At 39.9% G+C, this 72,089-nt stretch overlaps 1 protein-coding gene across 1 annotated transcript; it reads right to left on the reverse strand.

The window, feature by feature from the left end:
• Positions 1–30,492: 30,492 nt before the first annotated feature.
• On the reverse strand, positions 30,493–38,818 carry LOC118769345 (trypsin-3-like). The gene is made up of 5 exons (XM_036516377.1): positions 38,728–38,818; positions 37,170–37,335; positions 31,154–31,416; positions 30,944–31,077; positions 30,493–30,639 (listed from the first exon to the last, which is right to left on the reverse strand). The coding sequence occupies exons 1-5, from the start codon at positions 38,816–38,818 to the stop codon at positions 30,493–30,495; spliced, it is 801 nt and encodes a 266-aa protein (XP_036372270.1).
• Positions 38,819–72,089: the final 33,271 nt, after the last annotated feature.

Consider the following 72,089-nt stretch of genomic DNA (forward strand, 5'->3'; position numbering starts at 1 on the left):
CTTGCAAATTGAAAATCACGCATCCATGTATATCATCCATCAAAGGACACATAGTTTACATAAGCACAATACTGACCACTAGGCTTGGGCGGTATCAATGTATTACCATATACCGGGGTATTCAGAAATCCCGAAGGTACGATTTTCAATACCGTCAAAAATACAGACGCTGCTGTTTCTATTAAACTGATACGGAGATGCTGTTTTGAGGTGATGTATTGTAGTGCACAGCACGCTCCACCAGAGGTCAGTCTACTGGTGAGAAAGATGGCGACTGCTAGTGGTGGAGATAACGTTACAGGAGTAGTAAAAAAGAAAAAATGCCTCTCCCCCTGTTTGGGAGTATTTTGGGTTCCGTCCCGATTATAAAAGTGAGCCAGCCATTCCGGACGAAGCTGTGTGCCCTGTTTGCCTCAAGATAGTTGTGGCTAAAGAGGGTAACACGTCAAACCTCCATTCACACTTCACACCAAACTGAGAAAACAGCATTTAAAGATTTCGTTGCATTTCGTTGTAACTCCATTCAGTTTGTCTTTGAGCAGGTGCTGCTCTTCCATGTCACTGCCTGATAACTAGTGTCTTCAGACATCCTGATCCCTCTGTAAAGTGGAAGTGGTGCTTTTTTTAAATTCCACAACTTTCCTTAAGTAGTTGTGAAGGATGACGGTTGTTATTATAGCAAACCAGCAATAATCATACATGTCTACACATACGGATGTGTAGACTATTGAGGCGGCTGGCTAGCTAGCTAAGTTAGTGAATTAGAAGTGTAACCACTAATTCGTATTTAAGACATACTAGCTTGCCAGCTCACAAAAAAAATCGATTACCAAGCTGGCTACCAAGCTCAGTGAAATACAGCAACGAGTATTTCAGTGGCATTTTATTTTGTTTGTCAAGATTACGAGACGAACAGCCAAATTAATAAGGTAGCTTGCTAGCGGGCTAGAGTCACATCCAGTCCAGTGATTATTATAATAACCGTTCACCCATGTAGTCTGCTTGATAGTCAAGATTTGATGTTTTGTGAATGCATTTCTTAGCTAGCTAGCAAGGTTTTTTTTTTGTTTTTTTTTTTTTTTTTTACACAAATACCGTCATATACCGGTATACCCCGGTGAAATGTCGAGAAGGTATGAGGGTATGAAAAAATAGATACCGCCCAAGCCTACTGACCACTGTAATATTAGTACTGGAAATATTCGTACAAGATATGCATTACTGTTGTGATAAAGTTGATCCAAAGCTTTAAAATTTCTTGGTTCCACAACATTAAATTTTAACCCAGTAGATAGTCGCTATGTTCTACATTTGAACAAACACATACAGTATGAATAGTTATAGAAATACATTTCTGAGAAAGGGTGGCGAAGGACCAGTTCTGATGGGCTTATTATTAACAAACTCTGATGTAAGAGAGTTTCATACTGACAGTTCCCCATGAAAGTGTCAATCAGCTATATGCTTTCCAAGCCCGGACATCGCCTGCAACAGCAGCTGTTTCTCTAAGAGAACCTACATGTACAGTACTGCAACAGTCAATGGGTGGGACAGGATTGACAAAAAAACCCTCAAATTTACAACAATCTCTCCCACATGCTACATAATCTCTGTTAAAATACTCCTATCTCATAGTTCCCCTCTGGCTATATATTAAAGCTCAGTTCTGCTCCACTAGCGAAGAATTTGGCAGTGAAGAGGGTGTGGATTGTCATGCCACATCTTCCTGGTATTTTTTCCATGGTCAGTATTGATTCTGATTGTAAGTAAAATGAAATGCATTAGCTTATATTATATTGTACTCTTGGTATTACAATTATGGTTTCCTACTTACAGCGTCCCTCACAAAATACTTTTACTCTCTGTTGGTTCACAAGTTTAAATAAAGAATTAAACCCATAACCAACCTATGTAAATGATTGATATTTTTGATAATCTTCTAATAACCGTGTGACAGCATTACTGGGTACAACTCCCCTCTTCAAATTACACATTTTAGGACATTTACTTTCTTTGCATATTTTGGCATCATGCCTGTGAATACAGTTAGACTCTTATTCTGTGCGGTTTTAGTTTTAGCCTCCAACACCTTTAATGTCACACACACACATCTCTTCCTATCGATGAGTTATTATTAAAGAGTTTGGGTATTCTTTGGCTGTTGCCACACAACCATAGACATTTAAATACCAAATTAAAGAACAATGTGGAAAAATGTTGTGCTACAGCATGAAGCTGACCTGTTTAGATCACAGTCCAAACCTTCAAGATGTGGTTTACTGATTAAAGTGGAGTCACTGAATGAATAACTTTTGCATTGTAATTGTAGTAGTTCCACATGTAAATTTCAGTCATTTATCAAGTTAAAATGATGATAATATTTAATCTGAATTAATTTGCATTTTCAGTTACAAGCATTCCAGAACAATGGCTGCTTTTTGCTTGGTTTAAAAAAAAAGTCATTCTATTCCAGGGACAGGTGTCTTGCGATCACCAGCTGCTCATGTGATTTCACAGTTTGGTTACATATCTGTTGAGTTGCTAGGCAGTTTCACTGTTCATAGACCAACCCACAAGCCCAGCCATAAGTCAGCACACAGTTGTGGTTTGGATACTTGCTGTGACAATTATGGATTTCATAATAAACTGCTGTGAACAATGTTTAGTGTAGCAGTAATCAGAGAATGCTAGGGGTAAATTGTAACTTGTGTTACATTTAGGAAACTTTTGGTCATTCTTGATTTAGATTAATGGGTAGAATATTAGCCCATAGAGCACTGGACTAAGCTGGTATGAGAGGGGCTAGCAGAATGAGCAGAATCAGCAAAATACTAACCTGGGATAGCAAACTGGTAAATGCAAGTATTCTTCTAGGAATTCCATTACTATTGTTTTACAAAAGCTGTAATATTTCTTATATATTCAACATATAACTTTAACATAGTGACTGGACAATGGTCTAACAATACATTTTGGATTTTAGAACACCTTTAGTCTTCCCTGTGGTTCATTTCTTACACAAATAGATTTGCCAAAGGGCAAACTGTAGCTTCCCATGAGTTGATGGACAAGAAACTCTGATTTTAGAGTTTCAACAAACAAGTTCTTAAACTGTATATGTTTAATAATGTTACATGCAGTGGGTCAGCATTCAAATTATAAAAATTCAAACAATGGTCACAGAAGGAGTGCCATGTCACTGAGGCATATATATATATAACAGCCATAGCTTTTCATAGTAATCATTCCAGACATTTTGAATAAAATTAAAATGATAGCAGTATATTGTTTCACTGGTTGATCTACAAATTACACAGAAGTGAAAGAGATCCGTGCCTGTTCCCAGCTTTGTTGACTTTCTGCTCCATTTCACTGATATTCAAAAAGCTCTATTGGAAAATTACAAAGAGAGAAAGGAAAGGGAAGGGTGTGTGAAGAGATAACATTGTGTGAATTAGGGCTGGGCGATATAACCCTCGCAATACATCGAAGAACTATTTTTAGCGCAATAACAGCTATCCCGGGCATGTGGCGTTAGGTTTCTTCCCGTATTTTTCCCCTTTTGTCATACCTGATATGGGAGCACACCTCCAGTTTTCCGGGGCCATGTGAAATGCTTCCGGGGGAAAAACGCCACTCATATATTCAATATACACATGGCTACAAAGATAAAGAGTGAAAACATATGTAATGTGTTTTTCAAAGCTAATAGGTAAGTTAACCAAAGTATAGGTTAGTGGTCTTCAAAACGATTCTTTTTAGTGATTCGGTTCCTTTCGTTCAGTTCAATAAAATGATTCGAATCTTTGACTCACTGATTCGTTCATTTCCATGTCCGGTCGGGCGGCATATACGAATCTGTAAATAGTTTTATTGCATTTTGCATTTATTGCAAAAGTTACTCTACATTGTTCCAAACATCATATCCATTATTACCCTGCTCTGCGGCAAAACAGCACATGTGAAACCAAATGTCAATGAAATTAATAATAATTAAATCGTAATATTCATTACGTGAAACTGTACAATGCTATTCAAACAATCATGCAGCTGCAAAGTATACTTCGTCTTTTGGAAGGTAATAGAACCCACACATTTTAACGCGTGTAATAGCCTAAGTAGGCTACATGTCATTTGCTAAAACTAAAAAATAGCACCAAGGAAAAGAGCCACGCTTATATCGTAGGCTTATGAATCACATTTCAGTTTTGTTTTGTAGCCTACTATGTTGATCTGTCAGTATTTATTAATAAGGACTTCATTCACGTTAAAAGGAAATGTGATGTCAACATTAAATACATCGTAGCCTGCGTAAAATTGCAGTTGTGACAAACAAGAACTGCGATAGGCTACATTGTGCGCACCTAAAATATGCTACTGCAAAAAATATAAATATAAAATAATATTGCAGGTAGATGAGCAAAATGATATTTAATATTGTTTTTAATTCCTATAATAATGTCACGGAAGCGCTCTGCACTTTTGCATCGTGCAGTCAATGGCGGATGTTGCCCAAGCCTGCTATACTGAGAACTAGCGATTCTGGCAACACGTAGTCACCATGTCTTCATAGTCAGTGAATCTTTGGAGTCCGAACGAACTGATGAACTGAGGATTCAAAGGAACTGGTGAACCGAGGAACTTGTCAACAGTTCATCAGGTCAGTAGGTGGAGTTTAGAGTCTTCGTAGTCACCGTAGTCATCTTTTGCATTGGCCCACATCGTCGCCTATGCCGAGATGGTCAGTGGGAGGTGCTTCGAGAGTTTTAGCACTTCAGCCATTAGCTAGTTGTTGTCATGAGCGTACTGACGATACAGTTTTGTGATAGGCTGCTTCGTGGACATATCTAATATCCACCGGAGGGAGAGTTATAGCTGCTATGCCATCTAATCGGCGCGCATGTTTCCAAAGAGAAAGGAACGAATCTTTTAGACTAGGGATTCAGTACACTCAGTTCACCTCAAAAATTCGTTCAAAAGGATTCGTTCATTCACGAACTGCACATCACTAATATAGATACAAGTGATGTTTTTCTGCCCCGGAAGCATTTCATAGAACTTTGGAGGTGTCTCCAATGTCATACAGTATATCCCATTGCCATTTTAACAGAAACATACTGATGTCAGGTTCCTGTAGGTTTAAAGACAGGGTGGGAAAACATCTGACACCCTGGCATTTCTACCCTCAGACACCCTCCTTAGGAAAATGAAGCTCTCTGTGGAAAGAGAACAGTTTAAACATTCAAAACATAATCCCTATTTTGAAATCCAAGCAACACCTAACATGAGTGTCCACATTTGAAGGCTGCTATTCTGCTCTTTAAATTTTTAAGGCCCTGGCCTCTTTTTCTCATATTTTTGTGATGGACATTTTTAAAGGGAACCTTGGGACTGCTTCCTTAGTAGTGGTGTATTTTACTACTGGCATTAACATGTATATGTATGTGTATTTACCTGGAACTTATGTTATTTGGAATTTGGAGATAACAAGCACAGACCAACATGATGGCCTGTAATGATACATAAAGGCTTATTTTTTGCCAATGACAATGTAAATGAATTATGAAGAGTGTAAAAAGACAACAGTTTCAATAGCAAGATATATTTTTGCATTCAGCTAACAGAATAAGTAAAATTGATCAGATAGCTAAATGAAGCCACCATTGGTCAGTTTTTGATAAGGAGAAAGTAGGGTGTGACAGGGTGTGTGTATAAATCTGACACTCAGTTCCCCTCAAGAACTCAGAGAAACACTGCAGAGAGAAACTCATCATGAAAATTCTCCTCCTTCTCCCCTTGTTGGGGTTGGCAGGTAAGCCTTATTATTCTAATTAATGTATATGATGTATATATTTTGACATCTGAAACTGCAAATTTGCGAATTACATAGTATATCTACCATAAATATTTTTGATATCCCACTTAAGTCTTAATTTTTTGCAGTTTGTGGACAGCATTATTTCTTTTACATATCCATTATTACATACATGACAACTGATACACATACAAAATAACCTTTCATTCAAGTGACAAGAAAAATCATGTCAGGTCATTTGGCATGTTTATATTGATACATTTGATTAATTTTACTGTTAGCAGAACTCTTGCAATTTGGGGCATTTGTAAATCATTATGGACATTCTCACATACTCAGAGAAACACTGAGGTTTAGGATTTTTATAGCAATTTAACCACTGATGACCAAACCAGGTTGTGTTGTTGGCACATGGATAAATGATTTGAACAAATGATTTAACACATGCAAAAAAGACTTTGTCAAGTGATAGAACGTAAAAATGGTCTATATACTGATATGTTACCTATTCCTATTTTACCTATTGTCCTGTTTTACATAGCTGTTAAGGTCAAAGCTCAGGTCAGATGCCTAATAGACTTTAGAGTTTAGTGCAGACTATGTCATTTTCATCTGTCAGGTGCATAATTACCAGGGGGCTGATCTTACTAGAAGCCCACTGGTATGTCTGTGAATTAAAGAACTAAGAGCTTAGTTTGTCCATCAGGTATATAATTACCAAAATAAATTGGTCTCAGACTGTAGTGTAAGGTGGGTCGTCAGGCTGCCTCAGAAGAAGCCAGTGATTCCTCTGTCCTAACCTCCATGGGAAGTTAAGTCCACCGCTGTACAGACGCAGATCGTGTTTGTACAGTCCTGACCCTGTCGGGACAGTTGCACCATAGTTGCAGAGTGAGGTGAGGAGGGGAGTTTTAAAAAAAACAGGAAGACTGAATTAGCGGTCGCATAAGCACCACAGAAAAGAAATTAAATGTAAAACATTGTTTAAACCACTGCAATGTATTGCAGTAAGCCATATTATATTTAAATGTGATGATTTACAAACAGTATGATGATGTCACAATTTACTGTTGAACATTATTGATTTAGATTAATGGATAGAATACTACAGTTGCTGAGGGACTGGACTAGGTTGGTAGGAGAGGGAGCAAACAGAATGTATCGACAGATTAGTGACTTGGGACAACAAACTGGTAAATGCAAGTATTCTTCCAAAAATTCCACTACTGTTGTTTTGCAAAAGCTGTATTATTTCTAATGTCTACAACATATAACTTTAACATAGTGGCTGGACAATGTTCTAACAGCTCATTCTAGCTTCAGTCTTCGCTGTGGTTTGTACAAATTCAAATTGATTTGCCAAAGGGCACTGAGGGACCAGCTGTAGACTCCCATGGGCTGATGGTTAAGAAACTCATACATACAGTCCCCTCTGTGACGGAGTGCCGTCACTACAGTTGAGTATGCGCTCTGACTGCCATACCAATGAGCCTGGCTCTTTGGCGTCGCGGTCAAAGTCGCATGGTTAGTACCCTATAGCCCCAGGTTCAAGGCCGGGTGGGGTGACTGCTCTCGCCCCTTTGCTACACCCTCAAAGAGTCAATCAGGTGTTCAACTTTTTAAGCCCTTACATCACCTGCAACAGTAGCTGTTTCTCCAGGAGCACCACATGTGCTGTGCAATGGACAGGACAATATGGCCCGAAATGACTCGTCAATCATGAAGATTCTGTGCAAATACACCAACTTATATGCTGTATGTAACAAAAATATAGAAAGATAGATAACCAGGATGGGTATCCACAGAAATGCTTACTTTTTCTGACACAGCACTTTCAATTTTCAATTTTTAATAAAGCAATTTTAATCTTTGAATATACTTTCTCCCACCTATTAAGATAATGGCAACGGCAGAACTAGCATTATTTTAAAAGATGAATAAACTGAAAATGTTAAAAGTAATGCTAAAAAAACTTTTTCTCCTGTTCTCTCACTTCATCAGTCTGGTCTATCAGTGCCTCCCCAGTGGAACTTTACAAAAGGATCATCGGAGGGTGGGACTGCCATGATGATGAAGCACCATACCAGGTTTTACTGACTAACAGCAATGGCATCCCTATATGTGGGGGCTCCCTGCTCTCTTCCAAGTGGGTTCTCACTGCTGCGCACTGCGATGACCCGTGAGTACTGTGTGGACACTGATGCTAATGTAAAGATTCATATTTAACAAAATACAGAATCAAACACAATGCAAAACTTGTCAGATTGAAATAGAGCACCACAGCTTTAATGACACTAATATGAAAAACACTGCTTGTACCACATTAAGGCTATTAATGGCACTATCTATAGATTGGACACTCACTATCTTACATATATTACTATATATATACAATATATATTACAATATATTTGCCAAGGACTAGACTAACTCCACAGTGGTGTGAGTTTCCATTAGACATATTTTCAACATATTATACTAATGACTTAATGAATTGGTTTAATTTTGATAATGTAATTTAACTGGGGTACATAATTTTTGTAGCTCTTTATTAAAGAGCTCAAAGGTGCCAAAAGTCAGGTGGTCACTTTAAGCATACTTTGGGCATCATGTTCTTCCGATGGCAAGCAGCAGAGAGTGAGTGAGTATTGCTGCTGCTCCGAGTCTCTAACTGTCCTCCTTCTTCTCTCCCCAGGTCGTTCATTGAAAAAATTGTAACGTGGTTCTGTAATTTAGGTAAGTCCCTCTTATGACACTACACCTTGCTCTGGAAGTACTGTCAGCTCTGTGCCTAATGGATAATGGAAGTGTGATGCTGCCGAAATGCTTAGACTCACTTCATGGACGCATACATTGACGTTCTATCCTGTCCTTGTCATACCTGTGTAGCTGTCATTCAGGGCTTGACTGAAACAACCTGTCAAACTATATCAGCTTATGTGCCTCGTGTACATATGTGAAATGTTTATACCCAGTATGGAGAACTGATTGCAAGTTGGCGCTTGGCATTGCAATTTAATTTCTCACGGTAGGGTCCCTTTTCTTTCTCTTTCCCCTTCTCCATCTCTTCCCTTCTCCATCAGATTTGAATGATTTAAACAACATTTTAGCCAAACAAAACAAAAGGTATGCAGGTAACCACCGTAGCAGGCACAGGTAAACAGAGCACGTTCCTCACAAGATGGCTCCCCCGTCCCAACATGCAACACGGCGTGACGTATCTTCAGATTCTCTGTTTCATCCAGGTGGCTGTTAATGCATGGAATATCTTACCAGGACTACCAGGCTGCATGCACTGTAAATTATAGGGATTTAACAGCCTGTTCCCATCATTAAACTTCTGTCCTTATTTGAACACTCCTATTACTGGGTGGTCCTGAGTCTGCTCCTGTCAGTCAGTAATGACCCCTTGCTCTCCCTCTCTCTCCAGTTGCTTCCTGTGCCTCCTGCTGGTGGAAGCCATCATGTCCAACTGCTCTGACGTGAGTGACACCCAAACTGCTCTCTGTCACCCCTGAAACATCTCTGCATTTGCCTACACCCCCTCTTACCCACACCAACACACATGTACCCTCTTTCATGAAGTGCTGAAGGGTTAAAAGGGGGTGTATTACAAGGTGTTTTCTAATCACCGATGGAACAGTGGCAGCTGATGAGGTCACTGATGGCGCTGTGGAAGCCACACAGTGGCAGGGCGGTTCTACGTCCCGTTAAATATAGAGATTAAATAACACCTCGGTGAGGGGTTTAACCCATTTTTCTTAATATAACCATATACATATTTTTTTATTTCAGGGCAATGGGGAGTTTGTCACATTTTTCAGTTAAAATCAATTTCAGATTTCTGCAGTACGACTTTTAAACTTTTACGGATGAAAGATAAGAACAAAAGTAATATATTAACAAAAAAACGATGCATTCTGCCCACAGAGGTACTTTGCTGAAAATGTAAATTTAATGTAATTATTTGGCAGGGGTTGATTACAAGAATGTCTTGGATACCCAGATGCAGTTCCAAATAATGGAGTGGCTGGTTGATATATACTTCTCAAGTCTCAACTCTGCCCAAAATCATAGATTCATAGATAACTGAGGGGCCTGGAAGGACATGCAGGATTGATGAGACAAGTTTCATGGGCCTCTTACTTATAAAAGCCTTTGCACAAAGGCTGCCAGCATCTGAGTCTAATAAGAGTTATATCTTTATATCATACTGTTTCCTGTCATGCGACATACCTTTTTTTTTTAACTTTTACAGTGATCTGCGGGTGTATATCGGCATCCGGGATGTTAATGACATAATAAATAATAATGTTGGAGCTGTTAAGGTCCAAAGAAAAATTAAATGTCCAGGACATGACAAAGATAACCCCCAGAATGACATCTTGCTGATCGAGCTAAAGGAAGATGTTAAGACCGACAAATTTGTTAAACTACCAACTGAATGCAAAAACTACCCTGATAAGGCTCCAGAAAAGACAGACCTCCTTGTTGCTGGCTGGGGAAGTCTTGGAGGTAAGCACACTGAAAAAGAACGTACAGTATAATAATGAATGATAATGGCTGACCTCTCCTGTCTGTCTCTCTTTAGGTGGAAAGAATCAGAAATTCCCTACTAAACTCCAGTGTGTGAAAATCCAGAAGGCAACATGTCCACCAGGCAGACACGTCACCACTGATACCTTCTGTGCGGGAAAAGGAAACCAGAAAACAAGATGTGTAAGTACTGATGATGTTCTGTAATCTGAGTTACAAACATGATTCACACACACACGCACACACACACTTTTCTTTCTCTCTCTCTTCCAGGGTGACTCTGGAGGAGGCCTGGTGCTTACAAATAAGAATGAGGTGTATGGGGTGGTCAGAGCTGACTGGCCGTGTGATAATCAGCATCCAAGCATATTCACAAGTGTGTGCTCCCACTTGCCCTGGATCAAAAAAGAGACCAATCTGTAACAGCAATGATAAATAAAATGATAAATAAAATGATCAGAGATCAGCATTAACAGCAAATTGAATCTCAGCCTCTTCTTTTGTCCCCGAGTAGTGTGTTTGTATGTGTGCTTATAAGGGTAGTTTCATTTTGAAAGAAAGAATAAGGCAATCATAATTACAACAACAACTCCTAATTATAATTAGTTATTTTAAGAAATCGGCTGAGCAATTGTTTGTCTTTGCTGGCCTGCTACTCCTGTTTCAGATTACTGCCGAGTGTACATCTGACCTCTGGCCTCTGGGTGTCAATGAGACCACATGGTTTACTGTTCAAAAGTCAGTCAGAGATTTGGCACCTGTAATAGGCCCACTGACTGCATGTTCACCTCCCTTAAAGTCATTTAGGAATGTGTTACTCAACATTTACAACACTGTCCTACAGCAGACATAATTTTTGGGCACCAACCAAGCATACCACTTAAACCAAGAAAGGCTGTAAGTATATCTATGAAAAATATATAAAACTTTAGTGCTTACATTTTTGCATGTACATACATTGCATACATCATACATGATAGCCCTTACTTATATTCTTTGTCCTATAACTCTGCTTCCCTGGTTCTGTAGCTATCGCTCTAGTTCGGTATGACTAATGTTTCTTCTTTGATTCTGTTCTGTCTACATGTCCATCCCCCACCCCTCACTTGCACTGGTTGTTGCAGTTTGAAGGGAACCTAAGTCTGAAGAGCATTACACAGTTATTTCTTAAATGCAGCCATAGATTTTACACAGAACATGAGCTTTGCTTTCCCTACTCTGGCTCAGTGCTCCTCACTGGTGTGGCACATCTGTCACTGCATAAGACATCTTTGACCTGGCAAATTCCCACCAGTCTGTGTTCCTCTGATTTATCTCTTTCCCCAGCTGAGTTTAAACAGCCATCTCCAGTCCTCTGCTTCCCCAGTTACATTAACAAGGCACAGATGTACCCAGTTGGTCCCAGCTGTAGACAGCGACTGTAAACCTGCGCTCACACTGGCAGCAACAAAGCGGCCAGAAGTCATTCATTTCCAATGATTGCTGGGCGACACTGAGAGACATGGTGCGGCGAGTCACCTGGCGACAAAATTGTTGCAACTTGGCAACAAAAAAAAGCTAAGCAAAGTTCAACTTTATGCAAATGAGCAGCGACAGCGCCGAGCAATGGCCAATCAGAGGGCAGATGTGTTCCTCTTCCACGCATGGCGATTGCAAATGCTACTTTGCGGTCCATGGTGAAACAGTAATATTTGAAGCAAGATCACACTATTTATTCACTAATTCCCTCCAAAACATATTTTTCAGTGGGAATGCACCTGATTTGTGGGTTCACACATATATTGGGCGATATATTAATAGCCTGCCTTTAAGAAAATACAAACATACAACTCCACGATGAATATAGCAAAGACGATGTCGGCGGTTAGCTGTGATGGCCCAGGACCTGTGGGAGGTTGGCTCTGAGGAACCGGGGCAGGCTGGAAGGAGAGGAAAGCTATGGCACAAACAATGGCCAGCAGAGATGTGCCAATTCTGTGTAATCTTTGTAAAGATATCACACAAAAACAATGTTAGATGGTGCTTCACAAGAAAGGTATGGTGAGGCATAATGGAAGATTCGCATACTGTACATTTATGTAAAAATGTCTCCTTTTTTCTGAAATTGATTTCAGTAAGTTATGTAAGTTTATAAGCAAATGGATAAAGTAATGTTAACATACATAAAGCAACTATAACAGTAGCAGACACAAATACCTCAGCTGCTGCACAGTGACATGTTAACACCAGATGTGGACAGTGTTTGGCAGATTTGTGAAGATGCCTCTGTCAGCATGTCCATAAAGATTAAAAACATGAGTACTGTACTGTACTGTGATTGCACAAAATGAGCACAATATGAGCTGTTCAATAATAAGTGGTTCTGTAGAATATCCTAATGGGTTGCATAGCAAAGGCTTATCGAAGCAACCAGCTCAGTTCACAAATATTAGTATTTTTGAGCTAATGTAATAGTTCAAATGGCCCACTGCAAAATGAAGAGAGAGAAAGGAGAGGGTGGGTAAACATGTGAATGAAAACCAGCCAGTTACTGAAGGACTGGACCAGGCCAGTAGGAGAGGGGCAAACAGAATTTATCAACAGATTAGCAAACTGGGACAGTGCTGATTCACTCTTATACTTTATGACCAAAAGAGAATGAGGTATGCTGAAGAACGATAGTGGAAGAAGCAGAACATTCACTGATTCTGTACAAAGATCAACTGAAAAATCATTTTACTGTGTGTAAACATAGTCATTTTTTATTTAAACTTTATTTAACCAGGGAAAAAAAAACCTGTTGAGATATACAGTCTCTTTTGCAAGGGTGACCTGGCCAAGAGGACAGCAGGGAACATTAAAACAGTTACATGACATTACATTACAAGAAAGACATTACAGGATTAAAATATACAGCAACATAACATCAATTAACCAATCCAGACTATGGGAAACATTTACACTGCTGGAGCATGTGTCAGTTAATATTCTTATAAAACATGTACATGGAACAGATTATAAATGTGTTTGTGAATATGAGCAATGATCTTCCTCCCTCTCTCCATGTTTTCTTTACAATAATTTCATATGACGGTTTATCATGAACTGTCCTGTATCACCAGTGTCTCTTTTCCAGGTGCAGAGATCAATATGGTGATGACAAGTACAGTCAGAATGCCAAGAGATAGAAATAGAGATGCAAAATCAATTGAAGAATGACTTGCGCTCAGTGAAAATATAATATTCTAAATGCATAACTCTTTAATCTAACTCTAAATTTGTTTCTCACCCCAACTGACATCCAGTTTGTTGTCCACACTGCTGTGTGTGACAGTGCAGGTGTAGAGGTGTCTCTCTCTCAGCTCCTCAGCACTGACACTCATGCTCCTCCTCAGCTGGTACGTCCCGTCTCCGTTGGGCAGGGGTTCCCCCCTGGTCAGCTCCTGGTCTGGGACAGGCTGTCCGTTCCTCTGCAGGGTCATGTTGATATGTTGAGGGTAGAAGCTGGTCACCAGGCAGGTTACCTCCATCCCTCCATTTAATTTTCATATAAACTCATAAATGTAACAGGAAATGAAAGGCTGAAACTATTTATGAAGGCCTTACCTTTTCAGTACAGTAAACTTTTCAGCTGCTGAAGGTATATTGCCAAAGTCGATGTGATTGGTAAAGATTTTCCAAAGAAAAAAGGAAAAAACATTCAGAGATTCCATTCATTTGAAATCTTCTTCTATTTCTGAAATGAGGGTGTGCCAGCCACTGGAATCACTGACAAATACTGACAAATTGGTCACTGGGACTCTAGTATGCACTATTCAATTCAGTTCAGTTCAGTTTTATTTATATAGCGCTTTTTACAACGAGTTGTCACAAAGCAGCTTTACATCGGTATTCCAGACCTGATACCACCTCAGAGCAAGCCAAAGGTGACAGTGGCAAGGAAAAACTCCCCGACTAATAGGAAGAATCCTTGGGCAGAACCTGGGTCAGAGGGGGAGCCCATGTGCTCCTGGCTGGCACTGGGTGGACAAATTCAGTAGAGTTTCCTAAGACAGCGTTTCTCAAACCTCTCCTGGTGGCCCACTGTCCTGCATATCTTCTATATATCCTTGCTGCTTGATTAAATCACATGTGTTCCGCTAATCAAAAGTGCCACTGATGAGTTCAGTCAGGTAGGTAGAGCAAGGATAGACAGAAGATATGCACGACAGTGGGCCGCCAGGAGAAGGATTGAGAAACACTGTCCTAAGAGATTCTTAACAGTACTAAGAATGTTGAAACATGTAGTAGGACACAGTAGTAGTACTACTACCTCTTTAAATCTACCAACTTCTCCTGTCTTGTTTCTTCAATGTACCAGTCGGAGTGAACTGCTGTCTGTAATTAAATAACATCTTTGCCTTCGATAGCTATCATATCAAGGAAGCTTGTAATTAAAGCTATTGCGATGAAAACTAAAGGTAGTAAGACACAGCAATATACAGTGCATATAGCATGATGAGTCTTGTAAATCTTAAATCTTAAAAGTTATACAGCAGATTATATAAATCCTTGAATCGCGTGTAGTCCTAGCATGTAGTCCTTGAGGGTCCAGTTCTTGGTACATGGAAGGCTCCACAGCAATGACAGCGAGGAAGCTGAGTTGGAGGGCCCAAAGTGGTGCTTGAGTTACAGCTCCAGGCAGCAGCCCAGAGCCGGGTGAGGAAAACAAAATTGAAAAACATTGATTAGTGGATGAAAAGAATGGCAGGAATGTATAGCAGAGAGGCAGGAGAGGAGGGGCAGGGAAAAAAGGTGCAAGTGTGCAACAAGGAAAAGCATACCTAGGGGACGGGAGGTAAGGGACCGGCATAATCATGAGGGCGACCCTAAGGCAGTCAACACCAGATCACGGCACAGAGACCATGCCATGATAAAGTGACAGCAAAGACCACTTAGTCCACCAGAGACTCTATGATCCATGCCAGCACCAGGCCATGCCCCTCAGCTGAAGGATTTACTGTATAGATATGTTTTGAGCCTAGACTTAAAGATCGAGAGAGAGTCTGCTCCCCGGACCTCAGTGGGTAAGCTGTTCCACAGGAGACGGGCTCCATTGGAAAAGGCTCTACCGCCTATATCAGTTTTGCCCACTCTTGGAACGATGAGGAGCCCGGCATTTTGGGAACGAAGGGCTCTTTGTGGAAGGTATGGGTGAAGAAGGTCCTTAAGATAGGGAGGGGCAAGCCCATTTAAAGCCTTAAAGCCTTTCAGCTGCATTTTGTACCAGCTGAAGGGGCCTTAGTGAGACATTTGCACATGATGACAAGAGGGCATTGCATTAGTCCAATCTAGACGTACAAAAGCGTGGATTAGTTTTTCAGCATCATTAATTGATACAATTTTCCTGATTTTAGCTATATTTCTTAAATGAAAGAAGGCTGTCCTAGAAGTGTTAGTTATATGTGTTTCAAGAGAGCTCAGGATCAACAATGACACCAAGGTCTTTGATAGCTGCACTTGAGGCAAGGGAGACACCATCAAGGTGCAGTGTAAAATGAGTGAACTTGCTCCTGATTGACTTTGGGCCAACAACCAATATTTTGGTATTGTCTGAGTTAAGGAGGAGAAAATTTCAGGCCATCCATTTCTTTTCATCTGTTAGGCAGGCCTCCATGTTTGAAATATTCAAAGGGACATCAGGTTGACTGATATGTATAACTGAGTGTCATCTGCACAACAGTGGAAGCTAATGCCATGTTTACGGATGATATCGCCAAAAGGCAACACATATAACGAGAAGAACAGAGGCCCAAGCATGAATCCTTGTGGTATACCATATCTTACTCTGGAACGAGGAAGATTCATTGTTAATGAAAACAAACTAATATCATTCTGATAATAGGACCTAAACCCATATAGAGCCTATCTACTTTTGCCAACCAAGTTTTCGAGGCGGTCGAGGAGGATACGATGATCGATGGTATCAAAGGCTGCACTTAAGTCTAGTAGCACAAGAAGAGAGATACAGCCATTGTCACAGGAGAGTAGAAGATCGTTGAGCACTTTCAGAAGAGCGGTTTCCGTACTATGATGAGGTCTAAACCCAGACTGAAAGATTTCCAAAATGCTGTTAGGGTAAAAATGTTGCTTTGATACTGCTTTTTCCAGGATTTTTGAGAGGAATGGAAGATTCGAGATGGGCCTGTAGTTTGACAGGTCATTGGGATCTAGATTGGGCTTCTTCAGAGTAGGTTTGATTACTGCTACAGGAGAGAAACTGCTTCATAATTTGGTTCAAGAAACTACTCAGATGCTGAAGGTGTCTTTTCATGCACAAAGGTTTTGTAAAATGTTTGGGAAGAAATCCAAGTGCACCAAGATTTGTGAAAAATGCATTTAGGGATTCCATTAGTTTGAAGTTCTTCTCTGTTTTTTGTACAGTTCTTTTTTCCTCCTGCAGACATATTAAAACCAAAGAAAAAGTTTTACTAGGTCACCTCCAAATGCATTCATATACAGATAAACCTTTCATGACTCTTTAAATCACTTTTTATAAAATGAAGAAATTGTATACTAACATAACATGTACATTATTTATAAGATAACATAAATTACATAGCATACACAGTATATGTAGTGTTTATTTACAGTATAAAAGACTGCTCTTTAGTGTTACACTGAGTTTTACATGCACAATAATCCAAAAACACACCATCGTACCAGATTCTCTGTAAATCTATAGAACAAAGAGAGATATTTCTCATAATTTAAATTGTTAAAATATCTAAAAACAGACAACAAACAAGCATTTTTTAAATAAAAATTACAATATAACATATCTCTTGATAAGGTAATACTATAAATATTACAGTACTTACTCAGAAATGTTGACAGACCCCAGTTCCAATAATCCTTCAGTTTGAGCTCCCCCTGTTGGCCAGGTGAGATAGTTTCAAAACCTTCTGAAAATAGAATCTATTATTACGTTACAGCCATTTAGCAGATGGTCTTATCCAGAGTGACTTACATCAGTTAGTTTTTCTTATTTATACAATGTTATCCATTTATACAGCTTGATATTTACTGAAGTAGTTGTGGATTAAATATCTTGCCTGAGGGTATAGCAGCAATGCCCCAGCCAGGAATCAAACCGTAAACCTTTTAGTTATGAGTGGTGCTCATTAACCACTATGATATACAATCTATTATGCCACAAGATATACTGTTACCTTATAATTTAACCAAAATCCCAGGGCTACATGAGTTCTACACAAACTTCATTCTGACCACAACTCTAATTCCAATGTTCATTTAACCCTCTAACCCTTAGGGTGACATAATGTTAATCATAACCCCAACTCCATGCCCCATCTAGACCCAAGGTATATTTTAGAGATATATTAAGATTAAACTTAGACCTGTCCCTGACCCTGTCCTTCTTTTTTATAGGAATGGATTTAAAAAAGAAACAACAGGAAACTGCTATAAAAAAAAATGTAAAGTCAACATCTGAGGCTAAAAGCATAATGATATATTATCAAAACTAAGATACCTTGTCTACCTGTATCTGCTGGTGTCTGTAGCTTTCGCAGATGATGTCTGGGGTATATGATGTTCCCAAGAAATTTCTGGCATAAATTATCAAATTGTTGAAAGTATCTTTGTCAGATTTTAATCAGATAGCTGTAACAAAACGGAACTTTGGTGAGTATTGTAAACACGTTGGCCTTTCCCAAAAAAAGAAAGAGGGGAGGCCATCAGTATCAGAATTAAAGTGATCCAGGAGCAAACCCTTCCCTTCTTTTCCATGTGTGTATCTGCCTGTTTTGATCACTTTACACTCCAGTTGTATCTACTATTTTTGAACATCTTTCATCAGACACACCTGTTTTTTCATGGTCTTTGCAGATGTACATATTAGTAAACTGCCGGAATGAACCATTTTGATTTTCTATTGTCCCGGCTGTTTTTTTCAGGATTGGTGGAGGGCGGTTGTGTGCCTCTTGTACAACTGTTATTCAGTTTAACTGTCTGAACTGATTATGAACATGACTTAAATATCTTGTTTACTAAGTAAACTGTTGGATGAATAAGTTTTGTGTGCATTGAATAAATCATCTTTCTGTTGGCCTTAGAGTAAAGCTTGTAGTATTACTACCTCTTTAAATCTAGCAACTTCCCCTGTCCCATTTCTTCAATGTACCAGTTGGAGTGAACTGCTGTCTGTAAATAGCTATCATATCAAGAAAGCTTGTAATTAAAGCTATTGCAATGAAAACTAAAACACAAAACAATCCTAAGTAAGCAGTATATTCCCATTGAAAGTGAAACACATTTAATAGCAAGAGAATCATGAAGTAATCCAAATATCAAACATCTCAACCTGGAAGAAGGAGCGTCACCTTCAATTCAACATATCCAAGACCGAGTATGTTGCTCAGCTTTTTGTCTAGGCTCTGGTCATCTCAAGGCAGGACTGCTGCGATGCTTTCTTGGCTGGCCTACCTGCACGCACTATTAAGCCTCTGCAGCTGATACAGAATACTTCATACTTGCGTTAAGAACAACCAATAAAAGTGCACCTACCTACCTGAACTCACTACTTCAAGCCTACGTTCCCTCCCAACCACTACGCTCTGCTACCGAAACCTGTCTGGTGGTCCCGTCGCATCGCAGTGTAAAATCACTATCCAGAACTTTCTCCGCCATTGTCCCCCGTGGTGGAATGAGCTTCCACACTTCATCAGTTCTGCCGAGTCCCTCTGTCTTCAAGAAACATCTGAAGAAACAACTCTTCCGCTCTCACCTCAACACCTGAAACACTACCCCCCTAAAGGAATTTCTCATGTCTCAAAACGGTTTCCTACTAAACTACTAAAAGAAATGTAATCTAACCGTTTAAAGCATTCGTTAGCTCTACTAACTAGCTTGTACCTTGTCTGGCCGACCATTGAAACCTGGTCATGCAGCGCTTCTAATATTGTTGAGTCCTCATGGTTTTTTGCTTGTGTTGTACTCTACCTCACATGTAAGTCGCTTTGGATAAAAGCATCTGCCAGATGAATAAATGTGAATGTAAATGTAAATAAAATGAATTTCACATGTGCAGAGTTGCCACTAACAACACAATATCATGCAGAATTTCCATGTAAACTTTTATTTTGAACTTCCATACAATATTAACAAAAAAATTGAATTGTTCAAATTAAAGCCATAAACCTAAACCCTTTAGTTACATATGAACAAGTTTTAAGGATGCACCTAACCATAACCCTAACCCCAAATTCTAACCCCATAACCCCCAATCTTAATCATACTTAAACATACATACATACCACTACACCGTACTCCTAACCATTGACCCTAACTGCTAAATCTTAACACTAACCTTTACACTTACCCTAAGACCCCAACCCTACACAGCATCTAGGCTGGCTAAAAGAATCTGGACAGCCTCTTCCAGACTGTTCCATACAGCCTCCACCAAAATGGCTTGGTTTGTGTAAACCGCATCCTCGTAGCCGAAGATAGTGTCCATGACTGCTTTAATCTGGATCTGAAAACACAAACGGACTTTATTCAGCATTTGGCCATGGAGTGGTATACAGGGAGCTGTGACTGTCTTTTCAGCAAACCATCAAGGCTGTAAAGAAAATGGGATGCAGGAGCAGATAGTATGCAACTGAGTCACACACATCTCATGAGCACTTCGACACTGATACTTTACCGTCACATCCAAGAGGACCTGGGCCACCTCCGGCGTATGCTCCTGGTTTCCTTGAAATATGCATGTGATCAATGCATACACACGATGGAGAAAACCCATTTGTTCCTGAAGGACAGATGGGGTTCAGTGATGTCATACCATAAGGCATAAATATAAGATTACATGATTGACTGAGATCATTTAACAAAAGAAAAAAAAAACAGAACAAAGGGAAGGATTGAGAATGTTTTACATTTAACCAGCCTCAGCTGCCCTGAACATGCCCATGAAATAAAGGGTTCAAGACTCATATTAGAGCCTCTCAAGGTTCTCTCTAATGCAGATGTAACACAGACATGGAAGTGACCCCAGTGTTAATGTAAGAGATACTTACAGGTGGTGGCAATGGGCATTGTTGCCAAAGGATGTGGAATCCAATGAGTTCAAATACTACATCAATGAAGTTGAAGTTGTGGATCTGAAAAGAAAAGTGAAAACCTCCTGAGCTGGTTTTACAGTGAATACAGGTTTGAAGAAGATGTGGTCAAAGTTGAGGCTTACCCCTGCAGCGGCCAGCTCCCTGGTCATGCTCTCCATGTTCGATGAATCCTCCATGTAGGTTACCAGCTGGTCAAAAAATTGTCCAAACTGCCCGACATCCTGTCATATGATTATAACATGATTATTAGAAGCCTTATATGAATATGAATGACAAGTAAAGTGAATGAGCAAAATCAAATAGAGTAATCACAAATTTAGATGTACAACATAATGCAAACCTACATAAGTATTCTGTTGTCATTCAGCGAAGTCAGAGACAGCTTACCTTTTTGTGGAGAGCCACGCAGCCCCCCAGGATCATTTTTGTGGCCACTGAGAGATAATTTTTCTTTGTGTCCTTTGCCAGGATGATCTGTGACAGATATATGTGGAATGTTAACAAACAACACAAGTGGTTTTTATTGTTTACCAACTTTAAAACGGCACTTCACGTATGAGCACAGCAAACCTTTGTTTCTTACTCTGTTATAAAAGTGATGGTGTGTAACATTTACTCACGTCAAATGCCAAACGAAGAGCAGTTAGCTTCATAGTAATGTCCTTTATCCCGATTGCTTCAAAGTACAGCCTGTGAAAAGCACTTAAATGTGTGAAAAGAGCTCAGGGCATGCATGGCACATTTCCAGAGGAAAACCTGCAGATCTGGAGGTGGCCATTTGATTGATCATTTGAAGGAAGAAATCAGCACTTACCGGAGGTTGAGAACATCAGTGACTTCGGGAATGTCCTTCTCGAATCCCTGTAATAGAAGCCCAAAGCCTTACTTACTATAGGCTATACAAAAGCTCCAATATTAACCCAATCAGTAACATCTCATAAAATTTGAAAGCTTATTTCCTCTTTCATGAACACAGTTGAGTGAAATGGCACTACTACAAAGTGCACACTGGATTTCACCTGATAGAAATCCTCCTCAGGTGGAGCCTGGCTTGAAGTGTCTACTGGAACAGTGAAACTGTCACTGCTGTTCCACTCCTTGAAAAATATGCCATCCTCCCGCAATCCAGTGGATTCAAACCTTTGTGTTACTTCCACATGCTGTTTAAAACACAACACCGAGACCATGACAACACCACCTTCCAATGTCTGACACTCAGCAAAGACTCACTAAGACTTACAAACAGTATAACTCAAATGTGGAACCGGTCGAAGTTCATATTCTTCTGCGTATTATTTATACGGTGCAAATAATGTATTTTAATAATTAGTGCATTTCATAAAGAGGGAAACAACATTTTAATGAAATACAGCAGTCCTCTCCATCTGTTTAAACATTATATCATCATCCTTTCCGTTTCATTGCAAACACTAACACAGCGAGGGCGTAATGTCACAAGAGACCTGCACATATACATCTATCAGAAATAAATTGCATTCTGAATATGAAATATATAACAGTGAATTAAAACAGCATACATATCCATTATATGTTTTTTCATTACATTAAGTGTTTACCTGATAGTCGTAATATCTGGTTAGACAGGAAGTCTGTGTCCAGTAGTACATCCCAAATTGGGCTACCTTTGATCCAACAAGCTAGATAAAATTTCGTAAAACAACCTCAGACCCAAGAAAAATCAACATTCAAACTTATATGCAGGGAATTAAAGATAAGCAACTAACAAACTATGATCTGTCTATTTCAGTAGCTTTAATTGTAAATAATACCATATCATGCTGGTCTATTTAAACTGGAGAGCTTACCTGGATTCCAGTACCCCTGTGCTCCACAGTGTGGTGATATGGGATGCCCTAAAAAGAGAAGACAGAAAATTAATATTTGTAATATATTTCAGTCTGATACTGCACGAAGAAAAGGTCTGTTTATATGTATAGTAGTGGGGTCTAATGCAGAAACCTCTCCTACCTCTGGGCTCAAGGCAGTCTCCTCTGCTATGGAAAACCACCACATCTGTGTTTCTAAACCGCGGATGATGGACAAATGCCAAAGGTTTTCACTGGTGTGCTGAGGAAAAAGGAAAATCATGGTCGCTAACACTGAAGATGCAAAGTCCCTCATAGAGTACTGCTTCAAAACTACATTTATCTACAATTGCAAACATTTGGAATTAGCGCCCTTGCTAAATGCATATCAAAAACTGCAGATTTGCATTAACTAGATGTTATGCATAAATTTCACTCATGAGGAATCTGTTCCAGGAAGTTTAAGGATGAAGGATGGAGTACCTGGACTCCACTGAAACCCATCCTCCACAGGTGGGCCTGGAAGGCAACGTAGGTCCCCTGTAGCTCTCCCGCCTCCTACAGAAGACACATAAAAGTTTGCAACTTCTGCAAAAGTCAATGCTAATGGTGACTAAGATCTGTAAACAGAGGTAATTTTATTATTCCAAGTGATTCAGCACTGTTCACAAAGCGATCTGTATGGTTATCAATAAAATCAAGGATGTAAGGATGTAGGGATTCATTGTATATGTATATTCTGTAGCTCTAATTAAGTATTTTTATTTGTATATTCTATTCCTCCAAAAGACTTCATCCCTCCAGACATTGTAAGAAAGTGTTTTTTAACTGCAAATACATGTGTATTTACGGTCATTTTAAACTGTGTTCATGAGTTGTTCTTTACAAATAATGATTAGAAATGTGTTCATTAATATCACTCATACAAATAATTACTAAGATTAGCATCTCTTGTCATCATACCTGGCGAAGGACAAGGGGCTGATGGATCGGGTGTAGCTTTCTGTAATACACAGAGCACAGGGGCTTTTCAAACTTCTGATGCACAAGTCAATATTTTAAGCTCCTTGTGTACCTCTGTTAAAATCTATACCTACACTTTACTTATATCTCCTCCATCAAACGTTTAGTTAATTTAAGAAATTACATGAAAGTCAAAGGCATACTGATTGCTTATCTGACGTTTTGGCTTTAAATTGTTAATTAATCTTTCATTTTCATTAACATTTGGTGTAGATTGTATGTATTTATATGATTGCAGCTACAATCACATGAAATCACTACCTTAGACTCAAACTTGAGTTGTCTCTCTGTCATCTCTTTTTACTGATGAGCAAAGCCCATCTTTCCCAGGCCAGAATTTGTTTGAGAATTACCTCTGTGCAGCTTCAATCTTTTGTCTTATATTTTCTGCCTGAAGTTCATTCCTGCTTCTGTTGTTTTCCATGGTGGGACTGAACACATCAAGGCTGTTTGCCATTTTTGTGGTCATTTCCTCTATCTTTCTGAAAAAATTCTATTAGAAATACCAAATAATTTAAATATTAATGGCTGCATTGACCATGATTGACTGTTTCAGCCAAGGTTGCATGTAAAATTGAATATTTTCTTTTCAAATTTTGTATTTCTGAATTGAAACTCTATCTTTGTGATTTTGGTTTTGACAGTGTTAACAACTGGGCCACTTGCTGATTTCAGTCTCTCACCTTCAGCTCCTCATTTTCACTCTGTACAAAAGCCACCAGGTTCTCGATGTTCTCCTGATATTCTTCATGTTCTTTCAGCTGAAATGTACAGACGGGAGGAATTAGATGATTAAAAGTGTTCCCAATCACTCTTTTTACAGGAAAAGGGCCTCATGAAACTTACTTTTCCTTTCAGCTGTACAATTCGATCTACAGCCTTCTTCTTCTCCTCCATCATTGAATTGATTTTCTTTGCCAACTCCATTTCCTTGGCTAGAAAAAAAAAAACATTTAAAAGTACATCAAAGCGAAAGTACTTATTAAATATGGTGCTGTAACACTATAAGCAGCCATGACTCAAACAGCGTAGACACCTTGAAATCACACCGTAGAGACCTGCACTTTTCTCCATGTATAAATGGATCTCCATTGTATGATATCTTAACGGGAAGCAGAACCTGCTCAGAGGTTGTTTTTTTTTTGCCAAAGAAAATCCTCAACCATTTATATCGGTTATTACAACGGATAGGGGCCAGGACTGACAGCTGGCCAGGAATGACTGACAGTTGGTAATGACGTTGAAGATTTTAGACTTTGTAATATCATCCTTGAAATTCTGCCCTTCCCGGACTACCTACCGTCACGGTCGTTGTAAGAAAATGGGCTTAAAATATCCCGGAGCGTTCGCAGCTTCCGTACAGGATATAACATAATTGATAACCCATAGCGCATAGTTGCCATATTCTCATACGTATGACATACTTTCTGATTCTCATATACACCAAATACTTTCTGAGCACACAGGTAACACGGTCGATGCAATGCTGTTAATGTAGTACGTCTCCAAAGTCAAATGAAAAGACCGATCATGCATGGATATGTATATAGGCCAGCCGCAACTTCGCTTGTGTATTTATGACGTGAATCCATTGCGCTGTGTGACATCACAAAGAAACGTTCGATTCTGTGATCATGCCACGGAACTCGGCTTGGTGGCGAGGTTTCACGGAAGTGCGATCCAGTTTGAAAATTATATGTTAAACTGGTCCACCGACTATGAACCTGCGCTCAATTACAAAAGATAATATTAGAAAACATGTTATTTCTGTTGTTGTTTATTTCCTCTGATTTGTATACAAATACAGCTTTTCAGGCAAGTGTTGTATCTCCAAGTTGTTTTCAATTGACCTACTAATGGAGTTTGTCCATTTTTAAGAGTTAATAATTCAATAAAGCAATGAATCACAGATTATGGTATTCAAGTGTACTTAATGTGATAAACGAATCTATAAACAACATTTAAACGTATAACAAGAATTAATATCTTCCAGTAAATTCCTAATAATTCATTACAATGTTTACAATCCTCGAATCGTATTCGTAATTATACAGCTTTCAGCTTAAGGCATAACATAATCAGCAGGAAGGGAATATGTTTTTGCATAATGTGGTTGTTTATGTTAACATTTGATGTTCTCAGAAAAGGTAATAGGTGACACCAGGGTGAAAGAGAGTCGGTGCTCGGTGGTAGGCTACAGCGTAACTATGCCATACTGGTCAGTGATAACACTCACCTCACGGGTGGCCTCTTGAAGAACTAAGTCAAGTGAGTGGTTGGCACAGCGGACGAACAGAGACTCCGGGCATAGTTCTTTCAGTCGCGCTTGAACACCCGAAAACCGTCCTGACACATTACTAGCTCCGTCAAAACTGTATCCCTGGAGACGTTCAATTGGGATGTTCAGCCTGAGAAATACATCTTTGATGCACTTGAACGGGGTCTCTCTGCTGCTGTCGGGAGCATTGTAAAATCCAAGGAGATCAGAGTGAATCTCCCATGTTCTCGTCTACATATTGCAGCGTACTTGCCTCCGTGGTACCATCGGCTGTGACCGTGAGTCCACAATACGGACTATTTACGGCACGGGATACAATCTCACTGTGAATAGTGCAGGCATACTGTGGAATGACTTCATTCCGAAATGTGTCCGAGAGCCAGTTATCTCTCGTAAGAATCCATTCTCTCTCTTTTGGGAGGTTGCAGGTAGGCTACGTTCCAACATAAGTTCATACAAAATGCCATAACGGCTGCTGTCACCCCGAAAAACCACCCCCTTCTTTCCCAGGAAGAGCACTGACCTGAACATCAGTTCCAGAACATGCCTTGCTGTATTCTGAGTTTGGCGGGCAGCGTCAGATAAAAGGGCATTAATTGGGGTGTTTTTTTAGAGCCGAGGTTTTTTTAATCGTATCACTGTGAAGCTTAGACTTCTCATGCTCGTTGAATTTTTCTGTGGCCTTCCACCAGTTTAGTTTGTGAAGCCGCCGTTAACAAAACTGCTGTCTAACCTTACGTTATCTTCAATAATTAGACCTTTCTCCACCGCTTTGACACACAGCTAAAACAGACGTGATCACCATCCTCAATATAATGCAGCCATCTCCATTTATTGAACCAGCTTGCACTGAACGAACGACAAAACGTTTCTTTTCCAAACGGCCTTCCAGGAATACTGAAGCTGCTTAGTTGATGCGGTGCCTCTGAAACGTTAGCATTTTGACCTGCGACTTTAGCTTGAATTGCGGGGGCACGGCTCCTGTCAAAGCGCTCCCGATCATCAAACTCTGGGGAGGATGTGTTGGTCGTTTCGCCGTTTCGGAGATTGGTCCTCCTCGGACTGGGCTGCGAGTTTGCCTCCGTCAACTTGCTGAATCTTTTTTTGTTTTGTTGAGGCTTCCCAAAAAGAAAAGCGTTTTTGCGCCTTTTCGACAGCTACGTCAGTTAAGGTCATGTGACTAGCATGACACATTGTTGCTGTCATTAATGACTTACTGCTATGGAGGACAAAAGCTGCTAAAATCAAAAATAAATAAATGAGTCAAAAAGGAATATAGCCTACATTCCTTTATGCATGTCTCGACAAAGAATATACATTTCTTCATGCATTTTATGCATTTCTTTTTAGATTTCTTTTACATTTCCTCATGCGTTTCTTCGACTTTTTACATTTCTTCATGCATTTCTTTTTATATTTCTTTATGCATTTTTTACATTTCCTCGTGCGTTCCTTCGTCTTTTTTACATTTCTTCATGCATTTCGTCCTCATTATGCAAATGAGGGGGCTGTCATTCAACATGGGGTCAACTTTTCGCCTATTGGTTGATCAACATCAGAGTGCATAGATCGACTATACCTGCTTTAGTTGCTCTCACACCTGTGGCTCTCTACAGAAATGGCTACCTCCAGTCAGGAGATCGTTAGAGAACTGAGGGGCTTAGCTGATCTAGCTGAAAATAATACTGTCAGTCTGGACTATGGCTGGGTATCTTTTAAAATTTTTCGGTATCGGTGCCGATACCGGTACCTAGAATTCGGTGCCGGTAACAAAACAATACTTTTTTCGGTACCTCATTATGCTCGTTGTTTTATAAACGTTAACTAAATAAACGAGTTCAAAGCACTGAACTCTAAGATATGGATAGAACGTAACTGCTTCCCTTTCCCGAAGTTGCAGAAACCATGGCGTCCAGTGCACCGCACCCCGTCAATTTTCCGTTGACCCTAAAGGGGATATTCCTGCCTTTTTCTATAATGTATTATAATATATTATAAACAACTATTTGACTTAATGAATTTGGGCAACCTAACACTGACATTTCTCACCTCTTTTTCGCACTTACTTTATTGCCACAATCGATAGATAAGTAACTGTGGCTGTGAAGCACTCCGTGGTATACACTGCTAAGTTCCGCTATTGCTATCCTGTCTTCCTCTGGTGAACCTTTTTTGTTTTATGAGGTGAATCCATTGCGCTGTGTGACATCACAAAGAAACGTTCGATTCTGTGATCATGCCACGGAACTCTTGGTGACGAGGTTTCATGGAAATGCGATCCACAGTCTGAGAATTATATGTTAAACTGGTCCAATGACTATGAACCTGCGCTCACATTACAAAACAATACCATTAGAAAACATGTTAATTCTGTTGTTCATTTCCTTTTTTTGCATACAGCTACAACTGACTTTTTTTCAGGCAAGCGCTGCACCTCCAAATTATTTTCACATGATCTACAAATGGAATTTTTTCCCATGTTTTAAGAGTTAATGATTCAATAAATTAATGAATCAATCAACCACAGACTATGGTAGTTCAATTATGCTTAATCTGATAAACATCTATATCAGCATTTAATGTTGTTCAGTAAATTCCTATGCAAAATAGGAATTTACTGAACAACAGGTCTACAATCCTAGAATCATACACGTAATTATACAGCTTTAAGCTGAAGGCACAAGATAGTCAACAGCAAGGGAATGTTTTTGCACAGAGTGCTTGTTTATGTTAACATTTCATATCTAGCAATTAGTGGTTGCTATGACAGTGCATAGATGTAGAAAGTCATAGTAGAGTTGTACTCTACACATGTAGAGTTTTTCACCAAAACAATCTCTTGCGTGAGCTGTGGTCCTTTTATTTCAGTATTTTATATAGCAGAAGCACAGTTCAACAGTCTAGCAATATGTTTATTTTTGTAGACATCTTTTTTCAAGAACTAGGCCACCGAACACGAACATGCTGCTCGACCAGAACACCATCTGTACTGTTCTGTGCCGTCCATGAGTCATTGATGTGTAAACTGTTGTGCAGCCCATACATCACAGCTACAACTCCAAAGCATTTTGGGTTCAATGTCTGTACATCCAATCATGCAGTGTTTCTCTGTGCTGCTTTTTCAGCACCAACCCAGCATGTGTACAATGGGCTCTAACAGTTTCATTCTGGAACTGCCATCTTGCTGCTCTGTATACAGTGGTGACCACGTGTATCTGTGGCTCTTTAGCATGCAGGAAGATGGTGATGTATTTTGCTTCAGTTTATTGATCTTACCTGGAGAAGTGACACCTGGCTGCCTGGTACATGAAGCCCCTGGTGCTTATGTGCACAAGAGCTGTAATATGTGCATACCTGTCCAGTTCAGAGTTCTGGTCAGTAAATACAATACTATACGTGTTTAAAATGATGTTGTATGAAGGAAATTAAGATATGTTGCAAAATAAAAAAACAATTATATTTGGAAATAATTTAAGATTGACCACTAGAGGGTACTGAAATATAAGTGGTGAAAACATGGTGCAAAATAAAAATGTAGTCAATTACATGGGTTTGTATTTATTGAGAGTAAATGCTGAAAAATAAATAAAAAATAGCATGTTGCTGGAATGCCGATATTGATCCAAAATCAAACTCATAAAACAACTTGGTGTTCTGCATAATATTTCAGGCATACTGTTCCTCCACAGTTTCAGCCATCTGAAGGCATTTCTCTTCCTGCAGTCAGGAACAATTCTTTCATATGCATGTGTGAAATGTGGTGTATAATATCAAAGCTACTTCATTCATTATTTATTTCATTCATTATAGGGGAGAGTGCCACCTGCTGGTGCATTTTGGCAACTGAACAGTAATTTGGCTTTCCTCACATTTCTCAAATACTGCAAGAAAACACTGAAGACATGGAAGAAGTGCAGACTGCTAGAAGAATCAAATAAGAATGCAAATGTTTAATTTTACCATTTTAACTGAAAATATTTTGTCTTAATTTCTGTGTCAAATGCATACTATTGTGTAAGTAATGAAGAAAGTAATATTTCATTCCATTTCTCAAAATCAAGACCTATACCTGAAAGTGCAGCCTGTAACTAATCATTAATAATACTGCTGTAGACACAGAGTGCTTATAAATGTAAAATCACATGCAAGAGACTAAAAAAGCATAACTTGAAATTACTGCTCAAAGTCACAGCAAAATTACTGACTAGATGCCTTTGCATAATTAATAGTACTCCTATTATTCCTACTCCAAGCACAAATTATAATAACAATATATTACAGTCATAATCTGTGCAGAACACCTTTTTTGCCTTCATTAAGAATTAAGAATTCATAATTCATAAATAGTCTGAATTTCAGTCTACCATTGATCACCTCTAGGGGGCAATTATCTGTCACCATCTGCTGAATGTCATTTGGTTTGGAGCCTCAAAGGTTGTGAGGTGATCTGACTGCTTTCCTCTCCTATTTCCTCTGGGCAGAGGGATTCCCCCGCCCCGGAGTGACTCGGAAGTCACTCACCATCTTCTGTCACCTTCTGATGATTCAGAAGGTAAAAATCGAAGATTTTGTATTGTTTTGTGCTGCTTTGTGTATGTGTAACTGTGTATTATGTACTACTGTTACCTGTTTTCCCCCTGCCCAGGGACTATAGATGAAAACTAGCATTGTAGCTAATTCTTTTCATTACTCTCTGATTGATATTTGTGTTTTGTCTCTGCATTGTGCTTTGTAAATACAGTTTGTACTGCAGTTTGCACCTCAATAAAACAAATACATTATAATTAGTCTGTCAAATTGCCATTTTTTTCTTTGAAAAACTTCACACATGCAAACATATCGCTGAGGGGCAAAAGAAGAAACTGAGATTAAGTTTGCTCTTAATGCTGATCATTTTATTCGTCATTTCTATGACAGCTTGGTCTCTTTTTTGATCCAGGCCAAGTGGAAGCACACACTTGTGAATATGCTTGGATAATCATCATCAGGGTCAAAGTCAGATTGAACCACTCCATACACCTCTTTCTTATACACCAGACCTCCTCCAGAGTCACCCTGGGAGAGACAGAGAGAGCAGTAGTGTATATGTGTCTGGATGTGAAGCGTGCTAGTATGATTTGTGAAAATGCAATCAGTACATTTACATTTAGCTGCTTAGCAGACACTCTTATCCAGAGCAACTTAGGTTACAGTTTTGTTCATGTTATCCATTTATCCAGTTGGATATTTACTGAGGTGACGGTGGGTTGAGTACCTTGCCAAACCGATAGCAGAACCCCTACAAATCCAACTAGTAATCTTTTGGTTATGAGCTATGCTTTATCACTAGACCTCACTGCTGCTTTTACATTGCACTTACACATCTTGTTTTCTGATTTCCTTTTCCTGCACAGAAGGCATCAGGGGTGATTGGTGGGTCTAAATCGGATGGACACTTTGCCTTTTGGATTATCACACACTGGAGTTTAGTAGGGGATTTTGGATTCTCTCCACCTAAAGAGAGACAGACAGGAGAGGTCAGCCATTATCATTCATTATTACACTGTACGTTCTTTTTCAGTGTGCTTACCTCCAAGACTTCCCCAGCCAGCAACAAGAAGGTCTTTCTTTTCTGGAGCCTTATCACCATGCTTTTTGCATTCAGTAGGTAGATGTACTAAACTGGCAGTCTTAATCTCCTTCTTCAACTTTATCAGCATGATGTCATTCAGGAGTTCTCTTTTTACATACTCTGGATGTTTTATTTTGCTTTTGACCTTAACAGGTTGAAATTTTTTCTTCATGTCATTAAGGTCTTTAAGGTCCTGGAGGCCGACGTACACCTTAAGATCACTGCAAAAGTAAACAAACAAACAAACATAAATAAACAAATACACACTTTTTACACAGTTTCAGTATTTTAAAGATGTGAACCTTTAGCAAAAAAGAGTGATCTGTTGAAGTGTCAGTATGACATTTATAACTATATATATATATATATATATATATATATAAATAACTCAAATGGTACCCTGTGGTCTACCAGACTATGTGGTCATCAAAACATAATTAATGCACTGCTGATGAGCAAAGATTACCCTGATTTGATCTTTACATCAGTGGTCATTTGAATTCATACATAAAACCTTTTCCTCATAGTTGGAATTTAACATTGTTGTAAAGTGCCCTGGAATACTCATCTGAGGACCAATATATAAAAATGTAATATTAAATAATATTAAAAACATCATTCCTGATTTAAGCAACAAACAGATAAAGGATAAAGTATAAAGGAGAAATAGGAACAAATGGAGCATACTGTAGCTCCATTGTACTGCAAAGCTTTTACTAAACTAACATCCCTTTCCCTCCATGTTTACTTCCAGTACAATGCAAGCATTTTTCCACCATTTAGATTGGTGTGAATGGGATTTAAAAGCCAATAATGGCCAATCACAGAGTTTCCACAAGTACAGCGTGGCATCAAAGGCTGTGGAAAGTGAAAGTTTGATTTGTGAAGAAAATCAATAAGACCAGTAAACAGGTGAAGCCTCTGAAAAATCACTCCTTTATTTGAACAATTAATTTTGCTTAAAATCTGAACTGTATGAGGCCAGCTATATATTCTTGACAGTTTCTTTAAAGTGAACATTTATGTGTATATTTATGCCTGAAAATTATATTAATTTTGTCAAAGCAGTTAAATATTATGACTTTACTGAAAAAGAGAACAGTTCAAACAGCATGTAGCATGTCTGGTTTCTTTGAAAGCTGATCTCATCTGGCCTAGTAGTTTTGAGGAAAGATATGAGGTAAAGCCAAGTTTAATCCATTGCCTCCCTCCATACAAATGTTTGCTTATAGGTCATGTTCATTTTCTCTGGAGAAAATGTCATGATATGGCTACCCTCTTTCCTGTTTTATTTGCTCACTTGAACCAGTAGCCCACACAATAAGACAATGTCCAGGTTACAAATAACTGCACATTTTTCTATATGCAGATGTTAAACTGATCACTATTTGAGGAAACGGCCAAGGCTTCATCTCACAGTTCTGCAGTATCTGAGAGAATATGATGCCCTAGCACTCAAAGATCACATTTCCATGTGTCCTTATCACCGTGTCATGAATGGCCACCAGAGGGCGCTGCCACTGCCCTCCTACCATGCATGTGAGGGAACATGCAGGGCCAGGGATTTACGGAAACAGTTGGTTGCGTTACTTTGGAATAGTGCTCATTCAATTTCATTGAGGTAATAATGCTGTTCATATTGTTTGCTGTAACTTGGCCTCAGTTTGCTTTCAATAATTTTAATGGTAGACCTAGTCAATCTGAACATTAGTAATATGGCTTTTGTACACTTAGTTATTTGTTGAGACTTCATTGCTTTTTGTGCTGTATGTTATGGGTGAGGATGGCATTATGTATGCATGTTAATTTATGTATCACAACCAAAAGAAATGGACACAATGATTGCAAAGATGAACACACAGCCCCTCAACACATGCAACACTCTCTATTCCAGTAGAGATTAAGGCCTAGTAATAAAAGCAATGTTAGCAGTGAGTAGATGATAGTCTGCAGACTCATCCTGTGTGTCTTCTTAATCCTCAGTCTCCTCCTCCTCTGCTTTTTGCCCTGTCAACACCGATGTGATTAATTGGGGGGAGGCTGGGGGTAGGAAGAAATGGGGTGTTCTGTTGGGTTACTCAACAAATGATTTGACTGGGTGGCATACCCAGTGGCACAAAAATGGCACACCTCCCACACCCTTGACCAAAATCATTCATTGGTAAAAGCTTGGAGCAGCTGTATGATTAAAAATTTGTGAGGCACAAACTCATGCTAAACAAGACTAATATGGTATGTACAACACTACCAAGTCAACAGCACAGTACAATATAAAGTGATGTTTCACCTATTATCAGGAAAAAATCTTGCAACTTTCTAGAGCCATAGTTCATTGTAAACACCGCCTCTCATGTTCATTACCACAATTTTTTTTGGTTGGATGCAGTTGTACGGCAGTTTGCTCCTGACATCCTTCAAAAACATTTTTGCAGTAAGAGAGGAGGTACCCAAGCAGCCACCTAGCTAGCTAGTTACATAAGGTGTGCCAACGCTTCTAGACTTTTTGCTAGAAGAGGAGCAGTTCTCGCTCGTCTGTAAATGGTGGAGAACCTGTTTTACAGTAGATCCAATTCAGATGAGACCAGTATAGACTCAGCTCCAGTACAGCAGTTCCACTAGCTCCTGCATTCAGTTTTTCTGCTTTTTCCATATCAATTCGAATTTGTTCATTAGTTTTTCTGAATTGGTTTAGCACTTTCCTCCAAACTAAGGTCCATACTCTCATAATAGTTAACACAGCCGTCTAAACAGCATTTCCACTCTGTAAAACAGACTAACTGCACTGCAAAATGAAGTATTGTTTACATTTCTGATCATACATTACTAATCACTGAATTGTCTGTGTGTGTGTGCGAGTGTATCCATGTGTTGTTTTTGTATGTGTGATTAAATTTTAGGTTTTTCCTTATGTAAAACATTTCATTTTATCACAGTTTTGGAAATGGTGAAATATGAAATGTATTTTTTTACATTTCTTGATTTCAGGTGGGCTGTGTAATGTGTGACATTTTTTGTTTGTTGCCCATAGAGTAAGTACAATAGAATGAAAAGATATTGATGATTCACACATGAAGTCACAATTTACTTCAATAAAGACAACCGCAAAGAACATTTACAGTAGTGAACAATTACTTCATGCATAATGATGTGCTGATTTAGCAATCAGTATTTCTGAGCTGTCCTAACCAATCTGACTTCAATATGATGGAAAGTGAGCATTTGGCATCATAATATGACATCAAGCCAAACTGACTTGAATTTTGAACTTAAATGCATAGTTCTGTTTGAAGTGATTCGCAAAAATTTAGTTCATTTTTTTAAATGTGTGTGAAAACAATGAAAATGTGCTATTAGTCTAGCAAAAAATATAAAGAGTGTAGACTTCTGTGTGATTTTTTTGAATTTTAAATGACATGAAATATGCATTTTGAGTGTGTTTGCATTCATTTTGAACAGAGACTGAGCTGTACAGCCTGGGTTTGATCCCAGCCATGTTATCAGCTGTCAATGGCCGGGACCCCACAGGAGTGGAACAAATCATCTAATATACAATTATCATGCTGTCACACATCAGTGACCCCACTGGTCAGTTGGACATCCACAGTTTGCCAGTGTAACGCTGTGCAAGCTGTCTTCCTCTAATGCCGCGCTCACACCGGCAGCGACTTCGCTGTACGTCGCCAAGTCGCTCTGTCGCTGTCGCTTGCTGCAGCCAGCTTGTGGGCGTTGCTAACGTCGCTTTGAGGAAGTGGGCTACAAATGTATTGATAGGATATATCAATTTTCTAAAAATTGTATATACTAATGTAGCGCCCCCATACCGCGGTGATGGGCATGACAATTTAAGTTAACCTAACTTTTGGGGCGCCCTGAGTTCTTTTCCTTTTTTTACAATGTGTATGCACTGCAAGTACGATGCCCTGAAGGTGAGGTTCTCTTTTTGTAGGTTCCTGTAAACTATTTCAATTAACAATGAATATCCCCCCATGAAATGAATAACGGCACTCCATCAAATATAACAAAAACAGAAGTCTTTACTTGTCAGAGTAGTAATGAATTTACAATAAAATAAAGTATCACCAACGCTCAGAAGCTATCTCGTTTCTTAATTCCCTCCCGTTAAACTAATCAAGTGTCTGTAAACCAAAATAAATGTTTTTCTCTCTACTCAAGATTTTTTACATGCAACTTGCTTTAAACGAACCCAGCACACACAGTACATATTCTGGCTAACCCATAGAAAATACCAATTAGCAACTTTCATAAATCATGTTCAATGTACAACCCATTAACAACTATCCCGTGCATTAAATGAGTTCAAATCTCAACCCGATTCAGTCCAAATAAGTCAATCACAGAAAATTAAATGTAACATATGCCGGCAGCAAATTCAAAATAAACCGTGGCAGGCCTGTTACGCTGCTGGAGTACGTTGAGGCCACAAACTAAACGGCCGCTTCGCTCAAGTTAGCAAACAAAAATGGCATACCAGTTACCTCGTTGCATCCGGATGATAACAGAAATTCGTAACGTTGTTTACCGTTGGTGCAGCGGGACGGTAGCAGAGTTCTGCCGCGTCGTTTCTGTGGTAGGATGGTAGCAGAGTTTTGGCGCGTCGTCCAACGTTGTTAGAGGGGAGGCCAGCAGCTGCGTTGCTCCTCGCACCCACACAGCTCTCTCGGCGGTCAGTCGAGTTATTTTTTCTTTCTACTGATTCAACTCTACGATATGCACAGTTGCTCACCAACGTAGTTATCTATCCGACAATTTATCAGTTACCTTCCGCTCCAATAGCCTAGAGATGGAGCTAATAACAGTGAAAACCTTTCACTGTTATCTTCGCGGGATTGAACTAGCCGTTCGCTCCCCTCTCTCTCCTTCTCCCCACATAACCGCTCCTTACCTCGCAACAAGTTACGGTTCAGTCATCTCATTGGTCAAATTAAACTCCTATAAATTTATTGGCTGATAAATCAAAATATTTAAATCTCAGTAAAATTAAATACGTCTCGGCATAGTACGCTCATAATACACTGGCATGCATTTCCAAACAGTTTCAAAATAAAATAGAAACAAAGAAAACAAACAAAATATTAGCACGGGCTACACTAATAAATATTATAAATAAATATTATATTTTATATTTATTTATATGTTATATTTACATCGTCTTTGCTATACTCATCGTAGAGTTGTATGTTAGTATTTTCGTAAAGGCAGGCATATTAATATATCGCCCAATATATGCGTGAACCCACAAATCAGGTGTATTCCCGCTGAAAAATATGTTTTGGAGGGAATTTATTTTTCTATAAAGAGTGTAATCCGTTGGTCGACTCTGTCGCTGCTCATTTGCATAAAGTTGAACTTTTCTTAACTTTTTTTAGTCGCCAAGTCGCGGCGATCGCATAGCCAGGCGGCGAGATTCGCCATGTCGCTCAGCGACCACTGGAAATTAATGACTTCCGGCCGCTTTGTCGCTCGTCGTCGCTGCCGGTGTGAGCGCAGCATAACTCATGTCTGTGCAAGCTTGGCATGTGGACTGATGAGGAATACAGTGTGAACAGAAGTGGTGGCTGATATCACATGGTTCAAAGGAGATTGTATGTTTGTCTGCACTCTCCTGGATTGTTGGTTGGTTGGAGTGATGAAAGTCAGTCTAATGGCTGGCCATTTCAAATGGAAAAGGGCAAAATGTATATTTTGTGGAGGGAGAAAAACACATTTTCGGCATGAATGTATTACTGTACACCAGAGCATGATTTCTCCAGTCTCCATTGTCCTGGGTGATAACTGAGTGTCTCTTGTATACTGTGGTTCTATCTCAGACACTGCGTCTCCAGAAGTTCACTCAAGACATGGTACATCTATACTTGCCTATACGTTTCAAAGCCCTAAAGGGGTTAAGACATGAAACTGCCTTTACCTTCATTGTACACTTTTGAGAATATAGTGTCCATCTGACAGTACTTACCTAGAATCGCAGTGTGCAGCAGTGAGGACCCACTTGGAAGAGAGTAGGGAGCCTCCACACTTCACATTGCGTTTTCTGTCAGTCAGTAAAACCTGGTACTTGGCCTCATTGGGTTTGCAGTCCCACCCTCCAATGATGGTTTCATTAACCTCCACTGGGGAGGCAACTGTCGACAAGACAGGTGAGTGAGATAATCAGAGAAAAACAGAAAGACAGAATAATTATGAAATAGGTTCTTTCCCAGTTAAAACAGATTTTCATTATTATTCTGATGTTTGGAGTTAAATAATCTTGTACTAATGTATCAGTTCTGCAGTGGCTGTTTTCCCAACCCCACACTCAGCTAAAATACAGTTAAAATAGGTAAAACAAACTGATGATTACTGGGGAACCTCGACTCTCTGACTGAGAGACTAGATCTTCACCTGATACATGAGAATTATGAAGGCACTGTAGACGTGTGGAGAGGCTATATAAATTTGTCCAGCTCTGACAATGATCTTTTTTTAAAATGCAAAGTGCTATAAATAGTACTAACATTTTCACAACTTGGTATATATCAATAACGTAAGAAGCTGTTCATCTGAATCTGAGAATGAGTAAATTTTATGCCATGCCAAACCATTTTCCCACAGCATTTTCCCCACACATCTTCTCATCTTCTCAGAACCACTGGCCCAGGACTTTCCCTTCAAGTGTACCTCAGTTTCATTTAGGTATCTTGCTATCCAGATCCCTTTTCATCTTAATGATCTTTTCAGATCTAACCATCCAAGTTCTTGAACTCTGATGATCTTGACTGCTGGGAAAATCTCCCTCGCCCATTGAAGGTGCCACCCATCTGCTGTTAGAAAGTCAATCCTACCAAAAATCTGTTCTCCATGATTCCCATTATTTTTAAACAGGCCTGGTTCAAATCACTGGACAGAACTGTAAACACATTCTAACTGGAAAGGCAAGACCCCTTAAAAATTTACAGACACTGCAAAAGTCCAAAGATCTAGGTAGTGGTTGATCACCTAATTTTCTACTTGAGTTGCAATGGAGGCATGGTGGAAAGCAAATTAAATCATTGGGCACAAAATCTCCCCCTACACTCAGGCCACCCTTTGGCACAACCCTGACATCACCATCAATAGCAGTCATTTGTCTTGTTGTCCTGGCACAAGAAGGGTATATCTCATCTGAAACGTACACTGGAAATTGATCCATCCCCAGTTTCTCAATTAAAAATTAAATACTTTTACCCCAAACCAAATATTTTTCAGATCTACCATTAAAAGCCTCCATAAAAACCTACCATGACATGGTTACTGCAAATCTCTCCACACCCCCAATCACTGACAAATCCTTGGCTGCATCAGGTAAAAAACACCCAACTTCAAAGATCTACCATACACTTACACTTACTTATTATTCTTTCCTCCCATAAACAAATGAATGTCAGGCGCACCGGGTTCAGCCCCCTCATCCGCAAGCCAATCTCACCGGGAGATCCGTCGTCCATCCCACCACGAGAGCTACAAGGTCCAGTATGTGGGGAGAAGCACCCACAGACCTGTGGACGTCCATGCCAGTGAGCAGGAGGGACAGGCCGAGATGACCCCCCTCCACTCCAGAGAGGATTCCCCCAGTTCAGCAGAGCCCATCGTCCATGACCCCACAGAGTCGTGATAAACTGGCGCAGCAGCTCCTGGACACCATGAGGCGACAGAGCGAGCTCGTGGAGGACGCCGTGAGGCGAGAGTGAGCTCGTGGAGGACGTCGTGAGGCGACAGAGCGAGCTCATGGAGCGCATGCTGCAGCGCTCTGCCACCTCCACTCCCTTCAGCACCAGGTCCTCACGCTGGAGTTCAAGGCAGCCATCACCCCAGGCGGCCCGCACCCAGCCTGTGCAGCCAGGAACAAACCCGGCCCTTGTCCAGGAGCTGACAGAACACCTACATCGGATGCAGCTGCCACCATCGCCCCCAACACCGCCACCAGTCAGCTGCTCCTCAGCATCCATCTCCAGTGCCTTGTACCACCTGCCACCGGGGCAGGAGGGCACCCCAACAGACAGGGCCACGCCCAGCCAAGTGTTGCCATGGCAACCAGCCCCTCCACAGCAGCACCCCCTGCTGCCACTGCAGGTGCACTCAACCCACCAGGGGGAGCACCCACAGGGCCAGCTCCCTCAGCTGCTCTACAGCCTGCCTCAGCCTCAGCCAAGCTTTCCCCCTGCCATGCAGGCTGTAACTTCAGACCAGAACCCAGTTCTCCTGCAGCCCACTCAGTATCTGCCGCAGCGACCAGTAATGGATGTGCCCTCATACCTGACGCCCTACCCAAAGCCAGTTGCCACCCTTCCCTCCCACTGGCTAATGCAGCACCCTGAAGCAGTGACGACGGCTCCACCACAGACAGCAGGAACAGCACCCCCTGCTGTGCGAAGACAGTCCAACAGCAGGGTGGAAGGTCCAACCTTCCCGGACCTGACCAAGGAGGATGTGACCGAGTACACCATGCTCCGGATGGCCCTTGATAACCTGCTCGATCCCAAAGAGACCAAGCAGTACAAGTACCACATCCTCCTGGACCACCTGAAGGTTACCAGGCCAGGTGGCTGGCGTTCACCTTCTCGAAGGCCCCTGACCCCTTCACGAGGGCAGTGAAGGTGCTGGATGACCGATACGGGCAACCACGCCAGCTGGTATCCCGGGAGATTAAGGCTATCATGGCCTTACCTCCAATCTGGCCAGGGGATGGGCAGGCCTTTGACGACTTCGCCCTCCGCATCCACGCCCTGGTGGGACTCCTTCAGACTCTGGGGGGGCAGGGCCAAGCTGAGCTAGCCTGCGGCTCGCACGTGGAGCGCCTCCTGGAGAAGCTCCCATCCAAGCAGTTCAGCAGGTTCAAAAGGTAAATCAGTCGACTCAGGCCCGAGTCCATGATGTACACCCTGCTGGACTTTGCAACCTGGCCCCAGGTAGAGGCCCGCTGCCAGCCAAGGAGAGAGCGCCCCCCAGCTGGACAAAAGGAGCAGCGGCCTGCACCAGAGCCCACCAGGCGGAGGGCCAACGTCCTGCACGGAGCCAACCAGGCCACCAGCACCGTAGCCTAGAGGTCATCGCCCACAGTGCCACCTTCTGGGAAAACGGGGGGGAGGAGGAGCCACTTAGCCCTCCAAGCTGATCCAATCCAACACAATTTTAATTCTTTTCAATCCAAAATTGGTCATATTGTAATAAATCAAAGAAATAATTTACATTACAAATAGCATTTCAATTATAACACATTTTACACCTTTTCCAGTTTACCCAAGTTCCGAAAATAAACCTATATGCCAACTGGTGTTAACTGGACTATACCACCTGATGTACATTAAATTATAAATACAGTCCCAGCACAATAAACCACCCTTTGCTCCCCGATGACCCGGAAACAGTGGCTGCGGACTGAAACACAAACAGATATGCGGTAAGACGTTTGCTTGCTAGCACACTCACATGGTACCATAAAACATTTAAAACAAAGTTAAAACCGTTTAGCTGTGTTTTTTATAGCGTGTGGCTTCACTGCTCTGTCAGTTGGCCATCCTAACAGCAACAGTGTCACCTAACAGTAATTTAAAACTTTGTTTTGTAAACATGTGCGCAGTGAGCTTGGTTGCGAACAAACAAACTTACGCCATAATTCTGCAAACTGTTTTTGTATAATAAAACGGGTAGGTAATGGACAGTCATGTACAGCGTCCCCCCCCCCCCCCCCCCCCAATTATAGTGACATTCCGTAACAGGCTAGCAGCTCCGTTACACTCATATATTCACTCTTTCTGGCACTGTTCCCTGTCTACTCATTCTAGACAGAAGTTGCGTCCACCATGTCTCAGGTCCTGGGCCACAGTATATCCCTCTCTCCTCTTCCCTCTACCTCCTCCATGAAGTAGGCAGCCTTACCCTACCAAAACAAACTCCTTATGATATGTCTCACACTGGCAAGAAATATGTTTTACAAAGCTGGGAAAGCAAGGAAAACACCTCCATGAATCACTGGCACCAGCTGATTATTGAACATGTTCATATGGAAACATTACAATGTCTGTAATTACAATGTCTGTAACAGTTATTTTAAATAACTGTCTGTATTTTATAAGGTGTGAAATTCAATGTTAATCTTTTTTTAATATGTCAGAAAATAATGATAGCATTCTCTCTTTATTTTTTTCCTGACCCTAGATATGATCCAGATGTTTTCTTTTTCTGTTCCTTTTTTCTGTCATCAGCTGTAGCCTCCCACATCGTTTCAAAATCTATATTTTTGAAGATCGCACTTCTTTCTGAATTGCTCAGTCTTGTGTTTTCATACTACATGTTCTGATTGCTTTGTTGTTCTCTTTGTTTATATCATGATCTCTACACAAAATCTAATATCACATTTTCCAGTGAAGGTCTTGGTTCTCTTTACTAAGTGCACAGGCGGCTGTATGTTCGACTTTGTGAATTTACATTAAAGACGGACAGAAACTGTTGAAGCCAGTGATGCCTGTTGTTTAGCACAATGATAACATGCACACGAAGGTTCTGCATACTGTCAATATGAAAACTGCCGAAAAGCCTTACCAAACCTTTACCCATCTAGCTGGCAACCAAAAAAAACCTCTTTAAAAATTTACACTCACCTTTTAGCAATATTTACAGGAATAGTGTTGTACGGTAACAGTTGTAAAATAGTACAACATTCAGTAAAGTTCCTCCACATAATATTACGTTATCTCACTGTATAGGTCACATAAGAAAAGTGTAATTTTCTAAAATCAGGAAATAAGATGACAACCACTTTTAGGCATTTTTACTAAATGTACATTTACTACTAGTCTACTAGATGAGCATTTGATGAATGAAACACAGCGACCACATTCTATGGGGCTTTATCTCAGTACAATATTCAACACAGGGAATTAATGCACTGTGCACTTCACAGCTTTACAATTTCAGACATGAAAATATGATAATATTCACTGATTAGGTGAGTAAGGCTTACCTGCCAACCCCAGCAAGGGGAGAAGGAGAAGAATTCCCATGATGAGTTTCTGTCTGCACTGAGTTTCTCTGAGCTGTTGAGCAGTGAACTGAGTGTCAGACTTATACACACATCCTGTCACACCCCCTCTCCTCCTTATCACATATCAGGCTTCATTCAGCTGCCTGATAAAGTCATTTCTTCTGCATCCACTGAGCTTGGCAGGGAAGCTGCAATAATTTTGCTTGATTCATGTACAACCAAATAAATAAACAGATATGTCCATTTAAGTTACACTAATTCAAAGTGGTTACATTGATGTTTGTTAATTCATTTACACAGCCAAATATTAACTTATCTTAAAAGGCAAAGAGTTTTATACACTTTACATTTATATATCCGTCTTGTATAAATCATACTTTTGGTCGGTGCTTGCTACATCCAAATATGTCAGATCAAGCTCTAGTTATGTGCACATGTTAATGACAGTGCTAAAATAAACCACAGCAGCCATAGGGTTACCTTTAAAATTATGTATCATTCGGTACCTCCAGTTCACCACATGTGCAGACTTTTGTCTGCATTATATTTTTTGTTGTTTGATATGTCATCATTTAGATGAAATGACTTCATGGAATGGGCCAGGTGTAAAGTAGTAGCTGTTTGAAAGGTCATTCTAAATGCTGCACAACACAAGCCCTCAAGGCCTGGCAATGTCTCTCCCTGACCTAAGAGCACGTAAGTTACTGTACACACTCACTTGATAACTAACAGGTGGGACTGTCTCCTATTTGAAATCTAAAACATATTCATTCATTTACTACATTTACTACTTCATCACTACATTAATCAGTAAACCATACTTAACCTTATCTCACCATGATCTTCTAACATGTCATCTTTATGCTGTAGAAAATACTTTTCCAGCTGTACTCTCTGATATATTAATCAGATGTGTACGGTTGTATGGCAGCACCAAATAGCACTAAAACAGAATGTCTAAAAACAGTCTTATGGTATTTTCCTCAGTGCATGTTGCAAGTAAAAGCATCATGCCAAAACTTGCATAATGCTCTCAGCAAGCTATGACAAGGAAGTCACTTTTCATTCTTTATTTAGGTTTAAGGTCCACTTCAAATAAAATTTGTTATTGTTTTTTTTGTAAAGAGGGAAGCTTACAGATATTTAAAATATTATTTCAATGTGGTCCTCATGATGCAATACATTCCTAAAGGATAAGGCTTAAACTGTGGAACTGAATCCAGCTTTATCATGCAGTCACATTGAAATCCTGGTCCCAAACATTCAGTGAGACATTACGAAAGCCATATGATACAGGTACTTTAAGAAAGCTCTAAAGGCTTCCCAGTGGCTCAGTTGGTAAAGGTGTTAATTCTGAGCCCGGGCTGAACCCTGCAGCTTAAAACATTGCAGGTGGAGTTTAGGCTGTGTCATTATCTGCCAACGACCAGAAATGCACAGGGATGGAACAAGCTTCTACTGAAGTTTACCTCCACCAGGAACCCCTCTTTGCATCCCTTATTGTCACCCTCTAGAGGTCCCAGATGATGTGAGAGAGAGATGTGCTAACCTTCCATTCTAGGCTCTCTCTTGTTGCACACAATGTGACTTGGTGTGAAAAACAGCCCTTGGTAGCAGACATGTGTATCTTAAAATTGCATTCATCATGGTTCAATAGAGGTTTGCAATATTACTCGTTGCAATCTTACTTAGCTGCTTAGCTTGTATAAGAGACAAAGTGCTGTCAGAACAATGAACATGGTACACGGTATGACACATGGTATCTGATAACTAGCTTGCTAGGACATACATTTTCACTTCTTCCTTATATTCATTTTACTTCTTCCTTATATTCTTTTTTTCTTTAGCTCATTATTGTAAATTTTCTGCCAAATTATATCAACAAAAATGTTCTTGTTGTGCATCATCAATCTTTCCTCATTTTCAGTCATTTGCCACACATGTTCATTGTAGCCAATTTCAACTTCATGCCCTTGGCAGAGATAGATGACAGCCATTTTGGTTGGGCATGAGCTCTAGCTAACTAAGCTCATAATGAAAAGATTAATAATAATGCTAATAAAGCTCTTCCAGGTGGATCAGCTGCAAGGCACTCACCTTCAGTGAAGGCCATGGCCTGGGGTTGAAACTGCCCTGTTTTCCGCTGACAGCGACACACAGTTGGCTTTGGCTTCATTCCTCCAGGGATAATGGTAAAAAGATGCCTTGTCTCACTGCTCTCAGGCACCCTGTGAGCTGCTCAGAGGTTGTCAGTGGCACACCAATGAGTACCCACTTCTTCATGGTGCACTGTACACCAGTTAAATGAAGAGGTGATTAGCTAGAGGCTAAATAGCTAAGTAGACAGGCCAGTGAAGATTGGCAAATTGTAAAGCAGTTTAATTTTGATATCTATCATTTTAATAGGACCCCTATTTTTGTACCCTGAAATAATTATTGTGAAAATATACATGAAATGTTTACATGAGACTTGCTCAGCTAAAGTCTTGTTCTGAGTGCAGACTCAGACCTATGGCTTGGGATCAATTCTAACAATGACTGGGAGCCCACAATAGAGGAACAAATTGGTCTGGTTCCGCCTGGGGAGGGTGGTTATGAAGGTAAGGTTCCCTTGTCTCTCCACTAAAGCACTCTCTAATGGCTTGTGAGGCACCTGCATCCCTCAGTGACTTCAGACAGGATTCACCCATCCTCCAGTCAGTGCCCTGCTGTAGTACAATGACTTGCAGTGAGAAAGATAGCCACTAGGTGCATCTGAGAGTACTGGAGGATTGCACTCACCTCTCTTTGACCTCCTTGCATGAAAGGTCGAGCCAAGGGGAAATTCCAAAATTTAGGTCAAAAATAATTACAAAACATTATGTCAAGGAGAAATAATAAATACTTTTGCTTTTCACTGAGTAACAGTACAGTAATATGCCTAACTTTCAATTAGGTTTTAAGTTTTAAGTCAAAATAGTTTCCTGTGAAATGGTGCATGTTAATTATCTGAATGTGACTCTGTGGTTTGCTACCAATATGGTCTAAAATTCAATGACACAGCGGAAAATATTAAATAAAAAATATAATGATAATGTAATGTGCTTAATATCTGAGTTTTTCCTCAGGTGAGTAGGAAGCGGATTGGTATAATGGAGGTATTTAACCCAATTTGCTTCATTAAGTATCCATCTGTTTAAAAGCAAACAAAAATTGTAGGCTATGAAAGTATCTCTAGAGTTTATGCTGAGGAAAATCTAAGGAAAATGTAACCTGTTGTCAGGAGTGCGGCTCCTTAGCCGGGTTTGTTGTTGTTTTTGTTTTCCCTGTCCATGCGCTTTTGTTTTTCCCTGTGTTCCAGCCTTGCCCTGCTTTCTGCCCACCTGGTCACCTGACTGGCTCCACCTGCCTACCTGCACACCTGAACCCCATCTTGTCATCTGCCTTGCCCTATATATTCCCCGTTTGTTTCATGTCTCGTCGCTAGTTCGTCTCAGTTCGTCTGTGTCGCTACAAGCCGTTTGCCCTGCCCTGCCCTGCCCTGCCCTGCCCTGCCCTGCCCGTTTTGCTGATCTTTTGCCTGTTTTCTTGACCACGTTTTTGGATCCGGTTTTTTGGTATTGTTTGCTGTGCTTTCCTGGTTTTCTGACATTGCCTGTTTTGACCAGGTTTTTTGGATTCCCAATTTGGCTTAATAAACTACATGCTTGGTGCACCCTGTCCTGCTGTCTGCGCCTGAGTCCCTGCCTGAGTCCTGACACCTGTGTGGGCAACAAAGAAGTCTTTCCAGTTTGTACAGTTTTCCCTCTTTCTTTAGATGCTTATACAATGTCTTGTAAAATCTTAGAGACATTTCACTTAGTGACAATTTTAATTGGCTCACTTAAGTCTAGATGATCAAGTTCCCAATTTTAGAGCTGTGCCTCTTTTGTAAGACTCATCTTTAATATACTCTGTGGAAAGGAGTATTGATCATCTCTCCAAAGCATATTCTTTGTTCTTGCCATAGAATATAGAATCTGTGCAATCCAAGCACTTAACTAAATACATACAGGCACTTAGCAGCACTTTTTTCACAAAATATTGCACGCCAGATGCGTCATATTCTAAATGTGTCATTGAACTCCATTGGGTATCAAAGTACATCGAAGCGATCCCAAAATGATGTCTATAAACAGATTCCTTAATTTTTACAAGCACAGCATTTGTAGAGCACTGTTCTACTGTTTAAGAATTTCAGTGGATTTTTATATCAGTATTTCTGACAATTGGAGTGCACTGTTCCATGGTAATGAAGGTTTATTCTACCAACTGTCATTAAATATGAAACCTGAATATAAAAATATTTTTTTCGTAATTAATTCATAATGGATTGGCACATGTCATTCTAACATTACTGATGTAAACTCCCCATCAATGTCCAATTCTAGCTCTATTTCAGTGCACAGTAGGATTCTGGAACACCAAACATATTGATTATATTGTCAAAATGTGCCTAGAGAAGTAAATTTGGTTGAGTTGTTTAGTTGAAACACAGGGGAAAACTTTTTCTCTATTAGTTTTAATTCCGTTGTTTTACACAAAAGCCTGCCTCTATAAACGCTGGACCTCATCTGTGGTTTCTGAGTCATCTGTCAGCAGCGCAAAGGGGTCTTTCTGGTAAGAAATGACAAACACAGTCCTTCCTGTGTCACTCACCACCAAGGGGACATTTTCACACATTTTACCATGCTTTGCACAGGAGGGGCTTCTTGCTAACTGCAGCTCACAGTTTTTGTGGTTAAGCAATCAGCTAAGCAATCAGTTGCCTTTGTTGGCCTCCTGTTCCTGCTTCAGCTTACTGTCAAGGTGTGTATTTCTGGCCTGTGGAGGACCAGGGTATCAAAGAAATTCATTTCTATTGTTAGGTAGAAATACTTATTGAAGTATATTTGCCCATAAGTATAATAATATTTGTGTTACTTCTGTTGATAATAATAAATATTTCTGAAAGTGTCTTGTAGGGCCTACTAGTGTAGCACACCACTACATTCCATCTTTGAAGAATTGAAATTCAATATCACATTATGTCTGAGTAAAAACATAACAAAGTAGCAACCCAAGATCAACATCAGGAAAATCTTACACCATGTTCTCTACAAGATGTACCACAAGGCAATAATCCCAGTTCAGTTCAGCAAGTTATCCGTCAAGCAAGCCATCTATCGACGCTCTAATAACAAATCTCACACCAATACAGTATAATGTCATTAAGCAGTGGTTTTCATGATGCATGACCTTTTAAGAGGTAAAAAGCCCTGCCACTTTTTTTTTGATTTGAAGCTTCTTACAGTTACGGAAATGCCTAAATAATGTATTTGAAAACAGCCCACTAGCTAGCCAGCTCGGCAACTTCACACCCATTTTACCATAGCTACACCAATATCATGACAATCAAGTCAAAGTCATAGCTTGCAATGTTGTTGGTGTGCTATTAAACTAAGCTAGATAGTCTAGCTATCTGTTCTGGTCAGTGCTTTTTCTAACATTCATCTAGCTCACTCACAAATGTAAAATAAGCGAGCTAGTGTGGTTATCCCAGCTAGCTAGCTTGTACTCCTGGAAAAAGAAACTGGTGCTTTTGTATATCATGTTTTAAATTGCTTGAAATAAAGGAATATGATGCTGGTGCTGCACTGTTCTGCCTGCATTTGGTTCATGATTGAATAGATGTTACATATCAGTTCAGGAATTGAAGTGGAATTCAATTCAAGAATTGAAAACTATTTTCAATTCAACAGAATATGAACTAAACATCATTAGGCTAGTTAGAGTTTCATCAAGTCATTACTAAAATCAAATCTCAAAATTTCTGTTCTGTATCCTCTATTGTTTTGTTAGTTGCAGTCTTTCAAAACCAGCTGCTGATAGAATGGTAGCTGGCTATCCATTGAGGTGGGAAGTAATCTCCTAACTGACTTATCAGGCACAAGATTAAACCAGTGGGGCTTTCATTTTTGAAAATGGCAGCCACCAGTCACATTCTAAGACCTGCTTGAGCTCCTTCCCCATTACCAGCTCATATCACTGCTTGAGTCACTTCATGTCTTGTCTAACGTAGTGTCACAGACATTTCAAGGCATCCCTTCTGAGGCCCATCCATGGCCTTCACGCTGTTCACTCCTGCACTGCTTGTCAGTGGCATGAGGTTGAGATAGCTCATAGAAAGATGCCAGGGAACTGGGATGTCCCCCTCCTGGTACTCCCTGGACAAGGATAAGTTACAACCTCTGGATAAACCCTGAACAAAGTGGATGTGCCAAGGAGGCTCTCAGAGCAATGTAGGATGAACAACAAACAATGAGCAAAACATTCTTACTATGACTTTATTCATTATATCCCAAAAATGGAAATGAGGTCCAGCATTCCCATTTCTCCTGGTGTTCTGCTTTCTCTTATATTAGCCATGTTGTAAGGAATGTAGGGGTATAGTAGAGGAAGAACACCACTTCAGTGCAACTTTTTGTGGGAATTTGAACCTGATGATACCCCCTTCTTGTTTAGTTTGTTATTTTCTCAAGTAGGGACAGCACACAGTGCTTTATATCATAAGTAGTTCATTTATATACATATGTAATTGAGTTCTGATGTATTCCTAGCATTTCACTCAGTATATATAAATGTTTAACCAGTAAGCTGTAATAACCATTTTTCTGGTTAGTTTGGCCTCTGGAGATTGGTTTGGGTAGATTTTGCCTGTGTACGGCTGTTGGTAAATGGCAACCTAAGCAAGTCCAAAACTATTGTTTTGTTTAAGATAAGTGCCTATGAGCATAGATGGATTGGCATTATGGTTTTATTTGTGTGTTACGCTATGCGAACAGTAAGCACATACAGTGGACTCTAAGCTGGTGACTGGATCTGTACAGTAAGGTCAGACACATAGTTGTGACTTGTGTTTAGTATCTCCCATGCAGACTTGGCAAGACCTGTTCAGGTGCCCCCTGATCAGGCACTGGGATCCTGTTTCCTGATGCGATCAATAATGTTTGGTCACTAAAATAAGTGGCTCAGGGTGTCAGAACAGTACCAGCATATATGTACATATATATATATTGCCTTGAAATCTTGTGACTGAAATGGCTATGGTATATGGTCTACATTGTGTTCATGCTCATTAAACCATTTGGTGACCACTAGTGGCCTGTGGATTGTCATCCTGGAACCACCACTCCATCCTGGAGACCACTCCAAAGCAGAAATGCTTCATTGTATTTAATGGTGTGCACCTTGCCCTCTAAGGGGTTGAGTAGATCCAAAACATGACAGGAAAATGCACCCTATACCATAACAGAGCAGCAAGAACCCTTCATTGTGAGAAACAAGCATTCTGGCTTGTAGGTTTCGTCTGGCAGACACCACACTTGCACCACACCACTTTCTGAAAACAGAGCAAAGGATGACTCATCTGACCATATGACTTTTTTCTGCTGCTCAGTAGACCACTGCCTGTGTTCTTTGCATCACTTTACTTGCATACATGAATTACCACAAGCATTCTTATCTGTTTTGCCTTGCATCTTGAACCAATGTACAAATATCAAGGTCAAGAAGTACGTGCTTTCAACCACAGTTAGCCACTGACCTTATGAGATATCAGCAAATTGGTTAGCCATGATATGCGCAGGCCTAACAAAAGGAAATACTAGCAATGTATTTTTCCATTTAAAACACAACCACATAATTGCATAGGCTATGTGGACTATGTGGCCAAAAACAAGACACTAATGCCAATAAACATACTCCTACTAGCTCTGATGGTACATCAGGCAATAGTCAATCACTGAGACCTGCTAGGTGGAACTCCCTATGCAACAAACTCTTGCCAGGTGGAGTGAAATAACAGGCAGGCTAACCTATCACACAGCAAATGATATGGTTCCTGTAGCCACAGTCAAACAAAGTGGGAAAAAGATAATGGTGCAAACAAGTGAGAAGTGATACAAACAAATAAATCAAGTATTTTTCAACAACCATTGATTTGTAGTCAGGCCAGCCATGGATGCCTACCTGAGTTTGTCCCTGCACTACACTCACATCGAGTGGAAGCTGCAAAATACATGCTTGCAAACAGCTCACTTCCCGCAGAACCACATAGGTGAGACAATCACTCAGGGACTGAGGAACTGAGGGACACACTCACAAGGTAAGAACTGCTAGAAAAAAGCCGAATGGTATATCTACAGAAAGTGGAACAAACTTTGCAAATGGACCTGAAGGGATGGACACGACTACAGTGTTTTAGCAGTATACTACACCTATCAATCACTATATCTTATGGTAGCCTATGAGGCTAACTTCTTTATGACTTGAAATGGTGCCTGCGTGGCACAGACTGAACTTTTGTTCTTATTTGTCCATGCTGAATGTTCTTAGTAGGGCTGGGCAGTATATCGACTTTTTAAGGTATATCGATATACACTACTCACAAAAAGTTAGGGATATTTGGCTTTCGGGTGAAATTTCAGGATGAACCTAAAATGCACTATAACCTTTACAGGTGAACTTAACCTTCTCTAAACTTTTGAATGCACATGTCCAACTGTTCAGTGTTTCAGTACTTTTTGCACAACTTGCTGTTCTCTAACAAGGAGCTGAACGGCAAAATTCACAACAGGTGTTTGATCCATGAATCGACCAATAAATTTCCTGGTTCAATTAGAATTGGTATTTAAACAGTCCTTTACATCATGCTGTTCACATTTTGACATCATGAGACCAAGACGACACCTAACAATTGATCAACAGTACCCTGCCAATCCGAGGCTTCAAACAGGATGTTCTCAGAGGGAAGTGGCCACTAAGCTTAGAGTGTCACAGAGTGTCATCAGCAGGTTGCAACAGAGATACAGAGAGACTGGAAGAGTCACAGAAAGGCATAGAAGTGGACGTCCTTTGGCCACATCCCACACTGATGACCGCTTCATTGTGAACAGTGCCCTGCGGAACCGGATGATGAATGCCACTCAACTCCAGGCACATTTAAGGGAGGTGAGAGGCACCCAAGTGTCACATCAGACCATTCGAAACCGTTTACATCAGCGTGGTCTGCGTGCTAGATGACCTGCAAGGGTACCTGATCACACCACCAGGCACAGGCGTCATCGTCTTGCATGGGCCAGGGAGCATTTACGCTGGACGAGGGACCAGTGGGCCTCAGTGCTGTTCTCTGATGAAAGTCGATTCACGTTGAGCAGAAATGATGGCCGCCAACGATGTTGGAGACGTCAAGGAGAGCGACATGCATCAGCCACTGTTGTCACCAGATGAGCCTTTGGTGGTGGTGGTGTTACAGTGTGGGCAGGTGTGTCTAGTCAATACAGAACTGCCCTACACTTTGTGAATGGTACAGTGACAAGCCCATACTACCTGAATAACATCATTAATCCAGTCATTGTGCCCCTGCATGAACAACACAGGCCTAATTTCATCTTCATGGACGACAATGCTCCAGCTCATCGAGGTCGCATCATTAGGGAACGGCTGCTGGAGACTGGGATACCTCAAATGGAGTGGCCTGCACTTTCTCCAGACCTGAATCCCATAGAAAACCTATGGGATCAGCTGAGTTGCCGTGTAGAGGCTCGTAACTCTGTACCCCAGAACCTCAATGACCTGAGGGCCGCCCTTCAAGAAGAGTGGGATGCCATGACTCAGCAGACAATAAGTCGAATTGTGAACAGCATGAGAGGTCGTTGTCAAGCTGTAATTGATTCTCAAGGGCACATGACAAGTTATTGAGACATTGACATTTTTGTTGTGGTATACCCACCACTGTTGTGGGCTTTTGTTTCAATAAATAGTTTGAGATGAAGAAATCACCATTGCATGCTTCTACTTAAATGCCCTACTTTCATGATATAATATCACTGTAACGTGAACTTTGTACATTTTCCATAAATTTCACCCGAGAGACAAATATCCCTAACTTTTTGTGAGTAGTGTATTTTCAAATGAGATATAGGATGAGATAATATCGTTTATATCGATATAGTTTGACGCATTACATAACCCGTTTCTTCCGTAAAACTGTGCTAGTGTTTGCATCTATCCTCTCTCACACTTTCCGTGCAACCCCGCCCCCACTCTCCCTCTGTGTCTGCACGCAAACCCAGTCCAACTCGCTCACAAGTTCTCCTGCAACATAGAAGGAGACACAGCGCCGGTCCACACTGCCAAAGAAGACCTGGTTTGTAAAAAGAAAAACAATGCTTCAATTATGTGGAGAGGGTTCGGATTTAAAAGATCAGATGAGCAGCAAAACCATGTCATCTATAGAGAATGCCATAAACAGGTTGCATCCAAAAGTGGAAGAACTTCAAATCTCTTCCATCATTTACAACAGCGCCATTAAACTGCAGTACAAAGAGTGTGTTAAACTTCATGCTGCTGCTGCAACCCCGGCTGCGAAGACTTCGCAGCCCAAAAAGTCTTCTGCCCGGAAACAAAGCTACTTTACAAGAGAAGCACTGCCAGAAATGTACACTGTGGTCAGAAAGAACCTTACTGACCGATTGGCAAAAGTGACTCATTTCGCACTGACAACCGATATGCATTCAAACAGGGTAGGCTTGTTGTTGTTTTTGTTCTGTTTACATTTCTATTGTTATTTGAACAGCTGTGTGTTTTGTTAAGCAGGAGAGGAAAACCTGTAATTGTACTCTACTTTAATCAGTCTGTTATTGTTATTGAAAACAACTGAAGGAGCATTCTCAGAGATAGGCCTATTTTTATTTCATATAGGCCATTTATTTTATATAATTTTTCATGTATATTTTCAAACAGGGAAGGAAACCCTGTCTTTGCATTTTATTTTGAACACAGTCTGTTTTAATAAAAGACATCTCACATGTGGCTAGAAAATACCGAGATATATATCATGTATAGCCATTCAGCCTAAAAATACCGAGATATGATTTCTGGTCCATACCGCCCAATGTCAGAGAGATGTGCCAACCACCCATTCTGGGCTCTCTCTCTTTTTGTGCACTATAGAACTTAGTGTGAAAAACAGCCCTTGGTACAAAGCATGTATATCTATCTGCTTTCATCATGGTTCAATAGAAGATTGCAATATTACTCAGGCTGTAATCTTGTTTAGGCTGCTTAGCTTGTATAGGAGACAAAGTGCTGTCAGAACAATGATTTAACACAAGGTATCCAATACCTAGTTTGCTAGGACATTCTCTTTTCCAAAAAACAACCTTTTGGGCTATAGTTTAGTTCAAAAATATAGATAAATGGAGGGCAAGGACCATTTTCACCTCTTCCTTGCCCTCCATTTAGCTATTTTTTTCTTTAGCTCTCATTATCTTAAATTTTCCTGCTACGTTATCTCAACAAAAATGTTAGTTGCTCATCATTAATCTCTCCTCATTTTCAGTCAATTGCCACATATGTTCATTGTAGCCAATTTCAACTTCATGCCCTTGGCAGAGATAGATGACAGCCATTTTGGTTGAGCATGAGCTGTAGCTAGCTAACTAAGCTCATAATGAAAAGATTAATAATAATGCTAATAAAGCTCTTCCAGGTAGATCAGCTGCAAGGCACTCACCTTCAGTGAAGGCCATGGCCTGGGGTTGAAACTGCCCTGTTTTCCGCTGACAGCGACACACAGTTGGCTTTGGCTTCATTCCTCCAGGGATAATGGTAAAAAGATGCCTTGCCTCACTGCTCTCAGGCACCCTGTGAGCTGCTCAGAGGTTGTCAGTGGCACACCAATGAGTACCCACTTCTTTTTGGTGCACTGTGTGGCTAACCAGTTAAATGAAGAGGTGGCTAGCTAGCTGGCTTGCTAGCTAAGTAGACAGGCCAGTAGAGAGTGGCACATTTGGACCTCCTTTCACAAAGGGTCAAGCCAAGGGGAAAATTTAAGTAAAAGAGCATTACAAAAAGTTATATCATAGAGAAATAATAAATATTCTCACTTTTCACTGAGTAACAGTACAGTAATATGCTTGTACATTGCTAAATACTAATATACTGAACTTGTGTTGTGCTTGTCTCATCAAACTGTCAGGCAGTAAGTTTTAAGTCTTAAGTCAAAAGAAATGGTGCATATTAATCATCTGAATGTGACTCTGTGGTTTACTACCACTGTGGTCTACAATGCAATGGCACAGAGGACAATTTTAAATAAAAAATACAATGATAATTTGACTGAGCTTAATATCTGAACTTTGAGCTTTGTAAGCTATGTAAGTATCTCCAGAGCATATGCAAAGGAAAGTAGTGTAATGTGTGGGCTACAAAGGAGTCTTTTCCGTTTCTGGTTTTAGTTCTCATATTCACACAAAGTTAACTCTTCACACACCCCCACCCTTTGCTTTCCCTCTCTGTTCATTTTCAACAAACCTTTTTGGATTTCAGTGGAATGAGGCAGAAAAGCAGGGAACAACAATATCCCTTCACTTCTGTGGCCCTCAACTTCAGACTGTAGATGAACAACTGACACGATATAATAGCTTCTTTTCACCATCATTCAAAGGTGATAATTAAATCAGGGAAATTGAATTATAATCACTTGAGACCCGATTTAAAGATTTACTGTCTGAATTAAATGTGAATTTCCTTACACATGTCATATTTAAACACATTCTGGGTTGAGATGCAGGCAGTTGCATTTAACTTACATTATTTACAATTCACACATACATGTCATCCTAACATTACCACTGTAAATTGCCCAATATCTGATTCTGGTCCTATGTCAGTATACCTGTACACAAGTATTCGGGAATACTAACCACTTTGATTAAATTGTCCAATTGTACTTGGGATAGTGGGATACATTTGGCTGAGAGGTCTTTTAGCAAAACACAAGTGGGAGAGAGTGCAATGGTAACATAAAATTGTGTTTTTTTCTGTAGGGTTTAAGATCATTGTGTTTCACACAAAAGTCTTCCAGCAGTTTCTTGGAACTGTAATTATAGTCCTTGGCTTGACCTCATCTGTGGTTTCTGAATCATCTGTCAGCAGCACAAAGGTTTTTGTGGCCAAAATGTACAGGGTAAGAGATGAAAGGTACAAGGTAAACGGTGACCAAGGTATATTGATATATATATGGCAAATTATGTTGATGGAAAAAAACAGTCAGTGCTTGATTGTGCAAAATGACTTCTCCTGAGTGTGCTGTGTTTCCCCAAAAAGGTCAGGTTTTAGTAAGATAAGTTTGATGTATTCAAGCTGCTGTAAGAATGTAAGAATTCAAGTGCATGGGCTTACATAGCAGACAACTAATTTTTTAGCAAAGCATAAGTAGTGTTACAGGTCCCAGGGGGTTGGGATCCCATGAACACGTAATAATTGTGGATAGCCTGTTAGGACCAGGGGAAAAAAGAGAAATAACGAGGAGGAAGAGTGCTTTGCTGTGTACTTCAGTTCTGCTCATCAGCATCCTTTATTTAAATAATAAATCCTTTTTTTCTGCTTGTTTGTCTTTGGTATCTTTACAAACTCTCAATTGTAGAAAAATAATTACATTGGCTTTTCCATGCAACAGGTTTCACATATACTCCATAATCTGAAAAGTAATAAACCAATAGTCTATACATTCCAAGCATTCTCATCTATCCAAATATTTAGTTACCTTAGCTTTAAATATAGCTTACACATTTCTTAAGGTAATAAACTACAGCCTAAACACAATACAATCAGTGTCATTAATGCTTACACATGAGCTCTCATGTATTTGTTAGATTCATTTAAATCACTAAAACAAAATAAAACTGACTACTGTAGAAGTAGTATTTTAGCTTCTTAAAACCATTCATACGTTAAAACAGAATACTAACTAACGATTGACATACACGATCAGAAAACCAAAATTAACATCATGGTAAACGGCGAACAAGTTCGCATAAAGCTAGCGAACATTCACAAACTAACATCACACCAAAAACATGCTCTCAATGACTGCTACCATGGTGGTTACCTGTGCACCCTTTTAGATATGACCAGAAGCCATCACTTTGTAAAATACGTTCATATGACCAAGTTTAAATCACTAAACTACACAAAATAAAATAGCGAAAAGTGCGCGCGGTCATCTTGTCTCACTGACTTCCATTACAACTTGCTAACAGTGCTCTAGCCCCATTCATTTTAATAGCGCGATTTTAAACTTTTTTTCATTCGACGTATTTATGCCAAAATCAAGGGTTAACATGTTCGATATATTGGTAAACCATTACACATGAATGTTTATTCACCAACCCGTTAAGAACCGGGGAAAAGAGAAAAACAACGAGTAGGAAATGTGCTTTGCTGCGTACTTCTGTTCTCGTCAGCATCTGAAGCAAGACGCAACACCTCCCCCTCCCCCAGACAGCTCCCCCCTGAGGTGAAAACTAGAGCAACATTCATTTGAAAGTATTGGTAGACTAAAAATCAAACACAACAATATTCAAGAAAATAAAAAGTAAATTAATTCTGTATATCACAAAATTGTGACCATACATTTAGTGGGCATCACAGTAGCATTTTCATGCAAGCCTCATCTCCCCAGCAGGTCGGGGGGAGGATAACAGATCTTCGGTTAAAGTTTAGGTATTAAGATGTGCAGGTCAGTTTGAGCTCAGGTTTTGATTTCAGGCGTATCCAGACCATAGATCCCTAGTGTTAGCAGACCTTCAGTGAAGCTAAAGGGGGGCATTCCCGAGTCGGGGCTGGTTGGAACCGATTGTCTGCCCAAATGATCCTGTAGTATGAGGAGTTTGCAGACGTAGTGTTACCGACTTAATCAGAGTCTCCCCGATGTTTGATATTTACGACTTGAAATAGTGTGAAAGGCCCAGCGATGGAATCTTGAGCAGAAACTCGTCAATGACAGTGAGCTGAGTGAGTGAGCAATTGACAGTTAAACTTTGTACAAGCCCAGAGCACAATAATATTAATATGGAACGGCATCTCCAGGGCAGTGGAAGGTCAGAGAATGTATAAAAATGACTACATTTCTAATGATCACACGTTTCACCCCCCTCCACCTGTGTACAAATAACAAATAGCTTGTAGCAGTAGCATAAACAAGCCCCGTTTGAGACTAACAATAAAACTTTATTTCCAACTCAACTCGAGCTCGCGCTGCAAAATTATAGCCATGACTTCATCCACGGTTTGTTTCTCCTATTTTTTCGGCGTAAAACATAGCACACACAAGTGCAACAAGCTGAGGACAACGGTCTGCCTCCGTGTTGATTATGCTCTGAAGTCACGTTTGATCGCGAGTTTTTGTTAGATCCCAAGTCGCTGGAATCTCCACTCTGAAATCGTTTAGTGTGTGGTGTGGTCCTGCGTCTGGTGTGTGCGTTCTTACTATTTAAATATTAAAAACTGGTCAAATCTGTCGTTTTGTCTGTGGTCTCCCACGTTTTTTTAAAATCGGTTAAGATTTGAAAATCCTCTAGTGTGCACCAGGCCTAAGAAGCAGTGGGCAGCAGTGTGGAGTATTAGGAAGAAAGAGGGCTTGTAACCCAAAGGTTAGACTAAACACTTGGGTTAGATACTTAGAAATAGGGTTAAATAAAAATAACACAATTGTAAATACCAATCTATATAAATGATAAAACATGTAAAAGCTGCAAGCTGTATCATAGTATCTGCTAAGCAAATATAATGCAAGAATGATCATACCAAAAAAAGTTATGAATTGGTGCAAAGCCATTACAATAATTTCTTTGACATGACAGTTTTTTTTTTATACCATGGTTATAGTCCCTTTATCAGCCAGACTGGAGAGGGCCAATCAGTTACCAATATAAGATCCATTTTCAGCTTATCCATCCTTAATGCTGCCCTCAGCCACTGAATATGAAATATGAAATGCTGCAGGGTCAGAATCTGCTTTTACAGATTTACTTGTTAGGAAGCGATAATTCTCACTGAGCTTTATATTCGTCTGTCTGCATTTTCCTGCTTGGTTTGTCTCCCTCCATTTATTTGTACATGTTAAGTTACAATAGTAAAGAATATAGAATATAAATATAAGCATACTATGTTAACAGTTGTAGGGCTCCCTATTGCCCCTCTTACCTATATTTGTCCTGACGCAGTTGCACTCACTCTGGACTCCTTTGTCTGCTGCTGCCCCTTTCTACATTAAATAGATTTTTTACTTTAACGTGTAAATATATACTTTCTAATTATAATCTATTATATAATTAGACTATTACTATTAATTATAAAATCTAATCATATGTCCCAAGGTATACTCCCTTTAAAAATGAAAACATGATTAGATGTATTATAATAGATTATAAACAACTATTTAACTTAATGAATTTGGGCAACTTAACACTGACATTTCTCATCTCTTTTTCGCACTTACTTTATTGCCACAATCCGTAGATAAGTAGCTGTGGCCGTGAAGCACTCCCTGGTATACACTGCTAAGCTCCGCTATTGCTATCCCGTCCTCTGGTGAACCTTTTTTTTGACAAAATAAATAGAAAGTTAAAATAATAATAATAATAATAATAATAATAATAACGTTACCTCTAGCTAGCAACTGAACTCACGGTGGGGTCGTGGATGTGGATGCGCGCGGCAGACCTACAGCCCGGCCAGTTGCTAGGCAATAAGGTAAGCTTTCGTATTTCCGCTACCAATCAAATAAAAGTATACACATGGCCAATCGTCGCTGTGTTTTACCCGTTTTTACCCGTTTACGGGCACAGGATTGGATGTATAAACATAACCAGGAAGAAAACAGAATAACAGTAGAAGGAAATGTTTTATTTGAGACTATGAAATTCTAAATTAGAAGCACATTTTCGCAAAAAATCGGGACAATTCGTGTCCCGGGAAAGATTATTAATTTTCCGGGACAGTCGCTCAAAAAAAAGGACAATCCCGGAAAAACCGGGACAGGTGGCAACCCCATGCTACACTGACCTCTCGCTCAGCTTCAGCTTCTGCATTGTATGACCTGTACACATCTTGACCTTGTGCCTGTTTGCCCACTACATGCACTTTTGTACGTCGCTTTGGATAAAAGCGTCTGCTAAATGAATAAATGTAAATGTAAAAGGTCCTACCAATTTTGTTTGATATACAGCTTCCTACAGTTACAGCGGTGGTGGTCCTAGCATGTCATCCTGGGGTGGGCAACTATATCCAATATGAGAAGAGCCACAACTCAAAAACCTCTTTCTGCCTGTACAACGCAGGTTACTTTTCATTCAGAAATACTCCGATAAAAGCCGTAAGCCCACATATACAATAGTAAATGCACCTACGGTCACGCTATTCCCACATGACAAAAATTATTACAATTGCTGATTATTTCCATTTATACTGTAATTGCAGTTATTAATGTAGTTTGATAGACACACAATTTACAGAAATGAAGGATCAGAGTGCAGTATTAGCAAACCTAATGCAGAATTACAGGCTGTCATTTTCAAGCCTAGTAAGACAAGAATATCAGATGTAAGATAGCCTTGTGTTTTCTTTTGGAACACTGAAAAAAGAGAAATCTGAAATAAAACAACTCTCAACTGGTGTAGTCTATAGGCTCCTAAGGCAAAGATATATAACACAAAAAGAAACTTTCTCCCTCTCCCTGACTGCTATGCCCATGGAAAGCAACTTTGTTTATTGCAAGAAACTCGCCAATGCTTTTAACGTAATATTTGGTTTTTTCGGCCTGACTTTGCCCTAGCAGATATGCGACACTTTCACCAGTAGTCATGTCTGTGCTGATATTCTTGCCAAGCAGACATAGCCCACACATGACAGACACTGGACACATGTTTTTGGAAGCCATTGTTTCGGTCAAGGGCACGTTTCCTATTTGTGAAGACACGCTTGGTGAATATGTCCTCCTTATCACCGGCACCATGCGACACGGAAAACAGAAAACTGCATCACGCTGTGCAGAATACTCCAGCAACGGTCGAGACTAGGGCTGTGACGGTAATGATTTTTTCTTCCCGCGGTAATAAAGCAACAAATTGCCGCGATTTAGCGGCTTACCGCCCCAACCGTTCAGCACATCTGCGTTTGCCACGCCTTTCAGTAGCCTAATTCAGCCAGGTAAATATCTGCGCTGGAATAACGGAAGGAAGTTGCGGTCAAACTTGATAATATGATTCATTTGCGTTAAAACATTAACTGTTAAAAGTTTCCAGCTTAATCGCGAACGAGCGTTAACACGTTAATGTTGACAGCCGTTAATTATTTATTTAATAAATAAATAATTGCGGTGATGCGGTAATGAGCTCAACCCCGCGGTAGGCGTCTCATGACCGCGGTATTGCGGTGATGCAGTTATCGTCATAGCCTTAATACTGGGTATACCTGAAAAAGAAGAAGGCTCTGGCCCCCGCTCTTACATAGAGAAATGAATCACGGACTATTTGAATATACCGTCTCCTGTTCTGGAGAGAGCTCACCGAATAACGAGGCAAAAACCCGACTCTGCTCCGAGAGTATTTATTGTGAAATGCCTGAACTACAAAAACAGAGAGAGCATTCTTAGAGCCGCGAGAGCGAAGAAAGAGGTGATGTACATAAACAATAAAATAACATTTCTCCCGGATCTGTCAGCAGACATATACAAACAACAAAGGGAATACGACGGCGTGAGGAAAAAGCTGGGAGACAGGGGAATCCTTAAACACCGGATCATCTTTCCCGCCAGGCTGCTGCTGACCAACGGAGAGCACACAACTGTCTTTGACACACCGGCGGACGTGGACAAATACATCGCGGAGCTGGGAGGACCGGTACCTGAAGATTAGTAGGAGAAAACCTGTTTCGAAGTTACGGTCACTAATAGTCTAATGTTAAAGTTATGACGCATACTCTGTTTATAGACTTGACGTTTAGCTGACTGAAAGGACTGGAGATTGACATATTCCTCACTCTAGGCATGTTGATATATTTTATGTTTGAGACATGTTACAAAAATGTAAAATTTAAACCATTTGTTAAAGGCTAAGATAGTTATAAAAGAGTTATATTGTCTTCATACATACATTATGATTATTACAGAAAAAGATGTGGATTGTGCTCAAATCAATAAGCAATATGAGCAGGAGATTTAAAGAAACTATAGAAGGATGGTTCCTCATTATGATGTGGACATGCTCCAAGTATTAGAGGGAAGATGTTTAATAAGGGTTAGGGGTTGCCCGTGTGTTCAAATCGGGCATGTTCAAGGTAGGGGTAGGTATGTATTCAGGATAAACGTAACAAACAATGGCGGATATCTCAGTTGAATGTATTTTATGGAACTGTAGAGGCCTACATAAACTTATCAAAGTAAATCAGGTTATGAACAGGATAAAACAGCTAAAAGCCAAGATAGTGTTTGTATAGGAAACACACCTATTGACTAATGAGATATCTAAAATAAAACAAAGGTGGCCAGGACAGGTCCTTTCAGCTTCCTACTCTACTAATTCTAGAGGTGTAATGACATTAATACACAAGTCTATTCCATTACAGATTGAAGGGGTAACTGGAGATCCCAATGGTAGATTTTTAATTATACAAGGTCGTCTTCTTTCTACGCAATTTAATTTGATTAATATATATGGACCAAATAATGATGATGTTAATTTTTATAACAATTTATTTCTGAGAATTTCGACATTGTCAGGCAAGTATTTTATTGCTGGGGACTTTAATTGTGTCCTAGATTCAAGAAAAGATAGATCTTTTGGAGTGGATAACACTCATACGAAATCTAGGAAAGCATTACCTTGCTTTATAAAAGAACTGAACTTAATCGATATATGGAGACACCTGAATCCATCAAAGAAACAATTTTCCTGTTATTCTAGTACTCATAAAAGTTATTCTAGAATAGATTACTTTTTGGTGTCAAAAAAAGCAACAGCAGACAGAGAGGGCAATTACTAATATTGAGGATGCAAAGGGGAATATTATAGTTGATCCGTTGGAAATTAATACAGCATTTAGACATTTCTATGAAAACCTCTATAGATCTGAGATCTATTAGTGTTGATATCCAGACTAAATTCCTAGACACACTTAACATTCCCAAGATTTCTGAGGAAAGTAAGAGAACTCCGGATAAGCATCAGAAGCCATAGGTGCATTGAAGGCTGGAAAAACAGCAGGGCCGGATGGCCTTCCAATTGACTTATATAAACATTTTAAAGATAAATTGATAACTCCTCTTTATGAGATGTATTTGGAAACTTATAATAATGGTTATCTACCCGCTTCAATGAGAGAGGCTTTGATTATCACTGTCAGGACTTCGCCCCCCTAGCTGTGGTGTTTTTGTTTTTTCCCTGTCCATGTGCTTTTTGTTTTCCTTGTGTTCCAGCCCCGCCCCACTCCCGGCCTGGTCCCCGCCCACCTGATTGCCCCATTACCTTCACCTGCCTGCCTGCCTGCCCACCTGCATCCCATTTCCTCATCAGCCCAGCCCTATTTCTACCCTGCTTGTTCATGTCTTGTTTGCCTCAGTGTTTTTTTTTTTTTTTTTTTTTTTTGTACCTGTTTCGTTCCTGCAGTTTTTCCGGATTTCTGATTTCTCCCGTCTTTGTTTTCTGCCTGCCGTCTTGTCCCGTTGCCTGATCATTTGCCTGCCCGGTTCCTGACCCTGCCTGCCCCTGTTACCGACCCTGTTTTTGTCCACGTGCTGCCTTCCGGTTTTCGACCCTGCCTGCTTTTGTTCCGCAACTTGCCTGTCGTCATTAATAAACCCGCCTGGAACCTGAAGCTCTCTTGGTCTGCGACTGAGTCCTTGCCTGAGCCGTTACAATCTTGCTTCCAAAACCAGGTAAAACTAATACTAAATGTGAGAATATGCGTCCTATAAATCTAATAAATACGGATACAAAAATCCTCAGTTAAAATTTTTGCAATGAGGCTAGAGGGTGTACTTTCAGGTATTGTGGGGATGATCAAAATGAGTTTATAAAGTAAGACGTGTCCTCCATATCCTATATAACCAAAAAGGGGATATGGCTCTCTTCTCACTGGATGCAGGAAGGGCCTTTGATGGGGTTGAGTGGACCTATCTTTTTGATATCGCTTGGTTTGGTATTTGGAGACACTTTTCGCAATAGGATTAAATTTACATCTCACTGAGGTACTAACAAATGAGGTGGTGGTCTGAGCCCTTTAATATCACAAGAGGCTGTCCTCAAGGTTCACCTGTCACCGCTTCTGTTTATTCTAGCTATAGAACCATTGGCAATAAGAAGCTATTAGCTAACAGAGCTAACGGGCAAATACAGGGGATTAAAACTGGCAACAGGGATCACAGAATCGCAGATCCTAATTTTGTTCCTAAAATTGGACCCCTCCATACCTGCACTGTTAGATCTGATCGGCCTGTTTGGTAAAATCTCTGTATATAAAATAAATGCTTCAAAATCATTACTTATGTTGCTCAATGAAAATGAGACAAGATCCTGATCAACATGTATCTATGTTTAAGCTCTCAACCAACTTTACTTATTTGGGCATCAAAATGATGCCTCAATTGGAAAATATAGCATCAGTAAATTTTGAACTTATTATGGACTCAGCATTTAAATCTATAGAAAGATAGATGCATTTCTCTGATGGGGAGAATAAACATATTAAAGATGAACATATTACCTAAATTCATATTTATTTCTAAACATCCCTTTGGTACCACCTGAAATGTTTAAGAATTACATCACTCATCACAAAATTTAAATGGAATAAGTGTCCTAGAATTCGCCTGTCCGTTACATCTTCCATTTGATGCAGGGGGGTTGAAGTGTCCAAATCTTCACTGGTACTATTTGGCAGCACAGTTGAGGACTTATTTTTCTACTGAAGATACTCCGTCATGGGTGGATATAGTCATGCTCCGTTCAGCTACCATTACATGTGCATCTGTACTCAGCCGAGCTAAAATATAACACATACCGCCCACCTTGTAGGGCTGAACGATACAGCCATCGCACGCATGTATCGCACAGCTATTTTTTAGCGCAATAACAGCTATCCCCGGTATGTGGCGTTAAGTTTTTCTCCCCGTATGTCTTTCAGTGGCTGCGGGTGAGCTGGAAACAGGGGAAGCGGAAACCCTACCTTTAAATCTATCATTACTTTCAGCCTGTTCCCCTTTTTCCTCGATTATCAAAAAAATAATTCACAGAACAGTTGACACCAATCGTAAATAATTATGCTCGCGAAACGGCGCAGATTGTCTGTCTGTCTGTCTGTAGTTTGTGTGCTTCCGAAAGCTACAACGTGAGATTGTTTAATTAACAAAGATGGCATTTATCGATGTAAATTACGTTAAATGCTCATGACACATCACAACGTTTGTGAGGTCTGTGTTCTAAACGTTATTGTTCATTGCACTCAACCTAACATGAAAGTTTATTCACAGTAATTTAAATCGATTTAAGTAAATTTAGCTCCGTTTTTGTAATTTGAATTTTTCAACACAAGAAAGCTATAACTTGAAACATTTAAGAGAAAGTTTTGGGATTACTCGCCTCTTTATTCAAATTGCCATCCTTGTTTTGAGCATTTAAAGTAATTTAAATCGATAAATGCCATCCTTAATTATGCAATCTCACGTTGTCGCTTTGCATGTCAGGGCTCCCGCCCCCTAGATTTTTTTTTTTCCCTGTCCATGTGCTTTTTGTTTTTCCTTGTGTTCTAGCCCTGCCCCGCTCTCCGCCCCATCTCCGCCCACCTGATTGTCTCCACCTGCCTGCCTGCACACCTGCTTCCCATCACCTAATCAGCCCAGCCCTATATCTACCCTGCTTGTCTGTGTTGTTTGCCAGATTGTTTCAGTGTTTCTGCCTGTCTCGTTTCCTGCCTGTTTCGATTTTGCTGGTTTTTGCCTTGCCTGTTCCTTGTCATTGTTTTTGCCTGCCCTTCTGTCCTGATTGCCTGATCTGCCTGCCTTCACGGTTTGACCCTGCCTGTTGCTGTTTTGATCCTTGTTTTGCCCTTGGACTGCATACCTGGTATTTTGCCTGCCTGCTTGTTTGACGATTCTGTTGTTAAACGCCTGGAATTGGAGCACTCGTGGTCCGCGTCTGAGTCCGTGCCTGAGTCCTGACATTGCAGTGTAATATATTGCATACTAATGCTGACATTTGTAAAATGAAACGTCAAAGACATTGTTCAAAAAAAAAAATGCATTTTGAGCATAATCACCTTAAAGATGTAAACACTTAAAGGCATTATGAGAAGTAGAGCCAAAAGAGTGAACATTACTAATAGTAAATATTACCTCCTTACCTGTTTGGAGCGGGAACTGTGCTCTTTAGGTGCAGACAGAACACTGTTGCAGTGCTTCCAGGCAGTGTTGCTGTTCTCAGATCCTGTATTTAATTGCATGCTGTTTCCCTGCAGCTTCAATGGCTTCAAACAAAATGCGAAGTTAAATGTTTTGTTTGTCCTCATACTTAGGCTTGTGTGCTGACTGTGGTGAAGTAGAGTAAATGAGAGTACAGGCCTGCAGTATGCTGTAGGTGACATTTCCCATCACTTTGTAGTGGTTATTTTGTCAGAATGATTCTCTCCAGTTGACTGTCAGGGGCAAGACCCAGTCTTGCAGTGTGGCCACCATGGTTTGTAGCTATGTAGCTATTGAAATGGATGGGTCAGATTAATAAACAGAAGAATCATTAGGTGTCCGGGGGGATTTGTGATGATGTAGTGGACTGCAAAATTTGGGTGACAAAGGAAAAGAAAAAAGAGATCAGGATGAAAGTGGAAAATGGTTCAACACTGGCTGTTTATTGTGTGGCCTAATGAGATGATATAGTGCATCAGTAAGTGTTAATGTGAATTCAGGCTTCAGTGATTCGGTCCCCCCCTCCCCCTTTTTCCTAAAGGAAGCCACAAAATGAGCAGAACTATCTATTTACATTCCTCACATCCCTTTCTGAATCATTCACTGAGATACTGAGAGGAAACACTGATGGAATGTTATTTTTATTTCTCTGCAGAGTCTGTCAGTGCAGACTCCTGGAATAAGAATATCAATGTTTTGCCATTTTAATTGAATCTAATTTTCTGTATCAAATAGATAATATTGTGTGGGCAAGGAAGAAAGATATATTTCATACTTTAGTCTGAAGACCTATACCTGAAAGTGTGGCTATTGGCCTGTGAGTAACCAATCCTAATTTTAACTCTGCTACTATTACATCAAATCATACTAATTTGCAGCACAGGACCTCACCTGTACACTCAACACCACCACCATCACCAAAAAAGCCCAGCAACATCTCCGCTTCCTGCAGAGGCTGAAGAAAGCCAGCCTGCCCCCTCCCCCCTCCCATCCTCACCACTTTCTACCAAGGGACCACAGAGAGCATCCTCTGCAGCTGCATCAGCTGCATCGCCGTCTGGTTTGGGAATTGCAACGTCATTGACCGCAAGTCCCTACAGCGGCTAGTGAAGACAGCTGAGCGAATCATCGGGGTCTGTCTCCCAACCTTGAACAAACTCTTTAACTAGCATTTGCCGCAGACCCCTCCCATGGACTGTTCATCCCCCTGCCATCTGGCAGAAGGTACCGGAGTATCCATATCATCACTGCCAGACACTGCAACAGCTTTTTCCCCTCATGCAGTCAGGATCCTCAACTCCCTGCTGTCCCATCCTCCTCCCCCCTGTGCCTGAGCAAGATCTGACCCACACCCCCGGGGCACAGCATGCCTCCATCCACTCCCCAGGACTGAAGACCCCAAAAAAAAAATGTAATGCACACAGCCACTTTATGAAATGTGTAATTGTTTACACTTGCTACTTGCACATTTCTGCCTGCTACTTTGTCCATTTATTGTCTTGTACTTATTGTACCTATTGTCTTATTTATTGATTTTATGCCTTGAACCTTATGTTTTTCATTGTGTAAATGTAGCACCACGGGTTCCCAGAAAAACTGCATACTTGTATATGGATGAGCTGACAATAAAGCTCTCTTGGCTTGACTTGAATTTATTTATGCTTCAATTTGTCTGTTAATGATTTTATAACTGCAAGCTAAAAAAAGCCTGGAAGACGATCTTCGTATCCTGATTGTGTACAGCTTTTATAAAAATACAAAAAAGGGCAATGTTTCACGTTTTGTAATGATAAGGCCACTCCAGGAAGTCATTGAATTTCATGCTGAAAAAAATTTCCTTTAGGGGGTTTTCTCTGCTGTTGAACTCAGAAATGGGTCATTTTTACCTGTAAAACAACACAAGGGTTAACACATTTTTCAGTCTTAACTTTGCCGTTCAACTCGATCAGCATGATGTCATTCAGGAATTTGTCATATTTTGGATGTTTTATTTTGCTTTGGACCTTAATAGGTTGGACATTATTATTTCCAATGTCATCAAGGTCACAGATGTTGATATACACCAGCAGATTACAGCAAAAGTAAAACAATACACACTTCATACAAAGTTTCACAATTTTCATAGATACTGTATGAGGCTTTAGCAGGAAATAGTGATCTGATGACTCATTACATTTTAGAATTATCAGCACTCAGTAAAGGACAGTATGGAATAAAAAAATATAACTCTAAAGATACTATGGTCTACCAAACTATGTAGGGTCATCAAAATATAATTCTATGTAATACTGAGAAGCAAAGATTCACAATATGATTTAAATGTTTTGTCAGTGGTAAGCCATTTAAATTTGTAAATGCTGATTTATTTGTGATCCCTCACAGTTTCAAAAAATTGGAAGAGGGAGATATTTAACCTTTTAAAGATGCTACAAATAATAAATCTGGATCCTTTTCCTCTTATTTAGAGTTTAATTTTGTTGGAATGTAAATACCTGGGATGTTCACATGGAATTCTGGACACATGCGTTAATGACATTAATCACGTCAGATCAGTAAAATGTTCTGACTTTCATTATGCCAGAACACATAGATATTATGACATGCACCATGCCAGAACAGATAAATATTATGACTATATAATAACTTTTTTTGGGACATTGGATGATTGCAAGCAAACGAACAGAGGAGGTAGCAGAAAAAAGAAGCAAAGTGCACAGAACTCTGAAGAGGCAGTCTTACGTTTTCCTGTTTTTCATTTATTTTTCATTTATTTTTGTTTGTTATTCTGTGTAAGGGAAACAATGAGGGCAAGTTAATGAAGAGTGTGGTTTTGTTTATTTCTCATGATCATACTCAAATAAACATAAGATTCTGTTATATTTATTTCTTTTTTTATTTTGGGGTCAAGTCTTTTATGTGTCTTAATAAATAATTTGGAAAAAATATATATTTATATGGTATGTTGCAGTAGTATTTATGTTCATTTTGGAACTGAACATATAAAAATATTCTCTATAAAATGGTATGATCAGGCCATAAACATACTGTACATAAATCCTGATGGTAGTATTTTCTGTTTCTAAAACTGGTGCTCATTGAGAGGTATTCATGATGATACTGTATGTGTACATTACTTTGATGCAAATATTTCATTTTTAGGCATGTTAACATAGTTTTGAAGCCAGTGTTTAATTTTGCACAGAATAGATAGATAGATAGATAGATAGATAGATAGATAGATAGATAGACAGATAGAGTACTTTATTTATCCCCAAAGGGAAATTTCAGTGTTACAGCAGCAATTCACATAAATGACAAAAAACACACATAACTTACAAAAACAAACACAATGAGGTAGATAAAAAGACAGAACACAGAAAAAGTACAGTAGTAAAGAAAAAATAGAATTTTTAACTTAAAGCATTTGTGAGGATTTGCTGAGTCAACAAACTGATTAAGCATTATGTTTGAGAAAATGAGATATAGAATCAAGAAATGTGTGTAAAAAAAAAACAGAAGAAACTATAATTTTAGGAGGGCCTGTGTCATATATGACTATTTTATGTTTATTGACTATACAATGAGAGGATGAACAGGTGTTGATGATTGATACATGCAATTACAATTTAGTTAGAAATACAACCACAAAAACACATTTACTGCTGTGAACAATTACTTTAATAACATAAAGCAATGATGTGCTGATCGGTGAGTGAACAATTTAGCAAATAGTACTTTCTGAGCTGACTACTTTGCTAACCCACCTGACATCAATATTATGGAAACTGAGCAGGTGACATCATAATGCAATTGAATTTTGAACTTAAATGTAGAGTATTGGTAGAGGTAGAGGTATTTGATAAAAAAAATGTGTTTAGTATTGTAATTTATGTGAAAGCAATGAAAATGTAGTACTACTTTTGCAAAACCTATCAAGAGTTTAAACAGCTGAGTTAACTATTTGAGACCATGGGCATCAGTTTTCAGAAGTGTACCAAATCAGTTGAGGAAAAATTGTATATTTTCTGTGGCGAGCAAAATACACAATGTTATTCATAAATCAAGGGGGGGGTTGCCACCTACTGGTGAATTGTTGGCAACTACACAGTAATCTGACATTCTTCACATTCACCTCTGAATTTTTTACTGAAACACTAAGAGAAAACACTGATGGCATGTTCCAGTTTATTTACATCTCTGTAGGGTCACTGCCAGTGCAGACTTATTTTAGACCTCAATAAAAAGAGGGATCTGTCACACTCTACAGAGGGGACATTGTGGTACAGGTCTGTTACTGGTCTGATACAGATCTGCAGAGTGTCATGTAAGGCAAAACTTCAGAACTGTGCCCTTCACCAGTACTGTAGTGCACTGCTTATGATGTTTGATGAGTGCAGTGGAGTGAGTCCACATACCTTATCTGCACATTTGGATAAAACTAGTGTTATTTGATATTTAGTGATTCTAAACCTTAATCGCTGCTTCAATTAAAGGACCGCATCAGCCCTTTCCCTTCAAGTAGTCTTGAACTGCAAGCAAAAAAGGCAGAACTCTGTCCTTTATAGGTATGGCTATATGCTGCTGTCAAGCTGTACCTTGATGGAATCTAAATTGTGCCACTGAGTTTACACCAGTAAGAAGTAGTGGGCAGCAGTGTGGAGTAGTGAGAAGAAACAGGGCTTGTAACCCAAAGCTTGGACTATACACTTGGGTTAGATACTTAAATTAACACAATTGTTTTATATATATATATATATATATATATATATATATATATAGAAAACTTGTAAAAGCTGCAAGCTGTATCAAAGTGTCTGCAAATATAATGCAAGAATGATTATACAAAAAAAACAGTTATGAATCAGGGCAAAGCCATCACAATAATTTCTTTGACAATATTGTTTCTTTACCATGGTTATAGTCAAAGTACAAAAACCACATTTGTCAGTTAGGAGACATAACCAAGGCAGGTATGAAATGATATAGATTCATTTGAATGGCTCTATTCATGGCAAAGCTTTAGTTTAGTTTTAAAGTTGGCCACTAGAGGCTACTGAAATTTAAGTAGCGAAAAGATGGAATGAAATAAGGATGCAGCCATTCTGCATTAATCACAGGTATTAATTCCAGGTAAATGAAAAAAGGACAGAATAATTAAAGACCTCAGATTATAAAGTACAAGAGTTCCCAGTCCCTCACCATCTTTACAAACCCTCTCTGACTAAGCTGTGTGTGGAGGAAGCATGTTGAACATTCTATCACTTCTAACTCTATTCTTCAAAGTGGAAAACATTAGGGCAGAGTAAAAGGGTACCCAGGATTTAGCTTGCAAAACTGACACAAGTAAAAGTCTTTGGTTGGAAACGCCAGACTGGAAAGAGCCCATGAGATACTCAGAGGTGGACACCCCGGCTTCAGACAGTAAAAGTCCTACCATGTATTTGTTCTACCCATTCCTTAAACAAGGTGATTTCACTGATTAGCTCCTCTACCTGGCTGAAGAGTTGTACTAATTAAATTCAGCTGGTGTAGTGCATGGCTGGAACAAATATATGGCAGGACTTTTACTTTCTGAAACCGGGTTGCCCACCTCTGCAAATATCAACACCAGGTCCATGATAAACTTATCCATCCTTAATGCTGCTATTAGCCATTGAAAAATATGAAACTGCTTTTCCTGCTTGGTTTGTCTTCATCCACTTACTTGTTTATGTTAAGCTATAATAGTAAAGTTATTCAAACACAATGAGAAAGATGGGCATCCTCTCCCCTGTGTCACTGTACAGTAGCATACAGATAGGTGATTAGACATGACCTACCAGTAGAGGAGCAGGTCCTGACTCCCATCAGTCCCCATTCCAGAGTAAAATAAAAGCCACAGAGGGGCTATACAGCAGGGAAAGTGCCACCTTCTGGTGAATTATTGGCGACTACACAGTTCCCTGATCCTCCTCACATCCATCTCAGAGTCATCGACTGAAATACTGAGATAAAACTTTGACGACACTGAGTTCAATCATTTCTCTGTCGTTTCCCCTGCCTAAGCATTATTTTTGACATACAGGAGAAATCACCTTCTCAAGGGCTTTCCGTTTCTGAAAGGTTTAGCAACTTAACAGAGAGTAGCAGGTCCTTGAAGAGACAAATAAGAACATGAATGTTTAATTTAACCATTTTCCTCCTCCAGGAGTCAAAGGGACCTGAACTCCCTGTTCAGTAGTTTTCTGTGGCATGTCCATTCTTGGCCCAGAGGACACAAAAGGTCCCTACAGCCTCTCTCATCAGTCTATGGCAAATTGTCAAATTGCCTTTTGTAATGGGTCAGTTTTTTTTATTCCCTCTACAAATATTGCATTGTAATCCTCTTTGTCCTGTTCATCAACTTTAAGCAAGTGCCTGTTATTTATATGGCAACTTTTTTATTGACTGTAAGCAGAGATGTGGGCTTGAGTCACATGACATGGACTTGAGCATGATGAGTCACACATTTGATGACTTCAGACTTGACTCGTCTTCAAAAAAAATCACTGGTGAGCTGATTTAGACTTGGAGTTTCATGACTTAAGACTTTACTCACA

Source organism: Megalops cyprinoides, chromosome 22 (assembly GCF_013368585.1).
Source record: "Megalops cyprinoides isolate fMegCyp1 chromosome 22, fMegCyp1.pri, whole genome shotgun sequence".
Classification (NCBI taxonomy): Eukaryota; Metazoa; Chordata; class Actinopteri; order Elopiformes; family Megalopidae; genus Megalops; species Megalops cyprinoides.

Bases quoted from the DNA above. Each gene is read 5' to 3' on its own strand.
- LOC118769345 (XM_036516377.1), bottom strand. From the start codon at position 38,818: ATGGGCTCTGCTGAACTGGGGGAATCCTCTCTGGAGTGGAGGGGGGTC. The intron at 31,417-37,169 runs GTAAGTACTGTC...TTACTTTTGCAG, and splicing joins GCTGCACACTGCGATTCTAG to TGATCTTAAGGTGTACGTCG. The intron at 31,078-31,153 runs GTAAGCACACTG...GTCTCTCTTTAG, and splicing joins TGGCTGGGGAAGTCTTGGAG to GTGGAGAGAATCCAAAATCC.